Genomic DNA, 72089 nt, shown 5'->3' with positions numbered 1-72089 from the left:
TTTGACAGCACTGACTAATTTCTACCAAAATTGACAAGAGGGTAGACATTTGAAATATAACTGCCTTGTATACATTTTGTGAAAACTTTAAGCTGGCTAGCACACAGGGAGCCAAATTATTTTCCCTCACAAGAGCAAAGCAACCAGGATGTAGCTGCTCTTCACATATGCAACTGCTGACAACCAACTGGCAGTAGAACATGTGTAGCCATCCATGGGCAGCCTCACATTAGCCCTGGCCCTGATTTTCTGGGATGCCTCTGACAGCTCCTGCATCAACAGCACACAGAGGAGGGCTGACATTATTCAAATTCAGGGAATGCATGAAGGAAGAGATAACAGACTGGAGGCAAAGGACAATTCATAGGAAACCAGGATTGATTACTCCCCCTAATCACAGAAAAACTCACTAAAATCTCACTGACTTTTTCATAGGGACCATAGACACACTGTCAATCTTAGGACAGCACAGTAAAACGAATACACAGCATTAATTTTGACTCATCAGAAAAGCATCTTAAAAGCCTTGTCACCTTTTTTTGATAGCACTTTCTTTGCTTCCCAGGCCAATATGATGTAATACATTATTTATAAGCTTTTGAGCTCTTTATGCAATAATTTCACCACTTTCCTGACTTAGCCTTCAAAACAAGAGTGCAAGAGATACACGTAACAGGACAAGGTGAAAATTCATGAGAAAGTGTGTGGTTTTCCATTGGCTTTAATGAACGTCAGAGAAAGCAGAAGTACTAAAATTGCTTCTAAGTACCTGCCAGTAACTCACACCCAAGTAAAGGAGAAAGATGTAAAAGGCACGAACAGGCAGTTAAAGGGGTTATTAGGATTTTTGATGGATATGGTCCTTTAGCACATTGCCACATGGCAGAAAAATAATTTTTTCTGGTTTTGTCCCTCTCCTTATGATGTGGTTAAAGTGAAGAAAAATTTGAGGAACATCCCAAACCATGCTTACTCAGATAAGAGAACTCTGCCTAGTGTAGCCTTTCCTCTGCCACGCGTCCTTCAGACACATCATGAGCTCACTCATCAAATGGTGTGGATACAGTTCTTCATTCCACCTCCCAGATCAGGCAGATCAGAGCTGCCCCTATCTTAGAGACATTTCTTGGAACAGAACTTGGCATAAGATGTTCTGTTAAAATTTTCTGTCCCTCCTTCCCTGCACAGATTTGTGGTTCCAGCCCATTCTCTACTGCTCTTTTTGATGTCCTGCTTTGACAGGAGATTCAAACTGAAACAGTTCATGTAGGTGCACCATTGCACAAATGACCTGTTAGTGTTAAATTAGCCATTTTGCAAGAGATTAAAGCCATCTTTCTACTAGACCTCCACTCAAATTTCATTCCTAAACAGCTATGCCAAGATTTTAAACTGCTTTGAACTCAAAGACCTGAGACTAGACAATTTTCCTCCTGTTAAAAGGGATTAAATTCTTCTGTACATGCAGAATAATGAGGAATAGGGCATTGACATGAATGCTTTTTCAGTTTTCTGAGGCAGCAGACATGGATGAAGGACTAACTGTACAAAGATATTGTTATGGTTACAGATACAACCTTTAATTTATACTTTTCTAATTTTCCAGTGTTCTTGACACTCTCTGTCTAAACCAAGGAAAAAGAGACTTGACATTTTAATGCTGAAAAGGTGAGAAAAGAAAAACAGGTTGCAATTTCCATCTGAGAAAATTCAGTCTCTCTAAAGCCATCTTAGATCCACTGCAGATCACTTCCCAAAAGCCCATGTGGCACCTCACTTCAAGCAAAGGCACAGCAATGCAGTGAGCACCTGTTGTCTGCATCACTTTATCTAGTTAAACAGTAGTTTGTCTAAAACAACATGCAAAGTCCCCAAAATTTGAAGTTCTAAATTTTCCCTTCTAAATTTTCCCCTGCAAATATGTTTCCCTTCCTTTAAATGATCCATAAATCTCCCTCAAGCAAGGAAGCAGAAGTGAAGCAGTTCAAAGTAAGCAATCACTTTCTAATCCCTCTATGTTTATTAGAAAAAAGGTCTGCAATGCTGTACTTGCTCTCATCCTGGAAGCCTGGGGACAATATTCTGCTACTCAGGCAACTTCTTCACATCCCCAGCAAAGCCCTGTGGATAGTATGTGCCAGCTGATCTGAATGAGAAATCCTACATCTCACCAGCTATGTCTTTTATTTACTTAACAAGATACAAATACAGCATCTGTCTTATGGGTTTTGTGGAGAAAGGAGTGAAGTTTACAATGAAAACTTGATCAGAGTTGTTAGCCAGGCTTTATCCTCCCATGCCTGTGCTGAAGGACTGTGAAACACATTCCAAGGATGCATTTCCCTTACTGGTGCTGAAATGTGGCATGCATGAGACATTTGTGTGAAACTGCAGATGTAGATCAATATTCCATCTTTGTATCTGAGTAATAAGAATTACCTACTGAATTTTCCATCAAATATGAACAAAAGAGAGAGTCAGCCTTAACTAAAGATGTAAAAACTCCCAGTCTGCTTAAACCATGCAGAAGAATCTTTCATGGATCATTTTCCTCATTTGAGGGACAAATGCAGAACCTCTACTCTTTAAAGAGAAAATGGGTATTCCAAGTATAAATTTCACCTACTTCAAGTAACTGGTTGAGAATATCTGGAGTTTCAGGTGTTTTTAAATACAGATCTACACACATAGATCATACATGTGCCAATGCACACAGTGGTTATATCAATACTGTCCAATGTGTGACAAACTCCGGAGAAGTGGAGATGAGGAAATGAAATCAGTCTGTGCAGAACCATTTTTAATATTATGTTTTCAAAAGAGCGCAGAATGGTTGTTCTTCCCCTGCTCTTTCCACTGGAAGATTTAAGGACTCTACACCCATTATTTCTTTTTACTCAGTGCTTCATGTCCTGTGGTGAGTGTGAACTGCACTTGAAAATCAAGATTGTAGCAAAAATTACCTCCCCAGTGAGCTGATAAGGGAAAGAGCAGCACAATGTCAACAAATTCTTGCTTTATATTTTAAATCTGGGGGGTTTTAAGGCAGTTTTGTGAATTAATTTAATTTAATTTAGACAGAAGAAAAAATTACAGTTTCAATCCCATATCTGTGTTATAGTTATGCAAGCAACTGTATTGCAAGGGCATAGAAAATTTCTGCAGGCAATTTTATCAGTTTATTAGTTTTGAACGTTCAGCAAGCACTCCAAAGGAGGACAATTTAGAGAGAATCATGCTGTGGTAAATACTCAAAGTTTTCAATAAGAATTCTTTCAGAATAGAGTCTGATGAGCCTAGGATGTTTTATGGCCACTTTTCCAAGAGAGAATTTAAAGGAAAGCTGAATCTCTGTTAAAAAGTCTATGAGTGGGTGCTGTTAATAACTCCAGTAGGTTGGGGATGATTGCACATGACTTGCAGCTTTGTTTATTCTCTGAATATTAGATGACATGGCATAAATCCAAAGGGAAACAATTACTATTCATGTGCTGAGAAACAAAGTGGAGCTGGTTCTTTTACTTCTAAACTCTCCGAGGAGTGACCAAGGAGCAGATTTATGAAAGAGCTGTAACTTACATAAATGAGACTTCAGTTTACCAAACAAAATTCACACTCTTTGGCATCTCCTCCCACATCAGCCATGTCTAAGTTCTGTCAGCACCTTTGTTTTATCCTGAAGGTGTTTAGTGCAGAATTCATAACCACAGAGAGGCGATCAGGCTTTACCACCTCAGCACTGGACGACCAGATCTTGGTCCCTGGACCCCCTGACTTTCTCACCCAGGAAGTCTCTTAATGGCTGCTTACATGGGAGGACCAGGATTAAGAGGGAACCTTGCTTCCAATTTGGCTTTGTTTTGTGATCTCAGACTGGCAGATAGTGATGGTCTGAGTATTCTGGGTGAGAAAAGGCTCTCTGTGCTACCATTATGTGTACAAATGCTCCCACCATTTTGCTGTTGTCTTCTTCTAGGAAGTGTCTCAGGGAGATGGATCCCATGTAGACACCAGAGCACCTTCAGGCAGAGATTCATTTTCCTTTCCATTATTTCCACATGCCTAGCTTGAGGCAGCTGTACATTTCAGCTGATCTCATAAAGTAAGTGTAATGGCTGCACTGGATTGCATCCTGAAGAATTTTATTCTCTACTTGAATTGTATACATTTCTGAACAGAAGAGTTTGGATTTCATTGTGGAGCCAAGCACCAGGCATTTGAGTGCCTAACGCATTTACTGAACATATTTGCCTTAATGTGCTTTCACTAAAAAGAAAAGAAACATGTACATTTAAGATCTGCACATCATTTGAGGTCATCTATTAATTGTTCATTACTCAATTGATACCAAAAGAACACCTAAAATTAAAAAAAAAGCCCTCACAGATGCAGCTATCATCAAATGCACAGAAATCCTACAAGAGCTCAAAGAGAAAGGTAACATATGGGTAAGGCTGGAAAAGCTAATTTTAACATGATTTAGTTCAGCGAAGAACACATCCTGATTTAAAATGTGGTTTTATTCTTATCTCACATTGGTTATACTTAGTTATTTTTCTGGAGATTGATTCTCACTTTTAGCCATTATTAAGGCATGCTATTTTGCAAGTAAGTGAGGCATTTTTACTAAATTTGATGCCTTTTCTTTGTTAACTAGAAGAAAGTATATTAGTGTTCTGATTTAGGGCAAATTAAGGGGGGGAATTTCTGAAGGGTCCCTCTAGAAAGCAAATTCAAGCAGCCTCTCCCCCACCCGGTTTGGGAGACAAAAATCTCCTTTGAGAAAAAGTGGGAAAAAACCCGTTTATTTAACAAGCAAAGTATTCACAAGCAAAAAACAAAAATTAAACAATAAAACCTCTTGCTGTTCTGAAGAGATGACAAATTCAGGAAGTCCTTGCTGTGGGGTGTAGCTCGCTCACTCAGTCTCTTACCCACACTGCAAAATGCCACATCCCAGGCCCCCTGGGCCACAGGTGGGAGCTCCTGGTGTTTTTCTGGGTTTTCAGTCTAAAGCAGGGCTGATCAGTTCCAGGAAAAAGAAAAGCCACAGTCCAGGGAACTTCACTGCCTCAGCTAGCTACAAAAAACCTAACTAAAAAGCCAAGGAGAGCTCCATCCCGCTGTCCATGCTGCAGACAGCACAGTCCAGGAGCAGGGTGTGGGGGAGCGAGTGCAGTTTCTGATAACAGACTCCACACTTCTTTCCTCCCCTTTGCTCTCAGAACCTCTCTAAAACTGGTGCAGAAATTAATATCCAGCATAAACAGAACAGATGACTGGGGACACGAGCATCATAAAGTCACCCGAGGACAATGAGGTAACATAACTGTTAGACTGCATTCTATTAGAAAAAGGCAGATAATGCTTTTTGTTTCCAAGGGGATTCCTTTCTATTCATGATTTGGGTAAAGCTAATTTGGATGGAAATATCAATCATATATAATCTGCAAAAACTTGATTACTTTAAGCAAATAAATACAATTACATGGAATACTTTGAATAATGACAACACATTTATTGAGTTATATTTTGAAGTTAAGACTTTTTGAATAAGGACTTCTTTGTAATCACATGTCCTTCAAGACATCTAGAATTAGAGGAGGTTAACTCCTCCCCTTCAAGGTTTGTTATTAGGTTGTAAATTCTCTTCAACCCAGGTTTCAATGCCCAATCAACTTGTCAAGTTCTAATGGTCCTTGTATTGTATTAAGCTTTTCATGCAGAAAAAAGCATATAATTTATTCCTTCAGCAAATCCCATGCACCAAATCATGGGAGGTGGTTTCACCTATTACACTGACTGGACTTCTGTGACTGACAGGAAATACAGACATTGTCCTCAGTGTGATTTACATGGATTTTGTAAATAACTCTAATCTGCAATATACATTTTCATGGCAATATTCAGGACATAAGCAGTAAACACCTTTTAGTAGAAAATATTCATGACAGTGGGCCCAGTTGCATGCCTTTTTTTAAAGCCACTGTTGTTTTATTCTGTCTTTTCATACCAAGGCAGAAAAAGAAACCAGCAAACATACATTTTAGTTTCTTGTTAACCTACTCATAACTTGGTCTGGAAACGGGTCAGTTAATGCTCTTTCATTCTGCTTAAGATATTTTTCTGATACATGAAGCAAAATAATTCTCTATCAGTGTTTATAAGGCTGGTTTTGCTCAAGGCTCTTTATCTTGTCATATCAATCAGCCAAGGCTAATATGTGTGACAGAAAGTAGGACAGAGATCCCCAAAGAGGGACGAAGAAATGAAATGACAAATAAGCTGGAAAAGATGCAGGGTCGTTTCCCTTTCAGCCTCAGTGAAATACCTTACTTTATGAGTCAGCATTGAAGATATAAATAGTTTGCAATGATATAAATAGTTTGCAATAACCAATATAGTCAGATGATAAATATCAGACACTGGCCGAATGTATTTTGTTACCTCAGTTTAGCAAGGCAGGAACAAACAGGACTGATTGACCTGAGGTAGCACAGTTGAAAACCATAAACTCAGGGGATGAATCCATGTTTTGGTTACCTAATCAGTCAGCAAGAACACCAGGCCATTGTGCAACACAGGCAGAATCACTTCACAAAGGCTGGAAAAGAGCAGTTTGAGAACATTAGCTTAGGAAACCCTCCTGTGTACAGAGACACCTTTCCCAGCCACTGCAATAAACACTTTCTAGAACCTGAGAAAGCAAACAAGAGGCTCATTGTCCTGCAGCCTTCTATTCAATAGTATTGATATCCAGTCCAATTGGCAAGAGAACATCCCTGTTTTGATTTCTGACTAGATGAACAGGTCAGAGAGTCAGAGTAATTCAGAAAGTACACTTCAGCTTGTACTTTGAGACCTGACTGCCCTTGCACCTGAAGAATCTCACGCTGGTTTTGCTTGTTTTCTCTTTATGGCAATGAAACTAATCTGATTTTTACCAGGTTTACTCCACTTTTCCCTAAGTATAAATAAGATTAAGATGTGTTTGGAAGCATTTATGCTGGGTACAAATAAAGTTCCTTCCAGTGCAGGGGCAGCAGAACCTACAGCTCTCTCTGAGCTCATGTTTAAACATTTCACCCAAATACATATATCTTCATGTAACCGCAGTTTTAACCTTGTTTTATAACAGCAGCCCTTTTTTAAGGAAACGTGGAAAGCTAATCAATTTATATTGCAACAAATTATCAGAGATTATTTTTCCCTACCCCTCCCCCCTACTTAAAACAAATGTTGAGGGAGGAATAAGTAAAATTTTGCAGGTGGAAACAGTACAGATTCTCTCGCTTCGTGATTCTCTCCCTGCCATTTTCAGATGAGTACATTTGCTTTCCAGGAGAGTTTTAAAGTCATCAGTTCTAATGAAAATGACAGGTAAATTGAGCCTGATCATGGGAAGCAAATGGCAGTGTGTTCCAGGGGGAGGCTGGGTCAGGCAGAATTGTTCATGCTAATCCAGGCAGCTAGTCAAAATCTGAACAACATACAGGGTGTGAGGTCCTGCACTGTATGTCTGCTGAAGATGACAGTAGCATGAAGCCCAGCCCTACAAACCAATATCCTTTTGCACCTAAATCTTGTCAGCACTCTCCACTTCTTCATCTCTAGGTAGGAATGATCAATTCCTGTCCACTGGGATATCACAAAGCTCAGCTGTCCAGTGTTTGTAAAGCATTTTGACAGTCCCAGATGGAAGCTGCTCCAAGGAGAGTCGCCTCTACCTCCTTGATGCTGCTACAGTTTTAATCCAGCCTTTTATCAACTGGTATTTCATGCACTCTCCCTTGCAGACGAAGCAGTGAGCGAACAGAAATGACAAAGTGCGCTTCCAAACTTCCCTCCCACTCACCTCTCCTCCATCTGTTGGAGAGAGAGATTTTATTTGCTGCAGAACTGCTGTCTGGCTAAAAATGTGAGCACTTTTTACAGCATGATCCCACTCTCTCCTCCACACACACCCACTGCCCAAGTGCTTCATTTTGAAATATGACATTGCTTCTTAGCTAATCCCCTGTGTAAGAAGAGGCTTCTACAGCCCATTTTATTAGGGGATGACTAAAAAGCTGCTGTGGAATCCCACATGGTGCTCACTGCTGATCACCTCCACCCTACCTATTAGGAACGGAAAGAAACAGAGGATATCCGACAATAAAGACTATTTTTCTTCCTCTTTTCCCTGTCACAAACAGTCCAATTCAGTCTTATGCCTCGTTATTTCCAAATTTTGAGATTTAATCCTGAGTCTTATGGCAAATTGGCATTTATCTTTAATACCTAGCTCCTGGAAGGAAGTGCTCACTTCAGATTTTCTTTTTCTTTTAAAGAAAGCAACAAGTCAAGTATTCCTGGATTGGGAGGAAAACTAGGTTTGGCTGAAGACAGTCAAAAAGATTCAGGAAATAAAGGCATATAAGAAAACATCAAATTTCAATAAACACACAATGCAATCCTATGGCTTTAAGACTACAACTGTGCAACAATTCTAAACTGTGGATCTGGCAATATGAGGGGTGGGGGGAAGTTTGTGGTCATGGAATGCAAAATTGTCCACCATGTGTAATTAAGCAGAATATCAAAACCTGTTTTCAGACAGTATTTTAGTCCAGATTCCAAGGTCTGGACTTGAGATGCTGCTGAAAGACAAAACACAAAATAAATTAGACAAAAAAGAGAGACATTGTCTAATTTATCACTGAGGTGAAACCTCTAAACTTCAAAAACCTTCCAACTCCATTGTTACTCTGGATATTGTGGCTTTCATAAAGAGAATGGTTTGTATGGTTCAGACTTTTTTCAGTTTTCATGGTTAAAGGAACTATTTTGCCCCCAAGTACATATAGTGGTCTATCTGTCAATCAAACTAGGTAGACAAATAATTTTATTCCACATTTTCAGGTAATTTTTTTAGTAATCTTTGCAGAACAAGTTTCAAAATGGGGATAACTGTGATGTGCAGGCATTAGAAAGGCAAGTTGCTTTTTGGTGAAATTGCCTTGTTAAGATTTAGGGCTTGAACATTTCAATGACCTCAGACTTAGGGAAGAAGGATGTATTACTGTAACAGACAAAAAGAATTCAGAATTTACAGGCCACAAGGACATTTGGAAAAACTCCAACAATAAGGAAAAAACTATCAAGCCAACTCAATCAACTTTGCTGAAATCAGTTCTGAGTGGGAAAAGGTAATTCTGGCAGGGGGAGTTCATGAGCCCTGACTCAAGAAACCACAGACTGAAGAGAAAAATTGAGCATGTTGACTAATCAGCATAAAAAGTGAGGGACTCAACCAATAGAAGACAGAATACTAATTCGTAAGAGAACTGTGTAACTTGAAGCTAGTGAACATTAATGCCTTTGTTTGCTAAAATGTATAAAGAGTGAAAAGTTTTGATAGCTGCTGTGATGGCTTTGTGGATTTGCCACCCAGCACCCATTTTTGTGCAGAACTATAAATGAATACCTCAACTCTGCCTGTGGAATGACGTCATGCGTGCTGGGTTAAAGAACCATATTTTGGGACAACATTTGGAAGATAAGCATCAGAAAAGACATGGCATTTTCTCTTCTTTCTCATCCCAATTTGTTTAGAAAGAATATGGGGATGGAGGTCCATACTACAACTTTGAACCTGTAAAGATTGTGTCCCTTTTTCCATAAGGACACAACTTCAGATTGTCCTCTAGCAATTTCAATCAATAGGCTTCAGTCAGACAAGCAGATGCATCACTGTTTCCAATTAGAGGCACGGGCTAAATTACTAGATGAGTTCCTATTAAAAACTCATTACACCTAGAAGAAAATGTTTTCCATTTGGGGAATGGTGACTAGTCCCAAGTGATGACCCCATCCTTGGACAGGATTCAATCAATCGTGACAGCTGCTCAAGAGAGTTATAGCTAATGCCAGACAAAGGGGATTGTCTAACCTAGGTCCTCAAAAGGGGGAAGTTCAGCATGTTTTTCTTGCCTATTCACAAGCCACAAGAACCTCAGAAAGATCCTCCAGCAAAAAACAGATGGAGTTAGCAATTTATGAACTAGGCACACAAAGTGGGCAAGGTGAGGCCATAAAGAAGGGCTCATGTCTTTAGGCAAGTGATGGAAATAGAAAAAAAATCCCCACTCCATATCAATATTTACTGATCAGTAAAAAACAGTAACCTAATTTTAATTCACAGTGCAAAACATACTCCACACAACAACCAAAACCTTTTCTTCGCCCCTGCAACCAGACTGCTGCACAGAGCTATAAATACCCCAGCTCACAGGTACAGTTCATTGTAATACAAGTTTATTTCTTTTTTAAACCTCAGACTCCTCCAGCAAAAGTAAAGAATGATGACAAAACATGAATGTAACATCAGGAAATTCCTTCCTATTAGCGGGTGTTTAATCTTGTCTGAGTAACACTGGCTTGAACAGCAGAGACATTCAAGAAAAAGGGTCAAGAAAAAGTGAGAGTTATCCAGGCATGTTATTTGCAGAGACAAGCAGAGCAACTTGGAAACTGGTTTTTGGCACGCACTTATTTATTTCAGCTTGATCTTTCTGTTCTTTATCCAGGTCTCTAGCCAAGAGTTCCTTGTTAACCGTTCAAAGTGCATCTTTCAGGGAAACTTGACCATGTTCTATCTAGCAACTGCAGAAAACATGGTTCTGCATTATTGGTTAAAATTAAGTATTTAAGTGCTTTATATCTGCCCAATAATCATGGTTCAAATACATTCGATAGCACTGCCAACTTACTCCAGTGAAAGGCTATCATACCAGATTGCAAAGCACCAGCTGCCCTAAGATCTCCCAATTCCAAAACTGATGGAGTTACGTGAGCAACGTCAGTATCTGCATTTAAGGGACACAAGGGATTCAAGGGATTTAAATTTAAGGGATGAGAAGTAGCCTCATCAGTATGGGAATGAGGCAGCATTCCTCACCTAGAAGGTAATGTCAGTTTGACCTTGACCCTACACAGCAGCCGAGTGACTGGGGGAAGGAAAGGGCTTCAGAAGATGTGTGGGGTTAGCGACTGGCCAGTATCAAACCCAAGATACTGGTGTGCACCGTGTTTGGTTTGACCCTGTATCTCTATTATATGCCCAGAACTGCCATATTTTGACAAACACAGAAGCTCAGCATGTCACCTACCCTACAAGTCCAACCAGGATCCAGAAAATAGGCAGCTCTTTCTCATCATCTTCATCTGTCCAGTAAAGCACTCCCTGAGGTTCTTGCATACCATGGGCATCTTCATAAAACAGTTACTGTTGACTAGCTCCTGAATCAGAGTGTTGTCCCAGGGAACAGGAGGTCCAGGCTTAACTCCACATCCACCCATCACTTAACAGTGATGAGCCTGGCTGGGGGGCTGATGGTAATCCCACCTCTCCTACTGAAACTGTTCCACTGCACAATGAATTCTGGAGTCATTTATCAAAGAAAGGGTACTCAAACCTGCCCTACTCAAACCTGGAAATCAAGCACCACCAGTACTGCAGGTGCAGGTCCCTTTCCAAGATCTGGTGGATCTCTTTCATGTGTAGGACTGCTGTGTTGACACCTGAAACTCAAATGCAAGTATTCCCTTCCTGAATGGGTTCCACTTCCACCCTCTCTCTGGCTCCAAAATATCCTGAATTAGGCACCTTCAGCAGCAGCTGCAGTGAATGTTTTCTAGGCAATTTGGCATCCGATGGCTCAGAGCATCCTCCTGGGAGGGCTAAGTTTGAAACCTGGCCGTCTCAGCAGCCTATAGAAGTATTCCAGCCACTTAGCTGTTACATAAGCATCCATCATCACCTATTCCTCCAAGCAAAATTTTCTGTCTCCTGGTGAAAGTGAAGAACTCTGATCTATTCTTTTGACAGGTAGATGCCTGAAGGTTTCCACACTTCAGACATTCCTTCATCCAGACTTCCCCAGCGAAAGCTCCAGTGATACCAAGGCTCTGTAACTCACCTGTATTCAGCAGTTTCCTTTCTGCATGTTCTCTGACATGTGAAACACCATTTTAAATCACAGCACCTTTCAGCTCAGTGTTCTTTTGCTCTGTAAACCATGAGGTAACCAATGTTCTCCATAGAAATTAGGCACCTGAATTATTCTGCTTCAGCATCTTGCCAAACTACTCTGTGTTCAAGGGCTCTTCTAGATTTGCAGAGCCTGCCCATAACTATTAGTGCAGTACAAGACCAGCTAATCCTACACTGAATAGTACAGAGAGATATATAGCACTGAACTCTTGTAATGTAGCTTCAGCGAAGATCTACTCACCCCCGCACAAGAGAGAATTGCAAAGATTTACTTCCACAAGACCTAATGAATACTACTTTAGGGTATCACTATTATTTATTTGAGAATTTTGACATTTGCAGAATGTTGAAGAGGCAACCTAATTCTGTTAATTGTTTGCCAAAGTTTCAGTGCTGGTTTACATAGGGCAATTTAAAAACCAGTTGATCAGAAGACCATGGAAAGTAACTTCTAACTGTCTAGATATGACCAATATTTAAATCACTAGCAAGTACTCCTTTAAACCATGAAACTCTGTGTGTGGCCTAAGCAGAAGATGGGCTCTGGGAAGGTAAGAATCTCCTACCAATCTCTTTCCAAAGAAATTGCAAGTATTTCCATAGACCAAGCAGCACAGAATGACCATACTGGCTTCCAAGACACTGTAACCCATCCTCCTGCAACAAGGCAGGATGAACACAGCAAAGAGCATGAACACACACTACCTGTGCACATGCACCTACCATGCTCAGATGACAGGCTGAAAACAGTTACAGAGTCCATGTCAGAAAACTGAAATAAATGTTCTAATTCTCAGAATATTTATTTGTAATGGTTATTAACCTGACAATTCAACTACTTCGGTATTTAGGTATCTGGCTCTTTAAGTATTTCACACTGATTCTGAGGATGTGTACAGTCAGAAACCCTGGTGTAAAAATGTAGTTATGAAAATCACAAAATAAAGTATGCAAACTCTTCCATTCCCCACTACACCAGCTCTTAGAGCGTTAGGGAAGATATTCAAAATTTCTGCCATCTGCCACACCAAGATAAAGAGCAGGGGAGTTGCCTGGTACTTTGCTAATACATTTCTGAGTTACAAACTAACAGAAAGATATTCCATAAATCTAACACCAAGGTGTCTCTGGGTCTTGCTGTGGAAGTGTGGATGTGAAGGTTTTAATGAAAACTGAATTACAGAATAGTTTGGATTGGAAAGGACGACAAAGATCATGCTGTTCCAACCCCCCTGTCACAGACAGGGACACCTTACACTAGACCAGCTTGCTCACAGTCCCATCCAACCTGGCCTTGAACGCTGCCAGGGATGGGGCATCTACAGCTTCTCTGGGCAACATGTTCCAGGGCCTTATCACCCTTACAGCAAAGAATTTCTTCTTAATCCCGAATCTAAACCTACTCTCTCTCAGTAAAAAGCCATTCCCCCTTGTCCTATACATGTCCCTGTAAAAAGTCCCTCTCCAGCTCTCTTGTAGGACACCTTTAGGTAGTAGAAGATACTCCAGGGAGTCTCCAGAGCCTTCTCTTCTCCTTGCTGAACAACCCAAATCTCTCAGGCTTGTTCTCACATGGGAGATGCTCCAGGCCTCCCATCATCTTCATGTCACTTCTCTGGACTCATTCTAGCAGGTCTACACCCTTCCTGTGTGGATCAACAATAACCATTTCAGAGACAGTCAAAGTGACAGCGTCAGACACAGATACAGTAGTGTGTCCCTGTCCATCATATTTTTGTTACCACTTTGTTATTGCTGGTTCTATTTTTTTTTAGCTCTTCTTTTCCGTATTTAACTTTCTAAATGCTCCAACAAAAAAGGTTGAAGCTCAGTAGCAACAGCTGTGGTTCCTTTCATGCAAGGAAGGGTGCTTCCTAATTGGTTTTCAGCAAATTCTGCCACAGGGGTTTCTGACAGGAAAACCTTTTGATTCATTTACAGAGATATGACATTTTCTTTCTTCCTATGTTTTCCATAGGAAGTACAGAGTAGAAGGCTTCCCTTTAGGAATGACAGCAAATGCTTAAAAAATGGCAAGTGTTTAAATTATTTGCTGAGTCAGAGTTTGTAACAGCTGACTTTTAGGCAAGTGTTTTGGAATAAAACTGTGGGCAGTGTAATGAAAAAATGTTTTTAAGAGAAATAAAGGGAAAAGGTGTAAAGTACACATCATTTACCACACAGTTCTTTGTATTAATATGAGGTTCGAGGAAGTAAGAGATTTTTTTTCTTGAGGAGTCTAAAATTTGGAGACTTGTCATGTTTAGGACCACACACCCCATCTTCCAACTGCAGCAAACAGTTTGTTCTTCTTTTTCATTTAGGTGTAATTTTTCTATCACCAGGGAGAGAGATTTTAAGTCACCAGTTTCTGAGCTTTTGAAGCCTTTTCAAAATTCTTTTCAACATGGCTTAGACAGGCAGAAGTGGGTGGATTAGCTCGACAGCCTGCATCCACTGCTTAGTTCCAAGGTTTCAGTGCAATATGCATCTCACACATACCAAGGCACCTGTCGTGGGTCTTAAGCCCTTTGAGTCATAGGTGTTAGCTGGTGCCAGAACACTGGGGCTTCCACCAGAGGTGAGAAACATTTTTAAAAAAAATAAGGAGAAAAACAGAACAAAAAAATCCCACAACCCAAGGGTATATTATATATGAGCAAACTCATTTTGCTAATGTAATATGTAAATAGCATTAACGCACTGAGATAGCTATTAGCTGAAGAGACTGCCATGGAAAAGGAAGATTCGTGTTTATTTATGGAGACCAGCATAGGGGGAAAAGCCCTTTAAGCAGTGACACTGGCCTGGAGATCCAAGTAGATTTTGTCTAGCAGTCAGCATTTCATATGTTATTGAAATAAGTTCCAGCTGGGAGTGCTGATTCAAAGTCAGAGATAAACCACCGGATTGCATGGAACCACATCAAGAATCACAGATCCCTGAGATTAAGTTCTTGGTAACTTCTGTAATTTCTTTTTCTTTGTTTCCCCATTGATTGGTATTTTGCGATAATGTTTCAGCTGTTTTTGTTTTTTTTCATAAAGAGAAAGAAAAGGTATAGTAATTCAATCTTTAAAATGTGGCCAGCAAGAATTTTGAAATTGTAACTGTCCTTAAAACGTTTAGGTAGTGTTTACTCCCACAAATGTAAATAGTGAAGCTGGGAAACTAATCAGGAAAGTTTCTGCAAAACACCCATCAATACAGAAAACAAAGCCAAATAATTTACATTAATGATCGAGCTTTCCTAAATCTTGACTTCTATACAGTGCAAGTGACTTGCATTACACTTCATCAGTGTATGTTTCCAAACTATCTTCTAAATCATTGCTTAATGAATAAGACTTCTTTAAGAAGAAATACCTGGAAAGAGACCTTTACAATGCAATAGAAAATTATTACTGCTACCCACATAGCTCCATTCTACAGCAGCATTTCATTTTTTACCTATTTAAAATGTCCCATTTCCACAACACTGAGCATAATAATAAGTGATTAAGTTGTTTTGTTTTTTTTTAAAGGCAATTATTGAAGCAATTTGTTATGTATACAAAGACGAACCTTTTTTAAGGGCAAAATATTTCAACAACTAAATAATACTCTAATTATGTTTAACACACAAGTGTTTTAATTGAAAAGGTTACTAAAGGAGACTACATGTTGTGGTTTAACCCCAACCAGCAACTAATTACCACACAGCTGCTCACTCACCCTCCAACCTTCCCTGTGGGACGGGGAGGGGAATTAGAAGAAAAGGTAAAACCTGTGGGCTGAGATAAGAACAGTTTAATAACTGAAATTAAGTCAAATGCAGTAATAATGACAATAATAATAATAATAATAATTTCAATGAAAAAAAAGAGGTAAAAAAGAGAGGGTGGAATAAAACCCAAGAAAAACAGCGATGTACAACACAACTGCTCACTGCCCCGTCCGATGCTCAGCCCCTACCCAGCAGTGATCAGCCTCTCCTGCCCACCTTCTCCCAGTCTGTGTGCTGAGAAGATGTTTTAGGCTGTGGAATGTCCCTTTGGCCAGCTGGGGTCAGCTGTCCTGGCCATGCTCCCTCTCAGCTTCTTGTGCCCCTGCTCTCTAGCAGCGCCTGGGAAACCGAAAAGCCCCTGACCTACTACGGTAAGCACTGCTCAGCAACAGCCAAGACATCAGCGTGCTGTCAACACTATTCTCATCCTAAACTCAAATACACAGCACTGTGCCACCTACTGAGAGGAAAATTAACTCTATCCCAGCCAAAACCAGGACACTACAGTATCCTGGACACACTGAGGTTCCATCAGAATGAAGAAACGCTCTGGACCCAATTTACAGATCTCACTCATGCAGGCACATGCGGCTTTCAGAAAGCATTCAAAAAATCACACAAGATCAAGTGATTTTAAAAATTTTACAGGTTTTATAAAAACATTTTACATTACAAAAATGTATCAAAACCCCTCTTATAATTAAAACTTACAAAGCACTTAAAATGAGTAACATTCTTTAAAATTAGGATTATTCATTTTTTCAATAGGTACAGGTAGAAGTTTATATCAAAACTTTATCAAACAAAAGACAACCTCTAGCTTTCATACCTATTTAATTAGAAGAATATACACTGTCAGAAATATGAATGTGTTTGTAGAGATTTCTTGTCTATAAAAATAGAAAAGAGGGATACTGTGAATATCTCACCTGAAGACTCAAAAAGTTCTAAACATACCAAGACTCTTAAAATCAGAGAAATTATCAATCTATTTTTCTGAGGATTCCAGCTCAGAAGAATGATGATGCAAGGAAGAAGTAAAAAACAACTGAGTGGAAAAACACCCCTGAGATAAATCAGAACATTATCATTTTTTTCTACTTGCTTGTTTTTTTGGCTTTTGTTACTTTTAAGCTATCACATAGGTTTGAAAGGAAATTGGTCCAGTCACAGGTTTTAACAATTACATTATCATAACACAGGTAATTATTCTGACACAATACAAGCAATAAAAAAAGCCCAAAATAAAACACAGCATAAGTTGCTCTTTTTCTTCAGACTCTTCTGATTTGTGATCCCACCCCTCTAAATTTTTTTTTTTTCATTCTAAACATAGATTATTAAGAGGATAAAATAGTCATCTGGAATAATTTTTCAAATTATAGTTTCCCACGTCTTCCTTTTTTCCTTGGGAGTTTTTTATGGACAAGTTCTTCAAAAGCCATTATTTCATCTTCCACTTCATTTTCCATGTCTTTATCATGCACCAAGCCTATATTAAAAACAATAAATTAATGCAGAATGGAAAACCCCAACATCTTTTTCTCTTAACAATACAACAAGCCATGTCACTGCTATTTTATATGTCAGCAATATAACTTCATATGTGCATAATCATGTTTGAGAAGCATTTAGATTAATATGACGATGTGCTTAAGAGCTCTGCAATGAAGCAGAGACTACTAAGCGACTTGTTGCTCTAGTAATTAATTTTCACACTGAAAATCTGTTTCTATTGTTATTTCCTTTGAGTTTTCTAGGAAGTCTGTCTCAAGATTCAGTTTCAGCAGACACTGTATTTCCTTGCTGACTTCCAAGACATACTATAAGGTTCTTTTTGAGACTACAAGAGCACACCCTCTCCTATTAACTGTATCTGCTGGAATAGGGAGAGGCAACACAAGGCTTTATCACAACCAATTTTTTCTAAAATTGAGCTACTTTAATGCTTTACATACAATCCATTTTGTAAGTCTAACCACTTCATTGCTGCCAACTGTTGCAATCCCACCACCTAAATATATGTTTAAACATGAACATTAAGGGAGGCACAATGAAGTCTTAAACTTGCCCTCAGAGATCTGTGATGCAATAGACTGCATCAATGTATGCTACTTTTTTGTATGAAACCAAGAGAAATGGAAGTGAAAATAAAAGAAACCAATAGAGGCATCCTTTATCAGGCTGGGATCCACTGAAGGCCAGGGAGAAGTCTTGCTCCACTCTGGCCACCCTGCATCCAGCTGCTCTGTTTTGAAGAGCCACTGAGGGAAAGCCTGGTTATCTCATGTTTTCCAGAGTGCCCCCGTGGGAGTGCCTCTCAAAGGTCAGTGAATATCCGCAATGCTGCTGAGTGGGAGACTGAAGTGATGCTTAGAGACCACTACTGAGCAGCAGCGGGCACAGAAAGCTGTGCAAATTTAAAACATACCTTCTTCTGCCATCCTGTGAGAGTCCATTTTCTTCAGCCACTTATGAGCGTCGTCAAGGGTGTCAACCAATTTTTTGGCATGTCTGGTTATTACTTCTTCAGCTGAAATGGAGCACAGTTAGCATTCTGTGAGAACACTTAGCTGAGAAATGGACTGCAGCTAAAAGTCAAGCACAAAATGAAGTTACACAGAGCCACGTGGGATGATGATGCTGCAAACCTAGAAGTTATGACCACCAGGATAATTCACTAATGTGGATGAAGATGATGTGTGTATTACTCCCCATTCTAACCAACATTACTAGCACTATCAGAACAGAAGTTCTACATCCTTGTGCTGCCCCTTTTGAGTTACATCTGAATCCTGAAAACATCCTACTTTATTTTTGGGTTATAAAGTTCCTGACAATCATTATGTCTCTGAAATTATACGAATCAAAGTCAAACGTGGACCTAAAACGGTTCAGTCTTTGCTGAACTGCACAACTAAGAACCTCAAAAATGCCTGTTATAAAGAGAGGGAAAAGTAGCCTCAGAAAAAAATAATTTCCCTCTATATATTTTCACTGAGTAGAATAACAAGGTAGCATTCATCGAGCAATTGTCATCATGAAATCCATTATTACCTAATTAAACCTACTTTATCCATCTTATTCATCACTACCATGGTTCACTGACCAAGAGGTCAAGTAAACAAAAAGCTAAACTTCATGGACTTCATCCATATGTGCAACTTTCCACTAGGAGTAAAGATAAAGCTTACATGTGAAGAGCACAACCTAACATTTAGTTACAAATGTAACATATTTCACTGATCAGAGCTGATGAACATATCAAGTACTACAGTTTTTCACTACTGTCAGACATCAAAGGCGAAATGACAGCTTGACAGGATTGGTGGATTTCTACCAGTGAAGCCAGTAACAATGTTAAGATTTAAGCTGTCACTTTCCCAAAGCAAGTATACTAAACAATTTTGCTTCTAGGCCACTCATTCACTAATTCAATTTTGCTTGCAAAAATCAGCACAGAATAATGCTTTAAGCATATAAGGGGGTGGAGGGGGGAGGATCTAATATCAAAATGTGCATCTCAAGCACCATAAATTACTAAACTTTTTAATACCAATGTTGCCTTTGAGTGAGCAACCACAGATTTGTGGTTAAGTACCTACTTTTGCTCAGCCCTAACAAAATTATCAGTTCAAGGGCAGAATAATCAGAGATATCCTTAGTCAAAAACTCCAAGTACTCCTACCAGGCTACCCCTTCATATCCAAATTACTATGGCTAGAAGTAAATAGGAAACAGTAGAAACAATAAAAAAATTAGTAAAGATGACCGGTCAGTAAAACTGCAAAGTTGCTGTAAAACTCTGTAGGTTCAGAGAACATAGTACATCATGACCATGTAGAATTCACTTTACCATCTATAAAAATTCACTACTATTCACTTTTCCTCTACAATGTAATTCATTAAGTTGGAAGAGTTTAGAATGTATTTTGAATATTTCCAGCTCTCTCAGTTCCTCTTTTCATCAGCTACCTGAAATACCAGGAAAAACCTTTCTCTTGACCACATTAAGATTTTCAAATGGAGCTTTGCCAGGTCTAGCAGTTTGGCCAAAAAATGACATATTAAACTGTATAAAGAAAACTGGAAAGGTCCTACCTCTAGCCCAGGCTTTTTTCTCATAGATTTCCTCTACTGCATCTGAAATTTTTTTAATATTCTCTTTGATTTTCCTCTGGCGTAAGTTGGAACCTTCTTTATACGCTAAATGGTCTCGGGTGTAATCTCTTCCTGTAATGGCCTCCACTACTTGCAGTCCATCATTTATTATTGGATCTATGTTTGTTCTGAAAAACTCAGCATAGTGTCTGTAGGCAGCATGTTTATTTGTGTGTTCTTCTGTGTTTCTGTGCTCCATATAGGCCTCACTGGCCACAGAAAGTGCATTTCCTTCTGCGTGCAACTTTTCTTCCCCACTGCTCTCAGCTGGTGTCAGAGGCTCAGAAGTGTCTGACTCGATGCTCTCTGACCGGCCGAAATAGTTCTCAGAGCTTTGCATGAATCTGACCCCACAGAGGTCACACTGGGTTTGGTCAATATCTGCCCTTTTGAATATCACTGATAAAAATTCCTCTTCTTTCGTTGCAACAGGATGAACTCTGCAGCGGGCCTTCCTTTTCCACTTCACACACAGGGAAATTAAATGGAACACACGATACAGCTGGCGTCGAGCTGATGCTTTCTGCTCTTGCTTCTGTTGCTTGCTGAGTGCAATGACTTCCAGGGGATCCTTTTGGTCCTCTAAGCAACGAACCTCTTCAAATTCCTCTTCCAGCTCATCAGCATATTCCATTTCATACAAAGAGGTTACAAACCTGTCAAGGTTTACGCGTTCATAATGGATGCCCCGTATGGGTGGATGCCCCTGAGCGTAGGGGGAAGTGTCCCACTTCCAGCGGCAGTCAACCAAGTGCTCTTCATCTCGCTCTGTCAGCAGCTCTTGCAGGCTTGCAGCAACTTCTCTCACCTGTGTAGCATCACCCACTTGCTCCACGACCCTCAGCAGTCTTTCAGGTACTTCAGAGGGAGTGTCTTTTCTCATCGATTCCAGCATGGCCTTGATTTCAGGGAAGAGCTGCCATAAGAGAGATCTGTCTTTAGAGCTCTGCACCTGGTCAGCATTCAGTAACATCACCAAGCACAGCACTACTGTCCGCTCAGCCTCCCCTGAAGTTATGCAGTTGGGATTCCTGAAGGCATTCAGGAGGACATTGAACCTCCCATGAACACCACACAAGACTTCTGCTAGATAACAGAGATGAGATTTGAAATAGTACACAGCTGCATTTGTGTCCTGTGGTCTGTACTCCTGTATAATAGAAAATGTGTCTTTAAGTTCTTTGTAATGGTCCTTGTGTTTGAACAAAAACTCCCAGTAATGAAGGAGAGAGATGTAACTCTTTGGAAGGCAGAGAGTAATGTTCTTGGCGAGACGCATCAGGACAGCACAACACAGAATATACTGGAATTCCAGCAACATCACCATGTTTCCTATGCTTGGAATCAGGTATCTCGTGCATTTCTTGATCAGGACATTCATGAAACGGAAAAAAAATCTTTTACAGTTTTCCGGGTTCTTATGAACATAGAATTGCTCAAGTGAATTTTCAAGAAGCCGAATGAAGCACAAGTGCGTTCTTCCTGCATTTTCGGCATTCTTGTCAGGCAGCAACATACCATGTCTGCCCTCTATTCCTCTGGTCTTTTCTTCCTGGCCTTTATTCCTTGGGGCACTTTTTGCCTTTGCCAAAGCAAACATTAGCTCTTTGTTATAATTATCCTCTTCTCTAAAAAGAAGTTTCTCAAATTCTTCAGGATATCCTGAAGACAAGATAAGGACCTTCATGACACTTAGCCACAAGTCAGTTGATTCTCTTCTGGCTGCAATCTTTTCATTATTAAACTTAGATGTGATGTATTTCCTCAACATCTCTCTACAAGGTTTGGAAATCACACTACTGAATTGCAGTATTTCTTTGCATGCTCTTGGGTTCTCAGACAGTATTCTCAAATGAAAATGATTAGGAAAAAACATTCCTAGGAGGGCTTTACATGATGCATTTTCATCAGGAGTCAAAATGTCCTCAAAGTTTTTGCACTGATTCAGTAACTCTTTAGGGAAAGTGCACGTGGCTTCCAACAACAGTCCATTTATTGCCACCAGATGCATTTTACACTGAAATATTGTCCTTGCTTCATGACGCAGCAAGGGTCTGTGGTAACCCTCACAGGTTTTATCTTCACAGTTCAATCCTGCAATGAACTTCATACAAATATCAGGGTACTTCTTGCTCAGTAACTCATTGGTGATAAAGCACAACCTGCTTAACAAGTGGTGCTTCAAAGCTGATTTTACTTTCTCTGTGCTTACTGAGAGATCACCTTTTGCCTTCCTCTCTTTTAGACTTTGCTTGTCTAACAAAAACTTGATAATGGGTTCAGCTTCATTTTGGGACACCTGGCAACTGTCACCTGCTGGGACAATCCCAAAATAGGCAAAGCATAACTTCACCATATCTTTCTCTGCGTTGGTGGCTGCTTTCTTCAGACCACTAACAAGACTCAGAAGAGCCATTAAGCCACGTGTTGCCATGAAGAGGATGTCCACGATGTCCTGGCCACGAGTGCTGCAGCGACATAACGCAAAGAGAGCTTCGACTGCACCAGCAGAATGATTCAGAGACAGGAACTGACCGTATGCGTCCCTCAGCTTCAAGAAGTCTCCTTTCAGAGCTCCCTGCAAAAACACAGCCTCAGCAATGCCAGACTTCTGCCCAGTTTGCTCACAAAGCTCAAGGGCTTCTCTGAGGATGCTCTCCACGCTCCCCAGGTGCGGTTCTGAACCGCGGCTCAGCCTGGCGCGAGCCTCAGCAAGCAAGCACGATGCGCGGAACTCTTTTACAGCCGTGAGGTTGGCTGCTTCCAGGGCAAAACCGTGCTGCTTCATCAGCTTCGCAGCCTCCTCCTGGCGATCCTTCCTTTTCAGTAAGTCTGCTGTTTGGTGCAAACATCCACGAGACTTCAGAAACTCAAGCTGATCCTCTATATCCAGTTTTGAGAGGACTTGCATCATTTCCTCAGTCCTGTTCATACTCAGGTACTTTGCAGCTGCTTCCAAATACAGCTGATTTGCTGTACAGGAGAGTTTGGAAGACATCTGTCCTTTTGCATTCAACATATCTTCATATCTGAAATAAGAGATACATCAATTTACTGCCACATATTACAAATCTAGACAAAAAAAGCACTGCAATTTAAAAAAAAAACCCAACAAAACCATTAAACAAAGAGCTTCCCCTACAAACCCTTCCTACTGTACAAAAAGGTATACTGTTTCATGTGATATGCCTGCCAGGTGAAAGAGGATCACATCATCTTAAAAGATCTACAGAAAGAAATTAATTACAACATGAGGCTGTCAGAATCAAGAGTATTAAAGCTTTTGGTACAAACAGGATCACAAGGTTTACAGCATTAGTGAAACATTCTCCACATTGTCATATCGATGTACAAATAATTTTAACACATTTTAATAGCATTAATCTTCTATTTATAAAAAAATATGATTTTTTTATAAATAGAAGATTAATGCTAATAAAACACGTTAAAATTATTTGAGGCTGTCAGAATCAAGAGTATTAAAACTTTTGGTACAAACAAGATCACAAGCTTTACAGCATTAGTGAAGCATTCTCCACTCTGTCAAATCAATGTACAAATAATTTTAACACAAGTTATAAGCATTAATCTTCTATTTATAAAAAAATTTAATTTCAGTGAATTCGCCAAGGGTCAATATATAGAACATTCTGTAAAATTTGCATAAACTTGTCAGTTTAGAGATAATTCTTTCAAGCCTGCTGTGTGTATCTGTATATACTTTGTAGCTTATTGAGCGTCTGAGCAAAACACCTGGCTGCATCTTTTGTAACATGCACTTAAGAATACTCAGTAATTAATTACTAATGGCTGATGTAAAATTATTGATGTATCCCCTAAGCCAGTTTTGTGAAATATTCTCTCCTGAATGCTGAGAATGAGTAACCTTTTCCTGTTGGATGAGTAAATTACCATCAGCTTTTTGTTATCATCTTTTTCATGATAAATGTGGTAGTGCAGACTTTTTTGTCTATGCTGATAAATTTCCATTAATGTTTTGGGGGGGATGATTTAAAAACTTTTTTGTCGGTAAAGTGACTTTAATTCTTGAATGTTTTGATTGAACAATTAAAGAAGCTTTAATCATTCAAAAAAGCAGTTACCATTACTAAAAGTAATGTCAACAAAGTCAGTAGACAAAACCCTTCTGAAAATTTTTCAGTGAGCCATCTGTATTATATGGAATTTGGAAATGCAAAAGAGATTTATATTCCAATACCATCTTGCAAGACATACCTTTCAACTGCCTTTGCTGCTTCTTCATAGAGTTCTTCCTGACAATACATTTTAATGGCCAGATCAAACTCCTCAATTAGTTCATAACATTCAGATGCTTCTCTGTAGCACTGGCTTTTCTGATAGTAAACTGCAGCATCTTTCATCTGCAATGCAGAAGTCAATAATGAAACTGAAGTGCTGTAAACAGTCAAAACTACATGCATGGAATAAATCTTGTAATTCCATCATGTGTCTCATAAAGAAGTACACTTTAATAAAATGCAATTAAAGTATCCGAATAAAATCAAATAGATATTAAAGTAACCATCACTAAAACTGAAGAGATTGTGTAAAGAAACTTCAAAATATTTGTGTCTGAAAGACTAGAGTATAAAATGAAAGGTATTATATAAGGTTTTCAAAATAATTTACCCACCCAGCTCTGCCTGTTGTGAGAAAACACTACACATGCTTCTGCTGATTTACAGATTTTTCAGAATGAATAGTATTAAATTAAAACAGCTATGGTTGCAGAAAGAGAACACTAACATTACATCTCAAATTTCAAATATTTGGGAACAACCACTTTATATTCTTTTAGTGGAAATACACTGGAAATAAAAATAGTATGTATTGTTAGCACACTACTTTAACCCTTCCAAGTTTTAATGGCTGTTATCAATGAAGTTTCAGTATCATCAGAGTACTGAATGAAGCAACGGCTTAAGTTTCATTACATCAGTCATTCACTAATTTTTGACTGCAAATGACTGATAATAACATTTGAGGAAAGCCAAAGAAATAAAGCCAGCCTGCATAATTGCATCATGCTCCCCTTCATTTCTTTTCTGCCTATTCTCTGACAAATAACTCCTCTTGAACAACCCAGCTTAAAGAGCTTGTTTGTTTTGCTATTACCATGACACGAAAAGATACTATTACTTTATGAGTAATATGAGATGTAAAAATTCTGTAGGAAAAGGAAAGTGATATGGTGAGGATTTAATACCTTTCCTAATTTTTTACACAATTCTGCACAAAGACGGAACTCCTTTGATTGAATCAGACATTTTAGTGATAGCTTTGGTTCTCCACATTCCAAGTAAGTTTTAGCCAAAGTCATATATTCCATCTGTTTTTCCCTGTAGGAAGTAAGAGAAAATTACCACTAACATCCAAATTAAGTTTAGGATCATGTGAGCTGTCACTGAATCCAACCAACACTGACATGACACAATACTCTTAATACATTACCTGATGAGTTATGATCTTACAATTAATTATATTTTGTGCTGACATTGCTCTGTCCAGAAGTCTGTTCCAAAATATGATAGCTCTGACAGTCAAAAGATTGAGTTTTTTTTTAAACTAATATATTACTATACTGTAATATACTGTACTGTATTATTGTGATTCTGTACTGCTTCTCTTTCCTTAACTTGCTGTGTCCTTTCTGCTCTTTAGCACCAATGTCATTAGAGACACAAGCAAATGTCTTCTCAGCCTTTGTTCTGTCTGACCAAACAATCCCAGCCTTCCAGGTATCACTGCAGCATAAACTAGACTGATTTCAAAATTCTCAAGCCTGGAGAATCAAAACTGTACAGAGCATTTCATAAAGAACACATGAAAATCTTACTTAAGCTTTTTACACCAGCATTAATACCTCTATTAAAAAAAAGAATACAACTTTGGCAGCTTCATTGTTACATATGTTCTGTCAACATATTCTAATACACCAAATTCCTTCTCAAATTTTATGCCAGCTTTTGACAAGCACAGTGAATTGAGAAAAAGTTTTATCAGTCCCATCAACAATTTCACTATAATCATGAAATTTTGTGAGCATCCTTATGTTTCTAACCAGGGCCACTAACATAAAGCAGGTAATCAAACAAGATAAAATCTACACTAACTCCAGTAATAGCTTTTCTTCAGACCTTCCCTCTTCTCCCTTGTGTGCCAGCTTCCTCTGATCTCGTCATTCCTTTCCCCTGCTGCTATCATTGCTAGTTTCTGGTCTCCCAGAACATGAACAGGAACTGATTCACTTAGGTTTAGATCTTTCTCCGTTAAGTTTTTCCCTGCCTTATTTGAGATGAGTCCCAAAGAGTTTCCAAGCCTCTTCGAGAAACTGCAAACTCTCTCCCCTGTCAAACTCTTGAGCTATTTTACTCAGCCGAAATCATGAACTATGATTCATCTCAAAATCTGTTCCTTCAAAACTGTCCTTTGGTTCAGATCTGGTCCTGCTTGTTTGGTTTAAGATGACTGTAACATTAATTTTACTCCAAAACTCACTTTTTCCTACGAGCTTTTTTTCCACAATGCACACCACCATTCCCTCTCCTTTGCTGAGTGAACATGCAGTGGGGATTGCCATATTCACTCAACAAAGTAAGTTGCCATCATCAGCGCTGATGGCATATGTTCTCCCATCTATATCTATGGTTGTAAAGCCTCTTGATGCAATGCAAATCCTGCTGCTTTTCTGTCACAGAACCAGTAAGCCCTTGCAAGGGCCAATTTCATTGGGGCAGCCCTTCCACTGCTCCCTAGAGGGAGCAGTGCCCTGGATCTTGTAGTGCTAGACCTTCCAACTCCTTAAATCTCTTTTGCCAACCACAAGCACATAAAGTTTGCACTGTTCTCCTCCTGCACTGTTCTCCAGCATCTCTGGTCAGGTCCCACAGCTGTGGTGTGAATCTCACCCTCTGCACCATGAAGTGACACTCACTCAGCTGCACTGATACCCTACCTTGGGCTGCTTTTCTTTGCATGCACTTTGAGAACAGCGTCGTGTGTCAGGGCCAGCTTTGACTTCTCAGCTGCTCCTCCCTTTTGGTAACATTTGGCAGCCACCTGGGGTGAAATCACATACAGCATTCACAGATGTGCATCCAGCCCATGGCTTATCACATAAAAGCAATACTTAATTTTACAGTCACTGGAATGGAAAGCAGAAAGATTGGCAGGGTGCCTGGAAAAAGGAAAAGGTAAAACATTGTAGTATAATTTTAGGACAAAAAGAAAAGCTTTATGTGCAACTACCAAAATTAGAATAATAATTACAATATTACATGGAAAGTGATTACTTTGGGTTTTTGCCTTGTTATAAATGCTAATTTTCTCTTCAAAGAATTTTATGTTGTTACCTGCAAAATACAGAAGCTTTCCCTCTGCCGTGATCTCAAAAAAGTATCTGAAATTTTATTTCATAGAATCACAGAACATCTCAAATTGAAAGGGACTTATAAGGATAATAGAGGCAAACTTACTGCTCCCTTCAGGACTACCTAAAACAACCCCACACGACTGAGAATGTCATCCAGATGCTCCTTTAACCCTGAACTCATGGCTTGATGCCACGGCTACTTCCCTGGGGTGCCTGTGGCAGACCACTTTCTCAGTCCAGAGCCTTTTCTATGTCCAATCTGATCTTCTTCTGATCCAACTTCATTCCATTTCCCCATGTCCTATCACTGGTAACCAGGGAGAGGAGATCAGGACCTCCCTTTGAGGAAGCTGTAGACTGTGATGAGGTTACCCCTCAGCCATCTCTTCTCCAAGCTGAACAAGACAAGAGACTTCAGCTCCTCGTCTTAAGACACATCCTCTAGAGCTGCCCATGGCAATGGCAGGAGGGCTGGGACTGGATGAGCCTTGAGGTCTCTTCAAAACTATTTTGAACAGACCATTTGATGATTCTATGACTTTTCATCATCATGGTCACCTTCCTCCGGACGCACTCTAATAGTCTGTTGCCCTTCTTATATTGTGGTGCCCAAAACTGCACAGAAGTGAGTAGTCCAAAACTACTCCAGGCGAGTCTGCACCAGCACAGAGCAGAGCAGGACAATCACCTCCTTTGACTGGCTCACAATGCTGTACTTCATGCACTCAGGACACCATCTGCCTTTTTGGTTGTCGAGGCACGCTGCTGGCTCTTCTTCAACTTGCCATCCACCCAAACTCCCACATCTCCTTTCATGGGGCTGCTCTCCAGCCTCTCATTCCCTAATTTGAATGTATAACCAGGAGTACTCCACCCTAGGTGCAGAATCTGGCATGTGCCCTTGTTAAATCTCATACAGTTTGCGACAGCCCACTCAGTTATCAAGGCCTCTCTGCAGGACCTCTCAACCCTTGAGGGAATCAACAGCTCCTCCCAATTTAGTGTCCTCCAGGTTTAGTATTGCTGCAAACATGTTTAATGTACGCTCCTTTCCAGTGTCCAAATTATATATAAAAACATTGAAGAGCACTTGCCCGTAAATTGAGCACTGGGGAATCCAACTAGGCTGGCCCTAATGGGCCACCAGCTGATGTAACCCCATTTACTGTAACTCTTTGAAATGTGGCTTGACAACCAGTTTCTCACCTAATGTATTATGGACTTGTCTAGCTGTGTCCGGCATTCTATCCAGAATAAAGAGACTTGTGAGAGAAACTATTAAAATCTTTGCTAAAACCCAAATATACCACATCTACTGGCTTCTCTTGGTCAAATGGATGAGTGACCTTGTCATAAAAGGAAATTAAGTTGGTTAAGTAGGACTTTCCCATAGTGAACCTATGCTGCCTATGACTAATGACTGCATTGTCACTCAAATGTTATTTTCAGTAACTCCCAGAATAACCTTCTCCATAATTTTACCAGGCACCAAAGAGAGACTGAAAGGCCTATAATTACCAGGGTCTTCTTTTCTACCCTTCTTGAAAATTGGGACATTTGCCAGCTTCCAATTGACTGGGACCTCTCCAGACTCCCCAGACCTTTGAAAAATAATGGAAAGGGACTCCACAATAAAATGGGCCAGTTCATTCAGTACCTGGAATGAATCCCATCAAGCCCAATAGATTTATGTGCATCCAGCTGCAGCAGCAGTGCAGAGTCAGCTGGGAGTTTATCATTCTCCAAGTCTTCCAGCCCATCATCAGTGTTAAAGACAGAGGTGAAGAAGGCATAAAATGTCTCCGCTTTGCCTATGTCCCTATTTGTGAGGTAAATGACCTTATCAAGTAATGGACTGATGTTACGTCCAATCCTTCTTTTGCTGTTAATGCGTTTTAAAATGACCTTTTTGTTATCCTTCACAGTGCTGGATAGCTTGAACTCTACTTGAGCTTTGGCCACATGAATTTTCTCCCTGCAGTGACAAAGAGCATCTCTGCTGTCCTCCTGTGTCACCAATGTTCACACTTTCCCTTTTCCCCTAAGTTCAAGAAGAAGATGCCTGTTCAGTCAAGCCAGACTCTGCCCCACTTGCTTGACTTCTGACCCTTTGGAATTTCCTGCTTCTGCATGCTTCAGAGATAGCCCTTAAAAAGTGTCTGTCATTCATGAATTCCCAAGGGACCTTACTAATTAGCTGCTCTCCCCATATCCAGGGTCAAAGGTAGGCAGGACTTTTTCTTCTACAGTCATCAACTTGAAACTCCATTACTTTGTGGTCACTGTGACCAAGACATGAATCCCCACTTCACTCACAAATGCCTCTCTGTTTATTAGGAGGTCACCTTTCCCTAGTCAGCTCCCCTAGTACCTGCACCCAGATGTTTTCTTCAACGTGCTCCAGTAATTTCCTAGACCTGTTTGTGTCCACTATATGATTTTCTCAGTTAATATCTAGGAAGTTAAAATCACCCAGAAGGACAAAAGTATTTGATCTAGATACATCCCTTATTTCCCTGTAGAACATTTCATTGATGTTGTCATCCTGGCTGAGTTCTGCTTTGATGCCATCAACTGTCATCCCATATCTGGACTGCATTAACTAAGAAGCTAGGAAACAAAAGACTGTAAAATCTCTATGTTTTTTAAACACCAAGGGAATGAGACCATCATTTTCCTACTCAAATTAATACACTTCCAAGAAATGCTTTCATTTTTCTACAGTATGTGTAATGATACTGTCAAGAACGCAGTTTAGATTCACGCATATCAGTCAATTCTGATGGATGCTAATAATTGTTTTTCCAACTGTCTCTCATTTGTGTGCATTAAAATGTATTTCCCTCATGAGACTGCAAATTTCTGGGCAGTGAATTGAAGATTACAAAAAAAGGCTTGCTCTCCCTGCTCACTTCTTGTAAGTCATTTACAAGCAGACACATAGCTACAAACCACAAACTAAGGCAGACTGCTACACAGCAACTGAAGGTTTACAGATGGTTTTATAGATACAGAGAAAAGAAAAGGTTTCAGAATAAGAAAGAATCCTTATTTTAGATAAACATATGTTCCTACCTCCCAGAACTGGTGTTTGGCATAGTAGTCTCCCTGTGCAATCCATTCTTCTGGAGTTGAAGTTTTAGCAAACATGCTGTCATCTAAGTCTACAAGGGCAGGGGTGACCATTTTATGTTAGAATGGATAAACCACAGAAACCACTTATCATGTACCAAAACTAAGCATTATCTCGCAATGTTCCAAGCTCTATGTTTGTGCTTACACCAGTAACGGCAACTACGAGTCAAGTGTGGTAATACTGTTGTGTGAAGCTACCAGTGAGAATACAACAATCCCCAGAGCTTGGCTGGAGACTGGCCTGCTAAGTGGCCAAAAATGCATTAACACAGCAGAAAATCTGACTACAAACTGACCACTTTAAGCTATAAATATCTGCAGCCATCAGGGTCCATTGAGCTCTCTCCACAGTAACTGGCTTAGCAGTGTCCAGATCTCTCTTTATGTAGAAACACCTCTTAAGGTCACCCCTCGAGGCTGAGGGATCTCTTACCCAACACCAGACATCAATGGGCTGGTAAACGACATTTTTGCATGTGTGTAATATTTAATATAAGTATAGAAAGCTTATGTAAAAAGTAGAGTATTGACCACCAATCCATCCATACTTACTGAGTATTTTACATATCTGAATGTACTGGTTAGAACTCAATAAACTAATTACAAGATCAGATCTGTCTAAGGGATCACTGACTCTCCTGTGACAGCAAGAAAACCTGAAACTAGTGAATTAGCAATAAAGTTATACTTTAGCATATTCAACTGATCTTTAGAGACAAAAGAATTAAGACCTACTGAAATAAGTGGAAATTTGCAAGGGCAGTTATCAATGCATACTATTAAAAGGACCAAGGCATTTACCCTTCTTTATTACACAGCCTAAAAGCAGAAAACACGAGTTTTGAACTGTCTGACAATCTTTTAAGAAAGTTTTAGGACAACTTTACCTTTCTTTTCATCTGTTTTGACAACCTTAACAAATTTTCTTTTGATGAAATACTTAAAAGCTGGAGCCCGTTTATCACGGTCTTCATCAAAGATCCAAAGATTGACTCTGGCTCTTGTAATTGCAGTATACAATTGCTTGAGTTCTCCATTCAGCATCTGAAGCAGAACAAAAAAAATTGAATTAAATAAATGAAATGCTAGATGAGCTAAATTGTTAGAAAGAAACATACTTTGCAGCTATAAGAAAACAGAGAATTGATACAGAATGAATAACAAGTAAGAAAGTGCTTTTAAGTAAGCAAGTCTAAATATTAAATATGAGACTCCAATTACATAAGCCATTATCCATCTAACTTATAAGCAACTAGTACTACAAATCAGCTGCAGGAATGACAGGCTATTTTCCTTCTAATCACTTGCACATATAACTATTAATTTACCATACAATTCTGAAAATATCTGACTCACCAGATTCTAAACAACTTCCTTAATTTCAAGGTAGTGACACCAATCAGAAACCAGACTATAAGAATAATGAATATTTTCAAGCTGAATTGCTATTTGCTTTAACCACAGTTGTTCTGTAAATATACCCAAAAGTCTATGACACAGGTTTTGTTCTCTAATCAAATTACATTTGCAAACAATCTCTTATCTTTTAAAATCAGTATTATATGTATTATATTACATTATATCTATATTATATTATACAAATGTGAACAACTATAGAAGGTAAAGCAACCTTGATAAACATGGAACTAACAGGATGAAAGGATTTAAGAAATTTCCCTACTTTAAAGATTTAAGAATTTAATTTTTCCTTCCTATTCCTAATGTTACAAAAAACTCACCTTGTACATTTCTACATTAAATGGAGTCCTCTCCTGCATACCAGTGGCATCCTCTAACGGCACCTCAATTAGCAAGTTGCTTCCCACTTGCACATCCGGATCAGGACTATAAGAAGAAATTATCTTCCATTCTTTGCTAGCCTGAAATATCAAGAGAATAAGGTTTATTTTTATGTACTAACTACTACTGCCTACATATGCACAAGGTAAGATTGCATGGTGTGACCTATTCATCCCTACAAGGGAAGAAGGATCAGAGGAGAAGACTGGGGGAGAAAATTATCTCAGGGAAGAATGTAAAGAATAATCTGCAATTTTCAATGAGAAAGCTGAACTTCATCTCAACACAGCCTTTGCTTGAGATACTTGTCTGTACCAGATGGTCATCAAGGCATATAAACAACCTTCCCTAAAACAGCTAGTACAGAGTTATACCTTCCTGAGCTGCCCAGGCAAAAGCAAAAGCAAAAGCAAAGATGTGCCTCAGCCTAACAGACTGCAGAAAATCTTTGGAGCAAAGAAAAAACAAACCTTTTAGAGTGCAACTGGCTTGAGCTGGCTACAAGCTTCATATTACTTTTCAGGGACTGGGGATGGCCACCATCATGATGGAGAAGCCAATGGGAATATTTACATACAAATATACATATATACATATATATGTATATAAGTATATATGTGTGAGGGTGTATATATATGTATATATATATGCGTGTACACAGCAAGCACTAATGGGAGTCACATCTATACTGTGATTCCAATGTATATTGCCATTGTTATATTATGCTTGCCTTGGGATTTCAGGATGCTGCTATAGCACTTTTCTAGATCCAAATCATATGTAATGCTTAATATATCAAATAAGTCATTTGATATTAAACATGAAAACCTCCTTGGGTGGACTATACATTTTCAGCTAAACACCCTTACAATGATCCCTATGTGGAGGAAGTCAGGTTACCTCCACCATGAAGGAGGGTCAAGTTTTAGTCCTAGGGACAAGGATCCTCCTACAAACCCCCAATACCACAACAGGCAAACTCACTGAGGAGGGGGTGTGCTGATTGCTGGGGCAGGCAGCTCCCTGCCAACTTGGGGCAGAATGAAAGGTAAATGGTAGTGGGATAACACTCACAAGCTGCTATTTGTCATACTAAAATCTACTGTCTAAAACACATTGGAGAGATCTTGGCCTGCAGGTCAGGAAGGGCAGCCACTAAGTCTCCTTGACTCTACAAAACTGACAAGCTCAGTGAGCTGGACCCACACATATCCCATGCTGGCATATATTCTCATCCTCAGGGTTCCCAGAAAAGATCTGGCTGGTCATTCATGTGATGAATGTATTAAGCCTCGTGTTGAACACCAGTAACTGCTAGTGCTGGTCTCAGCCAGGGGGTGGAATGGCACCTGCCAACACCTCCTCTTGTCAGAACACTCAGAGGTGAGCAAAAAAAGCCCACTCACGGGGAAAGTCTAAAAAAGCGTGGTCAGAAAATATTGGACTCCAACACAGAGACATGTGAAGGGTGTCTATAAATATGCACAGGCACTCCTAACTGTAATTTAAGTGTGGCAGCAGATCAGTGCTGTGCACTCTCATGCCATGCAGGAAATGCCAGCTCCTGATCACACTGCTCTGCAGGCTCCTGATCCCCTGCAAAAATAATAACCTTAAAATCATGACTATATTCTAAGTGATATTCATTTTTCCCTTTTGGTATTGAAAATTCCATTTAATTGAAATGTGATTAAATACTGCCAAGTTTCTGGCACAACATGAAAAATACTCATAATAAGGCTCAAATAACATTTTTACCGTTTATGTATTTCTGAGCTTTCAGCAACACAAAACAAGTTAACTGTCTTCTCATGGGGGAAAAAAGCAGGAAACCTTTCCTGCAAAATGTATTTTGAAGGTAAGATTTTAAAAAATCATCAATTAAGATATTCTTAAGCCTGTCATAGATTGTAACATGACAAGCAGCCAAAGGTATCAGTTTGGTCAAGAGTTTGCTGTGTTTTGGGGGCCTGGCTTTTTTGCCTTCTAGATTTTTCACTCACATCTGCTTCCTGAAACAAGACTCTTCTTAAATCTCATTTTCAAGACAAATAAAAAGAAAACCCAACACTTTATGAAGTGCACACGGCCACACTGCTGTGTTTACAACGGTTCAGAGATTCAGCGTTTCTAAATTAGAAAACCTCAGGGTGAGCTGCTTTCTTGCCTGCTTGTTTAGCTGCTCAAATCAACTCAATTACTCATGACTCACAGAAACACGGAAGAATTGTATGAAAACAGTTCTCCAGGCCTGACACACATTAGTCTGAGCTAAAATGCTCTACACAACTCAACTCTGCTAAACTGCTTCTCTAAATCCTAATAAATGGCTTGCTGTTTTCCTGATTACAACTTGCATCACCAGAAACAAATCAACTTTGAGAAATCTACCATGACAGCCAGTATTTACCTCAAGCTCCTTCTTTCTGCCCTCATCACTTAACATTCACTAACCTCTGTGAAGGGCCACCAGTAAGCTGCCCTCAGTTTTCCCGTGGTTTTCATTTGCTGAAAACCACATCAGACATTGTTTTGAGGGGCAGAGGCAGAGGACATCTGCAACAGGGCTGTTCACACTGAATGTTTAATCACAGAGTAACTCAGTCATGGGTACATGGAGTGTCTGCAGGCATGGTCAGTAAGGAATACTTTGAATACTTGCCTGGCTGGGGTCAGAGGAGTGGTCTTGGTGTGTAGCAGAAGAGTGTGTGTGTGTGTGTGTGTGTGTGTGTGTGTGGGCAACGTGGTGTGTACCCCAAGGTTCTCCCTTAAATTTTAACAGTAAACCCAAAGGAAAATGCAGCACTTGAGGAAACACGTTCTCAATTAACAAACCTATGACCTCTCTGTTTTCTACTGTGATGAAACCACTCATCTTCAAAGAGGGAATCCTTTTCCAGCTGAACCACCAATTAGACCACAAGTAAGATGGACTTCAGAAAAAATGCAGAAAAAGGATAAGAATTAAATACCTCTGAATCTGTGAAAAAGTTGTAAAGAAGGACATCATCAAATTCCAAGCCCTTTGCTTCATAAATTGTCAGTACAAGTGCCAAACTAAGTTCCTCAGGTATCTTCTCCTTTGCAGTTTCATTTGCCACTAATACCACCTGCAAATAAAATGCGTTATAAAAAAAGATTAGAAAGCAAAAAGGAAAAAAAAAAGTAACAGTTGCATAGAGAAAGACCAACATGATGATAATGCAAAAGCCTTCTAAAAACTAGACAACATTTCACAAAGGCATTTCAGCACACTCCACAAAAAAGGTCACAAAGCTGCCACTAGAAGACTGACAAATGCGTGGTATGTGCAGACAGTTTTAGATCTGGTGTAAGAAAATTTGGAGTTAGAAAGGAACAGGTCAGACAATACCTCACACAATACCTCACACCAAAAAAAGAACAGAAAGAAGCAGACATATTAAGAAGAAACAGAAACCAACACAATACAGGTTTCTAAGCTTGAAATGCCTAATTTATCAGTGAGACAAGGGCTTAAAAAAGAAAGTTGTGGGCAGTTCATACAAGACTATTATTTAGCAACAGAGCTGGCAGAATCTGCAGAAAGCCTAAGAAAAGCAAACCTGATGTGCTCCAAATTCTATGGGTTGTGTTTTCCTTTTGTTGCCCCTCAGCAGAATTGCCAGGTCACTAACACTGCAGGACTCCAAGACAATAGGTTTTGGCCCATCAAAGAGACCACGGTCCTGAGGAAGGCGATCAAAAGATTCTGGAAAATAATGCTGGAGCAAATCAACCACTCCAGAGGCTAAACGGAGAATACCTGCACAAAGCAGAATACAGGTTTTAAATTTCATCCTGAAGTCCTTGCAAACACACTTTTAAAAGTTTCTGCTAGAAATTTGGAATCAATAAATATGACAAAAACACTGATCAGGGAAGGCTGAAGCTGTAAGCTTCAATTTATGTATCTGCCAATTTGAGTGGATGCCATTCTTGGGCCTCTAAAGATCAGAAAACATGCTACAGTGGCTTGGCAGCATTCTCACAAAATAAAGATCACAAATGGGAAACAAGTAAGAAAAGCAGAAGCAGCACACCAATGCTGCAAAATCTATTGCTTTGGAGAACTGGACAACAGAAATGGGAAAGTTAATTTCTTAATTTTTCTCTCAAACACAGCCAAAGCATCCAGTAAGCATGAGAATTCAAAAAATTACAATTTTGAAAACATTCATTTTTGGTTTTCCAGTTGAGCTGTCAAAAACCAGAATTGATATCAGAAAAAGCTGTCCATCTGAGTTTTTTGAAAAACAGGCCACATAGAGACTGGCTTTCAACTGGCCAGCAGAAAACTTCAATTATTAGTGACATCTGAAGAGCCCAGGGTCCGATCATAAGTAAATTTGTTACTCTACCTGAATGGGACCTGTAGTTCTGGTACAACTGATAAATCCTTTTTGGTTTCCTAACACGCTGCTTCTTGTTCACAGAGCTCTTGCTTGCGTAATGAAACAGCGACCTGAGGTCACTAAAACGAAAAGCCACTCCTTTCATGATGCTCTGGGCAGTGTCACCGGTCAGAAACATGGCATTGGGGTCATTGATGCATTTCATCAACAGGGCTAGCTCAGCTTGCGTGAAATCCTGTATCTCATCGCCATAGAACTCATGGATGGACCACGGCAGCTCCCTGAGCTTCGCAAGTCTTTGAGATAAATTATACAGCAAATCTTCTTCATCAAAGTAACCCCTCTGTGATCGTATCTGCTGATAAAGACAGAAGAGGGAATAGATCTCACTCCTGTCTTCCGTGAAGTTTGGCACTCTCTTTCGGCCTAGCTTTTTGTACTGCTCCTCAGTAAGCTTGCCTCCAAAGCAATTCAGTGCCTCAAAAGAGCCTTTCAGAAATGATTTGATTTCTTTCCAAACCAGTGCTGGATTGTACAAGCTTTTACCTTTTATCATTTTTGGCCATATTTCATTTGCAAATACATTGTAAGTCACAAAAGTCCAAGGATCATTTTCCTTAGAGCACGCATCTGCAGCTCCTCCATCATCACCATGCTCTGCTTCAAGATTACCTTCTTCATCCTCATCCTGCCAATTTGGTACAACCAAGTCTTCCTGAGGACTCCACCCAACAATTGCTCTTTTAAGACTTCCATCTTCATTTCTTGGAAAAAATGGGTCAGGCATGGATGCATCTAGTAACAGCAACAACTGCTTGGAGGTGACAAACAGTGGAAAATTTTCATCTTTAATGTCTTGTAGCCTGTGAATGTTTGGGTCCAGAGGTTTGAAGTGACTGGTCACCTTGGAAGACTTGCTAAGTTCAATGAAATTCTTCTGAACTTCTCGGCACAGGACAGGATTTTTTGTTACGAAGATCTGGTGCAGGTGCTCCAGCCTGTTTGAAGCTTCTGCACTACACGTTTGGTCATCTTCATGGTCACCACATGAATTCATTTCTGCCCCAGCTGTGCCCACAGGAACCTTTTCATCCTCGCTGTCCTGGTTGTGCTCATCACTCACCTGCTCCTCACTTGAATTATCGCTCTCGTGTTTTGGTTCACTCTCCTCCTTCTCTGAACTAGCTTTTTCAACCTCACTGCACTGCCTCTGCTGCCATGTCTGCCTCTCCAACAGAGGTCCATCTGCCAAGCTGGATTTTTCCCAGTATGAATAGAATTTCTTCCAAAGCCTATACAAGCAGCAAGTTGTCTTCCCTGTCCCACTTCGCCCAATTAAAATGATTGGCTCCATAGGCTTTGGATTGAGATCAATCACTGCGTACTCCAACTCCCCAACACGGAAAGGGTAATCAACAGAAGACTGCACATCATTTATAATGTTAAGTGCCATGTTAGTGCTGAAGCTGTGAAATTTCATTATATTGTATTCCAGTTCTGCTGCACTAGCTGGAGGGAAATACTCAGGCATGGTATGTTCTTTTGATTTTTCTGCCTCCGTGTCTTCGATGTAACAACGCGGAACACGCTTCTGTGTTGTCACACTGTGGTTCTGACGCCCTTCGTTTATACCCTTGAGCTTTTTCCTCAAAATGCAGGATAAGCCACGGTTGTAGGAAATGCATATATTTTCTAAGGCACGGTTCAGCTTGCAGTGGTCAAGAACAATGGCCCAAATTCTAATTATTTCTGTGTAAACTCTACCTGATTTTTCTAGACGACTTTTTGTCTGTTCTGTCTCCATGATCTTTTCTGGACTCTCACTGCAACGAGGAGAAAAGTCAATGGCAAGTTCCCATAGCATTCTTGCACCTTTGCCCAGTTTGGCCTCATACAGCTGGATATCAGCTTTCAAGTGTTTCAGTGGCTTCTGGAGGCCCCTAGACCATTCCCCATTACCAAGGCGCTTAATTGTCATGATGGTTTTAGTTTTCAGATAATGAGGCACAGCTTTACTGCTCAAAGTCTTTAGCATTTCAGGAGTGCACTCTATTTCCCAAGTCATGTTATCAAACTCCTGCACATGTGCCTCAATATCCAGACTCTTCCCCTTTTCTTCCTCTAGTTCTTCCTTGTCTCCATTAGGCAAGGCCATACTTAATTCCCCTGCTCCCTTCTTTTTCTCCCAGTCATCCCCTTTTCTTTCAGGATGAGCTATGCTTCCACAAGGTTGCAAGAAACTCCTTCCCTCTTCTGAGTTAGTCTGGGCTGAAGATGGCTTTTGCACCAGAGGATGATCCTTTTTCAGGGTGTCGCTCACTTTCAGTTGCTGAATTAAAGCTGTGATTGCCTGCACTAGACTTTCCTGCAGTGTTAAGGGGCTGTTTATTCCTTCTGTTTCCTGCTTTGCCAACTGACCCCTTTTTGTTTTCATGGAACATGGGGTTTTTAAATCATTATGCACTGCGTTGCCAGATGGTGCCTTTAATGAGAACCCAGATGAAGAACGCCCCGTGCTCTTTGACTGTGAAATCTCAGAGGCTGGAATGGGTTTAGATGCTTTAACCAACTGCCCTGCTCTGTCTTGGCGGTGCCTCTTTTTCTCCTGCGTGGCAATACTCCAGGCTTCTAGCAGTGGATCTCTCTTCTTAATTCTGTGCATCACATCTCTTCCTGATTTGTTTTTTATGTTGAAGTTAATGTCAAATTTTGCCAGTAACTCCACTATTCTCTTAGTCTGCTTTGAAAATCCTCTCTGGAAAACAACATGCATCACTGTATTTCCATTGTCATCTTGTATGTTCGGATTAAGATATGGAAAGTGAGATGGTCTTGAAGCAAAGAGGTCAAGCAGATAACTTAGGATGTTTAAACCAATGACATCTGGAAGTAAGAGAACAAACAGAAAATAAACTAACTCACTTTACAAGTCTGCATTGTATGCCACCAATTTCAATACTTTTTTTTCCTGCTGCTAGAAAATGAAAATCAGTTGCTTTTAAAACAAAATCTACATTTCATGTTTATAAAACATGCTCACCTGAAACAGCTCAAACTGAGCTTTCCCAAATTTCAGGAAAAACAATACAAAGGCAGCAAAGCTTTAGAAATTCCTAGTGCTGCAATTATTCCCATAGCATCAGTCAATTTCATTCCTTTTTTAACCTCTGGGTACAGACAGATTTGTTCATTTTCCAACATCAGCCCTGACTGCTTCCCAAGGGACACTGGTGCCCTGTCATCCAGACAAGCAGCAGCTCTAGACAGTGCTCTGAAGTCATTTGGTTCACTTTAATAAGGCACCAAAAAGTAATCTGCTGCAGATAACTTTGCTTTACTAAAATAACCTGCAGGAAATCCCAATTATTTCCTGGTATTTGAGGTCCCTGGAGCAACTTCCTACAACATAAGATTAGTTACCTCCCCGGGGGGGAAAAATACATATATATTCAACAGCTTTCTAGGTTTCATCCAGATAATGGATGTGATTTAAATGAGACAATATATGTGAAATATTTATATTCTAGCTGTAAAGTAGTGGCATGCCAAAATCACTGTAATGAAATTCCACATCAAAAACTTTGCACAAAATACTTCAGAGAACATATTGTCATGGGACTTCTTAATCTTTTGATTTTAAAATGACAACTGGCATTATCTATGCTTGTAATCTCTCTAAAGCCATTCAATGAAATGTTTATGCTTTAAAAATTAATACATTCAATATTTTAAATCATTTTAATCCTTCAGCTCAAAAGTGCATTTTTTTCCTAACTTAAAATCAAACCTGATTTAGGGGATCAATTTCACAGTTTATCCTAACTTTTTACATTTTTACATAAGCCCTACAATTCTTTCACTTACTTCTCCCCTGAGCAAAACTTTACTTGCTTTATGACTGAACAAAAACTGATAAACAGATTTCAGATGCCACTGCAGGATTTCCTCCAAAGTCTGCTGCCATTGCTCTAACTTTACCTTTTGTTTCTTCCAACCCACCCAGCACTTATTTTATCCCTTTGGGGGCTGAGTGAGACGTGGTCAGACATCCTGATCCACTGTCCCTGCAATAGCAGAACGGGCAGCTAAGGAATGGGGAATATTTCCAACAGCAGAAGCCTTACCTTTTTTATTTAAACAGATGAAAACTGCAGCATGCAGAGGAGTATCTCCTTGTGTAACAGAGAGGTTTCGAGGGTCCGCGCCTTTGGTCAGCAGCAAATATGCCAGTTCAAAATAATTCTTTCCGAGGCATATTTTCAGTGGTATTTCAGAGTTGGTTCCAATACCATCAGGCAGAGCTGGTGTGAAGGACAGGAAAATATCAGGCTTTAAAACTCATACACCAATCTGCTAACTGCAGAAAGCTGAACAGATGCAGTCAGATGTTGATTGTCAGGCAGGTGAGAGGGGTATTTTTTTTTGCCAGCTTTTTATGTGTATCTGTTAAAACACTTCTTGACTAAGAAGATCATCATTTCCCCTTGTCTCCCATTAAACTGAACAACCAGTCCTTCTGCTGTGATAGGAAGACATAAAGGCCAGAACATGTCTTCTCCAAGTCAGTCAGTCATTGACTGAAACAAGAGGCCTCCTTGCTCCTGTGGCCTTCAAAAGGTTTCAGCAGGACCATGTGTCCGTAACTTATAGCTAACATCAAGCTATAAGATTAAATGAAATATGCCAGAGGGATCCTAGGAACAAGCTCATGCAAAACACAAAGTGTGATGATCTCTACAATAGTTAAAAAAAGAAAGACATCTGGTCATGCCTTTGAAATCAATGAAGTCCCCTATTTGTAGCACAACAGCAGACTGAACTCAAAGATTGTGGCTTACACTTTCTACCAGGACAATATTGTGGCTGAAGACAGAGAAATTGAGGCCCAAAACAAACTACAGGTCAAGAGCAATGATAGTCCTTGGCCTTTTACTAACCCTAGCAGACAAATTTCATTTGATAAACATCTTCCACCCATGCAGCCTCACTAGCAACACCATGTCCCACACAGCAGATGCAGTCAATGCATTGCAATCCAACAAGCTGCTGCATTTATACAGAGCCACAAAAACCCCATGTGTTGGTATTTCTGAGACTATCTTGCTCCCAACATGTCAAATAACATACTGCATCTCTTATAGCACATTAATATCACAGTTTTTCACCTCCTCGTTCAAGCAAACATCTTATGAGGTGCACTTGCACGTCCAGTTTTTCACACTGTTGGATAATGTTGCCAATGTCAACATCTGAAAGACTGCAGGTTTTGAAGAGTCCTCCACCTGATGGATTTTCCCCATCAGCTTTCCCTGTTAGGAGCAGCAAAACTTTTTGCCACATTTGCTTCCCCAGCAACTGTTTTATGAAGCTGTTAGCACAGGCACTGGAGATGTTGCATGAGATTTCTTCAGGGATTTCTGCAAGACAGTCAAGACAACATAACTCACTCAAAGACTCATAATGAAATCCACCTCATTGTAAACTAATTTCAGAACAATTAACTTGTTAAATTGAAAGTAAGGAACAGCAAAATATATCTTTCCATCCTTATGCTGTCAGCCAAGTCAGTTTGAACATTTTGATATATCATGAATTTCTGTGCAAATTCCATTGGTTCTAAGTGCAAAACACAACATTAAATATAATTAAAAGCACATTGTTCCAGTCATAAAAGTTACAGAAGCACATAACAGAAGGAAAGGGAAAAGGGCAGTAAGTTTATGTTAGCACCAAACACATTTTTCACAGCAATTAATTTTTGTGAAAGGGAGAACTGGGAATTCACTGCACCTTTCACAGAAGACAGCCATTTCAGAAATCGCTTAACTGCATCTTCCTTCAATACATTTTTATTATGTGCTCCGTTTTCACACCTGTAGAACTGGACAAACTGTTCCAGAACATCCTGGAGAGAATCTGTATCAGCTGTGGCACTTTCATTCTCTCCTGCAAAACATTACAGAAATTGAAAATCCACTTCCTTGCCAGCATGTTTTCAGGGCAAGACTGTAATGCATTACATCCTAGGGCTCTAAGAAATGTGTAGTGACAGATTAAAAACAGATGGCTGAAACTCTTACTGCCAATGCCAGTCCTGTGACGGATTTCTGACCCCAAAGGAAATTTGATACTTTCATCAAATACATTCTTGTTCTGGTTTTGCCTGGGATAGAGTTATTTTTCTTCTTGGTAAATGGTACAGTGCCATGCTTTGGATGTAGGACAAGGATTCTGCTGATAGCACGGTGATGTTCTGGTGGTTGCTGAGGAGTGCTCACCCTGAGACAAGCACTTCTCCCTGTCCCATGCTCTGCCAGCAAGCAGGTGCACAATAAGCTGGGAGGAAGCATGGCCAGGACAGCTAATCTGAACTGGCCAAAGAATATTCCACACCAAAGAATGTCGTGTGCATTATATAAACTATGGGGAATTGGCCATGAAGGGAACATTGCTGCTTGGGGATGGGCTGAGCATCAGTTAATGGGGTGTGAGCAATTGTACTGTGCACCATGTGTGTTTCTTGAGGTTTATTCCTCTCTCTTTCTCCTTTTCATAACTATAAAAATAATAACAGGAGTGTGAGTAAGTTACTTTACTTCAATTTTTAGACTGTTCTTATCTCAAACAACCATGGGAGGGAAGGGGAAGTGAGTGAGCTGCTGCTTGGTACTTAGCTGGCAGCTGAGGTCAAACCATGACTCCATTTACCATAATTCACTAGGCTGAAAACTGTAATAGCTTCTGTATGCAGGCAGGAAAATGCTGCAATTATATAATTGTTTGGAATTTTTAGAGTAGATGACTAAACCCAGTAATGTTTGCAGCGTGCACTTTTAATGAGCTTGTCTTATTCCCCAGTGCCATTTTAAAAATACAGCCATAAAAGAATTTCTCCTCTTAAAATTAAAAAAACAAAGCCAAAAATAAAGACCACACCACAATGTTACCTACAAAATAAATACCACACAAAAATGTTGTCTACAAGTTTTAAGAGATATTCATGTAATGGGAAATAGCAGATTTTAAACAACGTTGTAAAAATTGCCCTTAAACACCAAAATCTTGGCTTGGACTTCCTAAATGCTTCAAGGAATTCAGATACATGAAGGACCAAACAAAGCAGTAGCTTTATCTCTTAGGTCAAAGAGAGAGACAATGTTGTTCATCTTTTTAGAAGGAAGGACTAACCTCAGATTGTTACCTATAAAGCTGAGGTGCATTCTCCAGCCTCTCATTACACTAAGCTTAGAAAATTTGTAGGCTGTGCATCCCCAAAAAAACCTCAAAACCAAAAATCCTTAGCCACAAAAGACAGTACAACCTAAAATGCCAACCAAAGCCATAATTACCAGAGATATTGGTGTTAACCTCCTAATGGAGAACCACTGTGCTAAAACCTTCTCCAGAGCAGAGATCTCCACAGTAAAGAAAGAAAACCTCCTCTGCCAGGAGCTGTAAGGTGCAAGCCCAATGAAACCCAGTGTTTTCCAATAAACTTATAAGCAATACACACATGAAAACTGAGATGTAGCCTAAACACTTTCCTTGATGCCAAGCTTGATCTGAACATCACTTGGCCAGCAGTTGCTTTCAAGCATGGACAAAATGTTCACTACTGACTAGCAGGAGACCACAGTGACAACTCACAGGGAAAGTTACATAAAACCCACCCACAATAACTCATTTGAAATAAAATTATTTTGTACCTAAAGGTTATAATTTTAAAACAGGAAAAGCACACACTGCTGTAGTACCTGTCTGTTTCCCAGAGGAAGTGATTTTCTCAATCTGCTTGCTGACTTCTTTTACAGCATCAAAGTTTTTGTTCTTTTTCAAGATATCTATGACATATCTTGACCGTGCATCTGGAACAGTGGGATCAACCCCAAAATTCAGGAGCATGATCACATCTTCTGTTTGTCCTAAAGAAATACATGAAAAAAAAAAAAAAAAGAAAAAGAGGAAGAATAATTCACATTTTTCAAGATTTTTTGTTATGTTGTCTTTTTTATTTTTAATTACTTGGCACAATTTCTAGCATAACTTTAACTTAAAAAAAAAATCTAAATTCTTCCCAGTGTCATAAGGTGACAGGGTGGAAGTCAAAGGTTGGACTTGAAGATCTCAGAGGCCTTTTCCAAACTGCATGATTCCGTGATTTTATGGTTTATAATATTTACTATATATAGCTATAAAGAAATAAACTTTGATACATATAAAAATACACATTTTCTAATAAAATATATAATACATAAAGACATAAACATTAGTAAATGAATACAGATTCAAAATATGTGCTCTGTATGTAATAAATACCGTGTGAATACTACCAAATAAACTTTAAGCATCCAAAACTCTGGAGTTAACTTGGTTGTGATGTTTGCTTCCTGTTGCCACCTCGTGGGCAGAGTAAGGAATACAAGGGAAAAAGCCAGGGTAACATAAAATGAAATCCCACAGAAACTGAAGGAAAGCATTTAGTTTTCCTCCTCTGATAAGGCACTCTGCTATCTAGGCCTTCAATTTTCAGCTATTTAAAAGAACAGGAGAGGCCTGACAGCAAATTATAACTTAGTTAGCCAGGAATTTTGTAGTCCTTTAAAAATTTTGTAATAAACTATGTTTACTTAGCTAAGGAATGTTTGACTGTGTTACTTTAGCTGGTTTTAATTTAGACCTGTGTTGGCTGAGTGTCAGTAGAAGACCTTGAGAAATTGCCTCACTAACCTGCAGAAAGGAACTCAATGGACCCACACCCCTTAGAGAATTTAATCAATAGCTGAAGAACAGAATTCAATAAAGGATTGTTTAATGCTGTCATATAACTAGAGATTAATTAAATACCATAGAACAAGAAAGATACCTTGAGAGAGTTAAGGAGTCAAAGGCCTATGCACCCCAGAAAACTTGATTAATACACTGCAGGTGCAGTAAAGGAGCCACTTCACAGGCTTATACAGCCCAGACAACTTAATCAGTAGTAATTGTCTAACCAGGACAGCAAATGTAATAAAGAACTATTTAGCTGGATAAAACTTAGGTTATTAATTTAAAAAAAAGATAGATGAGATGTTCTGGTGGCAATTAAGAAGAACAAAACACCTACACCATAATGCAATCAACTGGGCAGGGAGTATCTATAATAAAAAGTTGGATGCTATAGTGTATATAAATGACTGAAAATTCTTATTTTTTTGACCATGTCTATGGCAAATGAATTCCCAATATGTTCCAAATTTTGCCTTAAAATTGTTACTAGGAAGGTTCATCTCACAGGTTTTTGCTGTTAGATTTTAAACTCCTTGTTTCAGGCCTCCAGGTGGTCTAATGTGATTTTAAGGGCACATCAAAATTTAAAAACTTTAACTTCTAGGATTCTAAAAACTGCAGCATACTTGTGATAAAACCCTAAGCAAACAAACCAGAGGGCAAAGAAAACGGTCACACATCAGGCATACAAATTAAAAAAGGAATTCTTGGAATGTTTAAACATCAGTTGCCACTACAAGCCTGCAGATACTTTCTCATTTTCTTCCTTAGCATGAAATATTTAACACCAGGGTCTGAAACTTTCTTCCATTATAGATTTTTCCATATGAAAACAAAACAAAATACACACACACAAAAAAGTACTTACTGCGTTTCTGTGAATAGTCACTGGAAGAGGCCACAATATGCAGCAGGGTCTGTCCATCTCTGTCCTTCTGGTTGATCCTATCCTTCAGCTCTGGCCTCCTAGTCAGCAACCACCAGAAGAGATGGTTCTTTGCTGAAATGATAAAAAAAATCCCACTTAAAGAAACAGATCCTGGAGGTTTTTCCCCCTTTGGAGTGGCAAGATGTAAATCTAAGGTTGACTCATGACTCTACTATACACAAAGAAACTGCTGCTCCACACTGAGATGGGAGAAAGAAACACTGTACCTTTTTTAAAGCTGACACATTCAGGTTACAAAAGACCCATATCAATCACACTTTTGTTTCAAAACACAGAAAAGAACAATTATATTAGGTTTCTACCACTACCAGGCATGGGTGATCAAGGAGAGTGCTTACAACATTTCTAAAAGAGTGCTTTATTGGCATGTGCAAGGTAATACCTCGATGACCTGACCTGAGCTGCTGGGTTTTAATTTTTTTTAATTTTATAAAGGTCCAGCTGTCAGTCCTCTGATAAAAGCCAGCATTGTTTTATTTTAGCTGCAGATGTCACTCACTTGCTTTAATACACAGTCTGATAACAGCATGCAGCGGATACAGCCCGATGGACTCAGCCTTGGCCCCAATGGAAATCAGCCACTTGACTAACTCTGCTACTTCCTGCAGCTTCTCACCATGACCATACAACTCAGAAGTCTGGCAGCAAAGAGAACAATTACAACACATTATTTTTACATAGACAAAAAGCATTTCTTTTTCAGTATTTTCTATATTTTCATGACAAGAATCAGTAGCACAACAACAACCAAGCCATAGCCACTGTAAAACGGAACTATTTATTTCATAGACTTACACAGAATGGCTTGGGTTGGAAGGGACCTTAAATACCATCTAGTTTGAACCCCCTGGTACAGGTGGGGACATCTTTTACTTCACCAGGCTGCTCAGAACTCCATTCAACTTCAAACACTTCCAGGGATGGGGCATTCACAACTTCTCTGGGCAGCCTGTTCCAGCGCTTCAGCACCCTCTGAGTAAAGAATTTCTTCTCGATATCTAATCTAAACCTACTGTCTTTCAGTCTGAATCCATTCCCCCTCTTCCTGTCACCATGTGCTCTTGTAAAAAGTGTCTCCCCATCTTTCTTGTGGGCTCCCTTCAGGTACTGTAAAGCCACACTTAGATCACCACAAAGCCTGTTCTCTATCAGGCTGAACAATTGCAATTCTCTCAGCCTTTCCTCACAGGAGATGTGCTCCATTCCCATAATCATCTTGGTGGCCTCCTCTGGTGGCCTCAGTCCCAACAAACTGATGTCAGGAATAGTATGGCCTTCAGGACAAGGGTGGCAATGGTCCCTCTGCACTTGGCACTGGTGAGGCCACACCACAAGTCCTGTGTTCTGTTCTGAGCCACTCACTACAGGAAAAACACTGCGGTGCTGGAGTGTGTCCAGAAAAAGGCAATGGAGCTGGTAAAAGTTTCTGGAGCACAGGTCTGATCAGGAGAGGCTGAAGGAACTGGGATTGTTTAGCCTGGAGAAAAGGAGGCTAAGGAGAGACCTCACTGCTCTCTACAGCTTTCAGAAAGGAGGCTGTAGCCAGTTGGGGGTTGGTATCTTTCACCTCCTTCCAGGTGAAAGACGGAGGAGAAATGGCCTTAAGCTGGGTCAGCAGAGGTTCAGATCTGATATTGGGGAAAAAATTTTGACTGAAAGAGTGGTTCTGTACTGAAATAAGTTGCCCAGGGAGGTGGTAGAGTTACCAACTCAGGGAGTGTTCGAGAGGCATTCTGGATGTGGCAACTGGAGTTTAGGGATGATTTTAGTGCAGCTGAGTTGATTGGGAAGGTCTCTTCCAACTTCAAAACTACACAGCCTGAGCAGAAGCCAGCTGAACTTAAAAAGTATGTTCTAGCAAGCACTTAATGAACATGAAGCACAGTCTACAAGGGGTATAGCAATATAGGATGCTCTGGAGGTGTACAGCAGAAGCTAAGACGGGAATTGAGACAATATGCCAGAAGGATCAGGACATGAGGAGGTGGTCGGAAACAGCGTTCAGACAAAACTTCTCCATTTGTGCCAGTCATCTTTTTAAATAGCAGCCTTCACACATGCTTCCAACATTTACAAATAAATCTTTTTTTCTAATACTTCATGCCAAATTTTGACTGGCAAGAAATACTCTTTGAGCAGAGTTATCAAACCAAAATACAACAGATTATAGGGAGAATGTAGGAGCAGCAGGGGAAGTTAGAGTTGTCAGAAAGCCACATTTTTTAATTTTTGCAAAGGAGGATTGGTACTTTGGGATTTTTCATCTTGATTCTTTCAGCCTTCCATGTGTACAACAAACCCACTAAAACAGGTAAGATTGGTTGGGCCAATTCAACAAAAAAAGGGCTGTACTATTTGCAAAGCCTACCCATTTTTCCTGACTCAATGAGGCATTTTGCTTTGCTGGAAGACACTCTGCATGGGTCTTCTGCTGTGTTTCCAGGCCTCACTGCCAGTGTGGAGTTACTGTGCTAGCATTGGCACAGCACAGTGCCTAATGATACCCAACCAAGACATGCTTGCATATATCCATTCACTAATTCTTCCACTACCTCTAAAAACAAGCCTGTAAGGAGATGTGAATTTATTTCCCTTGCATTACCCTCAGAAATACTCCTGCTCACTCTGTCAGGCACCTAACTGAAACACAATTAAGGTAAAAGCACCTTTTTTAAATTATTATGACCAAAGTACCACAAGGACTGCAACAGACAAATGGCAAATTCTAGTATATTCCACCAATACAACTCAAACCTGTGGCAGCAGCTCTCTGGCCACTGAGAGCAACACACAACTTTCCCAGGCATTGTCCTGGGGAAGGCTGTGAGAAGATCAGAGAAAAGAATGATAAACAGTTCTAATCTTCACTTGCTGCACCTGTTGAACATGTGGAATGTGTTACGGAGATTTGTTTACCAAAGGGTGGTTTCTTAATTGGCCAGTGGTGATGGTGTTTAGATGGAAGGATCAGTTGGGTCCACCTGTATCGTGAGTGTCTGTAAGGCCAGTGGGTTTCTTAATAAGTATAAAATAATAAAATGATTCATCAGCCTTCTGAGAATCATGGAGTCAATCCTAATTATTACCTGGCTGGGGGCCTGCAGTGACATAAACCTTTGTGAGCAACAGCAAAGCCTGATACTGAGAAAATTCCTGGGAATCATGAGAGGAAGTACATACTGAGAACAGGAAAGGCGTCCTGTTTCTTCGAAGCCTGCAAACCTTGAGGAAACTAACAAACTGTCAGGCTGACAGATTTATTGCAGGCCTGCAGCAGGGTTGCATGCAAAGGACTGAACAAAGATTCTCACACTAAGTGTATAAACACTGTCTTAACTATGCAATAAACAGATTCATTTTGCTCTCAGCTTGTGAGTCTCGCATTCATAAATCACCAAACCTTGAAACAGTTATTAGCAAGCAGAGATACTACAGCTAATGTCTTCTAAAGTTCCTGTCAGGAAAGAAACTGTAAGAAATATAGATATTCTTTACTGTGAGGGTGATAAGGCACTGGAACAGGTTTCCCAGAGAAGCTCTGGGTGACCATTCCTGGCAGTTGTTCAAAGCCAGGTTGGATGGGGCATTGAGCAACCTGGTCTAGTGGAAGGTGTCCCTGCCCATGACAGGGGGGTGGAACTAGATGATCTTTAACATCCCTTCCAACCCAAATCATTCTAGGAGTTCATGGTAAAGCCCAGTGGAACTTCTCAATTTCTCACAAACACTGTGGATGCCTTTAGAAAGCTGGTATGTCACTGCTATGGAAACTGGCTGCTCCTGAGCTGCAGAGCTGCTGAACTCCCAGCAGCTCTTGGCTCACAGACAGCCTCCAACTACACCTTTGTAATACTAATACACCTTGGAAATATTAAATTTCACTTAGAAACATTACGTTACATGAAATTAAATTTTCAAACAAATAGATGATAAAGTATAATCATATAACATCCAGGTATTATAAAACATGAACTTACCTCAAAGAGATTCTTCAGAGATACCTGGTTAACTCTGAGATCACAGGGCAATTCTTGCTTCTCAGACAACAATAACAGACAAGACTGAAAAAAAACCCCAATCATTAATGCTCTTATAAACACACTTAAAACTTAGTTTTTCACTGCCTCATCAGATCTTGTGTCAGAAAGCCAAGACAGGCTAACAGTATTTCAGACCTCTTTGTAATATTGCAACTGAATCTCAGTTTCTAATTTTCAACTGAATTAATGTAATATACAGTGGAGAGTAGGATGTTACAAGTGATGAAAATTTCTTCAGAAATAAAAGCATGTTAACAAAGTTAGGCCCTAAAAGATTCTCCAATACTTGGAATACTTCCAGTGCTTGGAAGTAACCCTTTGCTTTAGGAATGGACCTTTACACTGGGGACAAGACTGTCCAGCTAACACCAACACCCCAAGCAGAAAGCAAGAAATGAATACTGTATCTTCTTCTGCTTTCTTCCATTTTCTCAGTTTCTCTAAAAAACTTTGCCTTGCTCCTTGAAAACCCACCTAGCTTCACCAGAAGATAAGGAAGGACTATGGATGCCATCTACCGGGACTTCTGTAAGGCCTTCACTACAGTGCCCTACAAGTCTTAGCTCTAAACTGTGGTGATATCAGTTTAATGAATGGACTGCTGGATGGATAAGGAATTGGCAGAATGGCTGCATCAAAAGAGCTGTAGTCAATGGATTAGTGTCCAAGTGGAAACCAGTAGTGAGCGGTGTCCCTCCAGTGCCGGTAGTGGGACCAGTACATTCATTGTCTTCATTAATGACATTGCCAGTGGGACTGTGAGGTGCCTTCAGTCACTCAGGGAGTTTAAAGCTTGGTGCAGATGGCACCAAGCTGAGTGATGCAGTTGTTAATGCTCAGGGGAAGGACTGACATCCAGAGGACTCCAACAGGCTTGAGGAGCAGGCCCATGGGAAGCCAGGAAGTTCAACAAGGCCAAGCGCAAGGTCCTCCACCTGGGTCAGGGCAATCCCCAGTATCAATACAGACTGAGGAAGAAGGACCTGTGGGATAATGCTGGATGAAAAGTAGGATAAAAACCAGCAATGTGCACTTGCAGCCCAGAAAACAAACAAGACCCTGAGCTGCATGAAAAATAGCATGGTCAGCCGGTCAAGGGAGGTGACTCTACCTCTCTGCTCTGCTGAGACCAACCTGGAATGTTACATCCAGCTCTGGAGTCCCCAGTACAGAAAAGACATGGACCTGTTGGAATGAGCCCAGAGGAGGGCCACAAAATGGAGCAACTCTCCATGCCTCAATTAGATGGGGATGGAGGAACTCTCCTGTGATGGAGGGCTGAGAAAGCTGGGGTTATTCAGCCTGGAGAAGGTTTCAGGGAAAACTCACTTCAATAACGTCAATATCAAAAAGGGGGTTTTACAAAAAAACTTTTTATCAAGGCCTTTGTGACAGGACAAGAGGCAACAGTTTTAACCTCAAAGAGAGTTTGTTCTCATTGGACATAAGGAAAAAATTTTTCATGATACACGTGATGAGGCACTGGAACAGGCTGACCAGAGAAGCTGTGAATGTATCATCCTTAAGAGCATTGAAGGTCAGGTTTGGCCAGCCTTTCAGCAATCTGATCTAATGAGAGATGTCCCTGCCCAGAGTAGGGGCTTGGATGGGGCATGTGGGGCACCAGTGAGTCCATAGCTCCAGTGTGAGTCTCCCATAGGCTCTGGTCCCCCATAGGCTCTGGTTACTGTCAGAAGCCTGTTCCTTCATGGTCTCTCCACTCTGCCTAAGCAGAGTGGTGGTAAAGTGGTGGTAAAACATCTTGAACTTTACCTTATTTGTAAAAGTTATCATTGATGGATAGAGAAGGGAAGGTTACACTGCTTATGGTCTTGAAGAATGCTGAGACCAGCCTGACTCATCAATCCCAGAGTTATATGTTCTAAGGATATGAAAAACAGTGTTTCCTGACAGAAACTGGTACCGGTGACGACACAGCAAAGTTCCTGATAAAGGAACCAACAGGTGATGCTACTGATAACTGATCCAAAGCTGCTAAGCTGACACAGCCAGCCTAGAAATACATGATTGACAGTCCCTTTACGTGACAAACACACAGTCACACTTTTTAAAAGCAGCATCTTCTAACATCCCTTCCTGTATGTGTGCAGAGATTCCTCCCCTGAGTGGAAATTCCCCTCAAGGCTACTCCTGGAGGCTGAGCAAAAGAGGTTTGCTCATGGCCACTGGCATGGGAGAGTAACATCAATCTCTACTTAATAACAAATTTGCCATCTTTAATACCAATGTTTTACTATTGCTTCAATAAATAGTACACTATTATATAGTGTATATATTATTATATAATATTTACTAACTGTTATAACTATCTGTACCGTGTAGTAAATAATTCTGATTAAAGTATTTAAGTCTGATCATTATCATAAGTTTAAATAAGTCATTAATTTTATTCATATCTATATATTTGGTTTGCCAGCCTTAATCCTGTGGGACAAAGTCATATAAAGGCTCAATGACACATATATTATCCTTTAAACATAAACCATTCACCAAGCCTGGGAGTAGGACTGGATGCAACAGGATCTAGGCATCCCCTGAGCAATTTGGAAAGCAAGTGGGTTCTGTCTGAACCTTATGACTCAACAGGAGGGTTTCTCTGATAAACCTCAACTGAAGTTTCCATTTTGCCTGGGACAGGCTGCAGAGGAGCCCCTTGCTCTGGCCTGGAGCACCTCTTCCTTCTCTACCCCTGGGGCTCACAGGGCTGTTTCTCTCACTCTTTCCCCCTCACTCTCCCAGGCAGAGCTTGGCCCTTTTTAAAGCACACTTTCTCTGAGGCACCAGCACCTTGTTTGAGCCATGACCTAAAATAGGGCTGTCAGAGCCAGCTGGAAGTGACACAGCTCCAGCTACCCCTCACAGGTGCCCTGCTGGCCCTACTGCCAGCACTCACCAACAACATCCCATACAGGTGTAACTGTGACAATCATCAATTTTTTCCACAGTTGAGAGATGACTAAAATAATTTCAGATGATCCACCTTCTGATTTTTCTAAATTATCTGGTTTTGCTCAACAACCATGAATACTTCCACTGAGATGCTCCTTTACTGTGGGTCTTTCACAGTTTCAAAAATCCAGCTTGTCATACAGAAGGAAAAGGGACCACAAATAAATTTGTATTTTTACCCCTCTAATTCGAATATTATTGAATTGAATAGTGACTCTAGGTGGTACTACAAGAGAGACAACAGACAGCAGCAAGAGACAAGCAGGATTTCAAGCCCATCATATCCCTTTCAGAAATGAGTTTCAGAAATTATTTATCACTAAAAGCATTTTTCCAAGCCTTAAAAATCAAGACATTTGAACCAGGCAGCAATACACATTCACAGTTTTGGCTTTTAAAGGTAACACAAACTTATGCTGAAGTGGTAAGACATGAGTGCCCAACGCGCAGTGGGAGGTGACACAGTGACACGGTGACACACTTACCCGCCACTTCCCCTTCTGGGCCAGCCTTTCTATCACTGCTTGCCAAATCAGTGCATTGAAATGTGCCCTGAAGATATAATCATATGCAGGGTAGAAAGCTCGTGGCAAGATTTGTTGATCTGCAAGAATAAGCAACAGAGAAGAATATTTGTTATACACCACTTCAAAGGTTGGAGTGTCTAACTTCATTGCACAGAGATCATTTTAGCACTGGGTAATACCCAGGGGATGGCCCAGTGAGGGCTTAAGAAACACTGGTCACCCAGCTGATTCAGCACCCTGTTTATGAGTGGCCAGACTTCATTAAACAAGGGGGAAAAATTAATCCCTGCTCTCAAGAACCATCTCAAAGCTCCAAGGCACTGTGAACATCATGGCAATTCTTCCACTTATAGGTCAATCAGCTACTGACTCCGCAACCCGGAATCAAGGACTTTAATGTGGGGCTACAGGCTCAGGAAAAGGCAGCAGAGGCACAATCTGAAATCTCCTGGCATGCCTGTAGGCCCATCAGACAAAGCCCAAAAAGCCAGTAGAGGAGGAGAGACTAAGGAGAGAGGGCAGGCAGACAGACGATGGGCATTGCTGAAAAACACCGATACAATGCCACGGTAAGGCCACATTTCCTCTTTTCATTGCTGTCCATAAGGAGCTGTGGGAAAGTCTCCACACTGAAATTGTAACACAGTTTAAACTGCCTATCTTCTGATTATTTTCAAATCTACCTGGCTAAAAAAAAAAAAGCAGGGTGGTCTGGACAAAACCCACTTAAAGCCTCTGAGGTCTGGAGCTCCAAATCTTGTCTTCCTGACTGTAAATTCTGACCTTTTCTAACTATTCCATAATTGACATGTTCCTGTCCCTGCACTGTTTTGAGATTGTTGGTGTCTGCTGTATGCAAACTGAACCAAATTCACCACATCCTCAGTATATTCCTAATCCTCAAACAGGCCTGACACACTGAAGGATCAAAGGAATGATCTCAAAAAGGACATGCTGCTAAGTGTCATCAATACTGAAAGGCTCTTAGAAAAATCAAGGTCTTAATTTGAGCTTACCATTGACACTCATGAAGATTCCTGCTATAAACTCAGCAATTTGAGTTTGATCTGAAGAAGAATTCAATAGAGACAGACCTCTGTGGAACATAGAAACTGCCTCGTTAGACTTTGATAACATGATGAATGAGTGGCCAGCTCTATAATAAGCCTGAAAAAAAAAGGAGAAAAAAAGATGTTGGGCAAATATTCTGAGATATTTACTCCACAGCTTCTTATACATAGATCCAAACAAAAAAAAAAAAAAAAAAAGTTAAATAAACTGTTTTATTCTAATTCCTTGAAATTCACAATATCTTGCTAATATTATCACAGATACTAAAAGAGCAATCCTGAAATTCAAAGCTTGGAAAATAACTACAGGATGAAAGACCTGCTTTCAGCAGCTGTATGTTAACCTCCTCTGGACAATACTGAGGGGTTTTTTGTGTCACAAGGTTCAGAATAAATATTTATGTTTCCGCACCACTGCATTTTGCAGTATTTCTTTCCCACAATCAATATATTCTTCAGCCAACAGCACCTGAACGTGTTTATATTCACCCTGAATTAGACTGTACCAGTTCAGAGTCCTAGTGGAGTTAATTTGTTCAAATCAGATAACTGGCATGTTGCAACACAGCACAAGTTAAATGGCTATTTGGGTGCAATTTTACCATATCTAAATATAAAACGTTCTACTAAAGGCTCCAGGAGTCTTTGGTGGTTAGACCAGAAGACTGTTTATTGCACATAAAAGGCAATCAAAGAGTAGACTCTGTATCATAAATACTGTACAGCTCCTACTTACTCCTAGCTACCTGAGTCAAGGTGTACTTAATCAATGTGTATTTAATCACAAGCCAAGTGCAATGTATTGTTCTGTCCACTGGAAATACAATATGACCTCGGTCACCAAGTACCACTCCCAGGAACTGGGGACTCATTAACGTGTAACCCTTGTTTGGGACATTGGTAGATACAGTTCTTGAAAGCATTGGTACAGAGAGAACCAGCATCTCCTGGTGCAAAAGGGAGCTGCATCATTTCATTAAAAATACTACTACAGCTGTGAATCTGATGCTTATGTGGAGAATCAAACACTGATTCTGGAATTTTATGCTATATGTAATCATCATGCCCCAAAGCAAAAAACACAATAAAAAGAAGATAATGACACCGTTATTAAATAAAAAATAAAATAAAATAAAATAAAATAAAATAAAATAAAATAAAATAAAATAAAATAAAATAAAATAAAATAAAATAAAATAAAATAAAATAAAATAAAATAAAATAAAATAAGCAAGGAAGGCATGCAAAAATTGCCAGCTTAAGCATCTGAATACCTTAACATACTCCGCATCCCACTGTAAGCTTTGGTGGGCTAAGACCATTGAATCCTTCCACTTGCCCAGGCAGTACAAGGCAGTTGATTTGTTGCACAACAGCACAGCTATGTCTCGGGAACACCTAAAGATATGGTTTTAGAATGACTATTCACTTGAAAAAGGATCATGCTTTACAGTTAGTGATAAAAATAAATTTAAAAACTGACAGGTATCACCCACCTGACAAAATCAGAGGTAAAAAATGCAGTTGTAGATAATAAAGATCATTTGAATATTGGCTATAAAATGCGTTAGAGACATCCTAATGCTACCTTAGTGATACCCATAGTGATAACCTGATGTCTTCTGAAGCAGAAAGCCAAGCCACTGCAATAATGAAGTATGAGGATTTAGCAAGAGCTCAGACCACCTCAATACACCCACTGAAAGCCAGCAGCCAGGAATGGGGAAAAACAGACCCATGAATGGAAGCTGCGGCATGGAAAGGGTACTAAACACATTTTGGTCACCAAAAAAAACAACCTCAATGCATTTTAGTGTATCATCATTTGGTGAAGCCAAGAGAAAAATCCACATTTAAAATAAATGAGTGGCCGGTGTGAAATTAGGTTAACAGCAGTGTTAATATACAGGACTAATGAATATTTAATAGTTCACACAATACTCAACTATTTAATCATTAATAACATTACCAACTTATGTTAACTGATGAAAAGAATCTGGAAAAAAAAAGTGCATCTGGAAAAAAATACCCAAAGGAATCTTCTGCTGAAAAACTATTTTTAACAAGTCACAGAATACTGAGAATGACCCAACAGCAAGAACAAAGTGACCTGCATGAATCATTTTACAGATAATCAGATGATTCATATAACAATAGGCCAGGACATGGCAAAATTGCAGCATTTGAGCTTTAAAATTGATATTTATGTAAAAATATTCAGATTTAAGTCCCTAATTAATCTCTCACATAAATGTAAGGAACAGAATAACTATAAAACTGGTACACTAAAGAGTGTGAAAAAAGATACAAGAAAATCAAGTGTTAGGTCAAAATACAGTTTTGAATTAACTGTGCAATTGTACTTATTTACATATTTCAGGTTTGTCTTATGGTTTGCATCTCATAATTCAAGAATACTTACGGGACCCATTGCATTAAATAACCAAGTGTTTGTAGAGCTTCATCATAGTTTTTGATGGCCAAAGAGTAATTTCCATTTTTAAATTCCTGGTTCCCAGCTTGCCTCTTCAACTGTGCATATGTCATGGGATCCATGCTAAGGAAAGAAAAAAAAAAGGAAGGAAAAAAATAATCAAATAAAAGCATTGACTTATGAGACATTTCTTTCCCTAAAACTGACTTAAATTTTCATCTTAGTTTTTGCGTATTTGAAAAGGAGGACAAAAGAGCACATCTTCTTTGTTTCCTGCAGTTGGGTTAATAAAATAGAGCTCTTGTGACAGCCTCATTTTTGCTGTTGATGCCTCCTCAACTTTTCATCTACTTTTAAATAAACTTCAGCCAACAGATCTAACACTGGTATGCATTTTTGTTTCAATTTTCATCCTCAGGTCTTAAACTGTATCTTTTAAATTAGGATTCCAAATTATTTCAATATGTGAGTATATACTCAATGCAGGAGGAAACATCTGAGAAAACACAGCATTTATATGCTTAAGAAATACATGAAGCTACATATTTCAATTAATTAAACACAAAACTCATTTACTTGCTTTTTATTTATGAGTTTTTAATCTAGGTCCTCTGTTTAGATACTCAACAATCCAATTCATACAGAACTGATAGAAACTTAATTACTGCAAGAAAATATTGCAACATAGCATGGTAATAGTGCTTGAGGACCTTGAATCAGACTTAAGACAGTTATTAAAATTAATACAGGAAGTGGCCAGAGAAAACAAAGGTTGAAACTAGCATCAACTGTAACTTACTGAAAAACTACTTCATCATTAAAATTCTAAAATTAGTGTCATTAAAGAAAGCTAATCACATGGTCAAGCAGCTAGATGAAAGAAACAAATGCAAGAGGAAAAGCAGCTACACATATGAGAAACAGCACACAAGAAACAGACAAGAGAAATATCCAGTGCTAAACTGCTGTGTAGAATCCTTCTTCACAGATTGATTTTATTATTAAAAGCTGTTTCCATTACCTGTAAAAACCTGTACAAATCTCACAAATCTCAATTAAGATTAAGTGCAATTAAGATTAATTCGCCAAATAGGAATGCAGAGATTTACTTATTATTAACAGGCTTGCAACAAAACCCATAAAATCTGCAACCTTTGCTACCTGCTAACGCAATGTCAAGGTTTAGTCTGGCAGGCAGCTAAACACCACACAAACCTCAGCTCACACCTCCACTCCCTGAGTGGATGGGGGAGAGAATTAGGGAAAAAAAGGAAAATTTCTGTGTTGACATAAAGACAGCTTAACGTCACATAAAAAGAAGGGAAAATACTAATACTGATACCACTAATAATATATGTAGAATACACAAAACAACCAATGCACAGTGCAATTGTGCATCACCCCCTGACCAATGTCCAGACAGTTCCTGAGGAGCAGCCCTGGCCAGTTTTCCTCCCTAATTTTTACACATGACATTCTATGGCAGAGAACATCCATTTGGCCAGCTCAGGTCAGCTGTCCTGGCTGTGTCCCCTCCCCGTTTCCTGTGCTCCCCTGCAGTGACAGGGAAGCATCAGAAGCTGAGAAGCCCTTGACCTAGGGCAAACACAGCTCAGCATCTATGAAAACATCAGGGGGTTATCAACATCATCCTCACACTAAATCCAACACTCAGCACTGTACCAGCTACTGACTAGAAAATTATCCCAGCTGAAAGCAGGACTGAAATATGTGCAAGATCTCTTGGCTACAGAGCAAACTAGATATTTTTAAGTATATGAATGTACAGACAAAGCAAGAAACATTACTGATGTATTTTCTCTGTAGTACTCCTCAGGATGAGGCTGAAACACCAGGAATCAGTGCTGTCTTGTGAGCACAGAGGTATGGTGAAGCGCACTACAGATGGCACTGTGCCTTTGCATTTATCCAAGCACTTGTCAAGCCTCACAAGTGCACCAAGCAGATGGGAGAGCAGCAGCCCACATCTCTGAGAGGGCAACAGCAGAAAAATCAGGTGAAACCATAAAGCTCAGATCTGCACTGCTTCAGGCTGACTGGGAAATGACCAGTCAGAAGTTACACCTTAACTAAACAAATACACACTCCGTGATGGTGTCTTTAATTGAGCCATCGGCTTGCTAATTCCAGGGAAGCACCAAGAACAGATGAAATCCTGGATAAAAAACTAAACTCAAGAGAAAGAGGTCCCAGCTACTTGGGGGAGGCATGACAACCAGTCATGCAAGAGGGTAATTTTTACAGTTATCTCAAGCAAATTAAATCATCGCTTTATTGAGCAATATACATGCAGTATAAACTTTAAAAATACTACTTCTCCAGACAGCAAATCAAGTGTACTCATAAGATATTCAGAATTTATTTTACACTGCATGGTATGAGCATTATTAAGGTGAAAAAAGGAAAATAATAGAGCAACAGAACAAAGGAAAAAAACAAATACTAAAATATGGTTCTACCTCATCTTTTGTGTAATTCTTTCAGATTTCAATTCTTTATCATCAGAAAGTTTGACAAATTATTTTCTCAAGAATAATACCAAAATAGGTAAGCTACACAGGAGTTTTTTCAAGAAGGAATACACATGAACTAGTGGTTTTCCAAATTTAGCTTAATTTCAGGTTTTTTCCTTTTTAAAGGAAGCTGTGCTTCTACTCAGTGTAATGTTTTTCCCCAGAATTATATTTTTGTCTTACTTTCCTTTGGAACATACTAAAAGTGCAAGTACAAATAAAAGGTATTTGCAAGTTATTTAAAAGATTTTTTTTTTTCCACAGTACAGCAGACGCAGCAATGAGCATTTTAAAAAGACTTTCCAACGTGTTCTGTGCTGATAAATTTTGGAATTGAACTCCCTGTTTCAGATGAGAAGGCAGCATGCCCTCCCCTTTCCAGGCAGCAGGAATTTTCACCAGAACACAAGTTCTCATCCTTTTCCAGAACTGGAGTTTCCCAGCCAAAACTTCAAACTGCAGATCATATAAATAACTGGGCTGGTCTGCTGCAGGCTTTAGCAACTACACCCAGAGAGTTTGCAGACCAGAGAGATACACTGTGCATGCAGACCTGACATCATCTAAGTTAATGATCCAAAAGAACTGCTGTGCAGGCTAGCACAGCATGTCTTGCTATTGCCCAACATCTTCCTGCAGCATAAACAATTTTAACTCAAAACCAATGGACTAACTGGGGGCCTATTATGTAAAGTCTATCAAGCGTGAGGATCGTTAAACAAAACTGTTGTCTATTACTCTGCCCGAGCTGGCACAGGTAAAAGACACAGCTCTATCTGGATATAACTATAAAAAGATTTTTGGGGATGAGTGCTGTGGGTTAACCGCAGTGGGCAGCTAAGTGCTGGCATGCTCCCACTCCCAGTGGGATGTGGAAAGAGAAAAGGAAGAAGTAAAACAAAAAAAAAAGTTGTAGATCAAGATAAAAATTGCTCAGTAACCAAGAGAGACCTGGAAGAAGAGAGAAAGACAACAGAAGTGATGCAAAGGCAATCATTAATCATCCCCCTGACATGGAATAATGCCCATGTTCCCAAGACAGCGAAGGCTAATCCCCCTAAGTCCCCTTCTCCCCATTACCATTGTTGAGCATGATGCCACATGGCATGGACTATCCCTTCAGTCACTTTGGGTCACCTGCCCAGCTGTGCCCCCTCCCAACCTCTTGTGCATCCCAAACCTCTTCACTGGGAGGCCAAGTGAGGAACAGAGAAGGCCTCAACACTGTGCAAACACTGCTCAGCAATAGCTAAAACATCACTGTGCTATGAGCATTGCTCTGCTCACAAATTTAAAGCACCATACCAGCTACTATGAAGAAAATTAACTCCATCACAGCCAGACACCTTGCCCTCATGAAGCAGGGATTTCTCCTAAGCTATGGAGTCTAAGAAACACATAAAGGTGTGGGGACACCCTAAGGCCTGGGAGACCCTCCCCAGTGCATTGTTGAGACCTTATCATTCACAGAAATAAAACAGAAACAAAACAAACAAAAAAAAAAAAAATCAAAGAGACGTGATCTACTCTGTTTACTTTTTTTATGACTCCTGAGACCAGCATGAATACGACAACCAGCTCCACCAGCATGAATGTGACAACAAAATGAAGCACATTAATTTTTATTCACGGAATTAAACCAAAACATTATATAGTTAAGTCAGAAACAATCTTCTCCAAACCCTACTGCTGCCAGTGGTCAAAATTCCCATTTACTTTAGGCGTCACCAACTCTTGTGTTACTGTGCTGGTCAGTGTCCCACTGAACTGCTTCAGTCAGACTGCTGTCAGAAGCAGGGAGCTTTAGAGTGGTTACAATGCTAAGTTTTGATTTCTCTTGCTTCAGAAGATAATTTTGAAAACACAAATGGAGACTGGCCAGAAAAGCTATTTGTCACTACTGAAAAATGCTGCGCTCCTTATGCCAGCTATGGGTCCCAAGAGGCCAGCTTGTGCTTTCTGAACATCTGAAGCTGGCAGTGCTAAAAACTTTAGAAATTTGAGAGCGAACCCAGCCCTTTGGTTTTTCTGTCTGCATCTGCTTTACACATTTTGAAAAGAGAAACTGCATTATACTGTTTAATTCACAGGAAAAAAAAATAGAAGGCCTTCACAGCCATGCTTTTAATTATTTTCGATTCTGAAAGTTAAGCCTTAAGGATCCATCCCTATGGCATTACTCAGTGGTAGGATAATGTTTTTATTCTCCAAGCACAGTAGATTTCCATAATGCAAGGAACAAATGAAATACAGCAATCTTAGAAGCTCTGCATCTAAATTAAAAGAATGATGACAAATAGGAATCCTCCTATTTCCAGGAAATCTGACTTCTAAAGGCTGTACTTTTCTCAGTCCTATTAAGCAAATAATTCCTTCTTCCATGTTAACCCAAGAGGCAGACATTACAAACTTGGTTGGAAAAGAAAAAACCCAACAATGCATCTACACTGTGGCTGAGTTACAATTACATTTCATCAGCAGTCAAATAATTCATGTTTTCTCAACAGGAAACCTCAGGGCTGCATTAGCTCTCCTTCAACAAAAGCATCCTGGCTCCAAGAGCATGATGCCAAGAAAGGACTGTCATGTCCCTTCTGCTACACCAGCAACAGGACACTGCATTCAGGTCTTCCAAATGACACTTTCCTGTGACCTGATACAGACATTTGTGAATGTCAGGGCAGACCCAGTAAGAGAAAGAAAAACACAGGCAAAGAAGGCTGTAAGTAGCTGTAACTATGGCAGTGCTCTGCCTGCTAGCCAGTTTTACCTGTTTTCATGACAACAGCAGCCACCAAAGACATATGTACAGAACACAGTCTCCTTTCAATGTGTATAAGCCTAACCTTGACAGTGAAAAGCAGGGAAAAATTTACTTCTCTCAGTTTTCCACTGCATGTTGAAAAGCCAAATGAAAAATCTGGAAATCACACGTACTTTAAGAGGATGCCCTGAAGAAACAGCAGAGACAAAAATGAAGAGCTTATAAGTGACCAGACACATTTGGAAATCTCATGATGAAGAGAGGAAAGAAGCTGAGATTCAGACATGGACATCCTCATGGATCTGTTTAGTCTGACAAAGGCCATAGTGGCATTTGTCTGAACAATATTTTAATTGAATGTTCAGACAGTATCTCATGAAGAGAGATATTGAAGAAGATGACAATGAACAACAAGATCGCATATTAACCCTTGTAAAATGTCAGCTCATGTTGGAGAAACTGGTCAACTCAAATGAAGAGCCTGTAATTTACATAGTCATCAGACATCCCTATCATTAGGGACATATTCAGATAGATAGATAGAGAAAGCCTTTTCTACAGATAGACTCTCACTCAGTCCTATAAAACAAGGAAAAAAATAAAATTCTGTAAGAAGTCAACTTGCTAGATTTGTACCAGACCTTGGAAGTTCCAAAGACCCGTAGCTCCCAGTAAAAGCCAGCACCACTTGGAAAATAATGAATGAGATTCTAGAGCAGATTTTGATTAGATTAGGGCAAGCAGAGCAGCATAGTGATGGCTTCTTATCAGAAGGTTGTCCTGAACTCAGCACAAATCAGACCAAATGAAGTTTCTTTACTGTTCCTGGGCTCCACAGCCAGTTGGTGTCCCATACATCACAGAACTCCAAAGATAAAGACAGCATGCATCTCTTGAGCGGTGTGCCTCTAAAAACACAAAACCATTTCCCAGGTACGTGACTAGAGAGAACATTTTATCAGGCTGTTTCAGTCTGAACTGGACACCCGTACACAACCTCTATCACTGGACACAAGCAACCCTCAACACTACCTGCAGAATTTTGGTTCTCTAGATACTCTTCCCTCCTAAGTGCTCAGGCAGAAGCACTACTAGGGGAATTCAGGCTACTGTTCTGTAGCTTCACCTATGCAGTACCACACCGATTCAGCACACCTTGACAGCACAAAGGATCTCTCACTACTGAGAAGGAATTCTCACCTGACCTGGGTCTAGCAGGCAAGCACAAGTTCTTTATTTTGGAAGTCAGCTGTAAGACTTTTAAGTTCTGGCTGTGCTTTCAAAAGATGTTAAATGGCTGGGGTGAGAGAGCACAGAGTGAGATAGAACATCTCTACAGCTCTTCATTTTATACCAAGCTTTCCCTTGAAAATGTACTCTGACTGATGACTGCAGGGCACAGACATTGTCAGAAACAAGACAAACATCCTTATCAACATTTGGCAAATACACCCCAGATGCAACTAGCACAGATGTCTCAAAGGCCTGTGAACACCTCAAACACCACATATAAAGCAGACAGGGAAGATTTGTGCAAGGTCTGAATGACACAAGGGGTATAAGCAGAATACACACAACAAGACTCTGGGCTAGGGCCCTGCTGTGGGCAGAGCTGGCCTGAATGACCTCCCAGGGTCCTCTTTTTTCAGATTACCACTGTATGTTGCTTTTTGTTTGTGGAAGCTGTCAGAAAGGAATTATTAACAACAAAGCCCAGCCACCTGATGTCTCCAACCAAACCCACAGCTGAAACAGCTTGGCAGCTCAGTTCTTCTTCACATGCATGACCACCAAACAGGACTACAGAAACAGGACCTAAACCCAGCCAGAAGTTGGGCCAGCCCTGCTGACAAGCAGAAATCCATGCAAAACCTCAAGAAGTGGACACTAAAATGTTACTAATCTTTAGAGCAGAGATTTGTGGTTCACTTTCACACAGGAAACATACTAGGCAAGTGACAAGTACTAAGGAAGTGACATAGCAAGGAAATGAACATCAGAAGGACCAGGAACAAGCCAACAACTTTCACAAAAAGAGATGGGTGCACACACCAGCTCTGTACCTACTTTAGACCCTGGGGAACATGAGTTTCCCACCCATGGACAAGGCAACAGAAACCTGACAGAGCGATGTGACATTCCATGGTATGGAATATCCCTTTGGACAGTTCTGGTTAGCTGTCCCAACTGCATCCCCTCCCAGCTTTCTGTGCCCTCACTCAGCTTCCCCACCGGTGGGACAATCTGGAAAACACTTGACTTAGGATAAGCACTGCTTAGCAACAGCAAAAACATCACTGTTTTGTCAACATTATTCTCATCCTAAATCCAAAGCACAGCACCGTACCAGCTACTAGGAAAAAGATTAACTCTATCCCAGCCAAAACCAGATGACACCTCAGAACATCCTTCCTCCTTTCCTTGCAAGCTGAACTCAGGCCAAGCACATTTGACTAGCTTTCCCTGAAGACTGTTTCACAGCTTGCAGCAGCAACAGGTCTGGCCTTGCTCCACAGCACATCCTGTTTTGTTAACAGAAACAAAAAAGCCTTCTTTGCCTTCAGCTTCAAATGATTCTCCCCTCTTTGAAACCTACCATTAACAAGTCATACCTAGGAAATGTAAGGTTGAGCCATGTCTGGAGTTGCTTTTCAAGAACACACCTGTTTATACATACAAATACCTATGATTTCCAGTAAATTAAGAAAAGACTTGCATTTCCCATTTTATATACAAAAAAAATGATGCAAAAGCATGTTCAATATTCTGCTTGCACAGCGTCATTACTGGGTCAACACAAAAACCACCAAAACCTCAAAACAGCAGGAAAAGCTAATCTTTCTGTTTCTCTCTGAAACAACAGCAGTCTTGAAATCCCTAATCTAGCTCAGCCATACAAGACCTAACTCAGTCCAAGAGGGACTTGTTTACACTGCTGCAGCTGTTTGCTCAGCCCGGCAATGTTCCTGTCATCATTGTCCTGCTCTTCTTTGCACTGGTGTGGCCTCACCTTGAATACTACGTGCAGTTTGGGGCACCACAAAATAAAAAATACATTAAGCTGTTAGAGAGCATCCAAAGGAGACCACAAGGACGCTGAAGAGGAATCTCTGTAGGGAGCAGCTGAGGTCACTTGGTTCATTCAGCCTGAAGGAGACCAAAGGGAGATCTCTTTGCTCTCTGCGACTTCCCCATGAGCGTAAGAGGAGGGGCAGGCACTGATCTCTCCATTCTTCGTGACCAGCAACAGGACACGATGAAAATTACTGAAGCTGAGTCAGGCAAGGTTTACACTGGATATCAGGAAGAGGCTCCCCAGGGCAGTGGTCACAACACCAAGTCTGAGCTAACAAGCATTTGGACAACGCTCTCAGGCACACGGTGTGATTATTAGGGGGGGTGTGCTGTGTCGGGCCGGGACTTGGACTCAATGATACTGGTAACTTTCTTCCAACTCAGCACTTCCTATGATTCTACGATCGGGTAAGAGAAACAAACAGCCTGCATATTTCCTTTGTATAGATTCACTCCAGAGGGTATTCATTCTGGAATGAGGAAAAAACAAACGAAAACCCCACCCCAAGACCAAAACACCAAGATTGCCCTAACATCAAGGTTTTCAAGCTTGCGCAGTTCACAGGCAATGCTTGACAAACTTAATTGCATGTAGGTTAAAAAACACTGATAGGAAATACTCCTTCTGGCATGTTTTCATGGGAAAGCAAAGCCTCTTCCCATTCGCAATAAATCTGAAGTTAATTCCCTGTAAATCGCTTTAAAAAAACCCCAAAAGCTGGTGAGAGATCCTTCTGCATTTATTCTTCTGCAGTGTGCTCAAACTCCTTTCCAGTCGAAAAAGTCTGTTTTGTTAAGTGACCACTCCACGACCTTGTAGAAGAGTTTTTGCTTTTCAGGGAAAGGACCCAAAACCACCGAAAGCAATGCTTCGCTCCGGGCTATGCTAAAGGAGTTCTCCGTCTTCTTTTTAAGCACGGACACGGCATCCCATCTCCCCCAGCTCCTCTGCGCAAACCACACCAGGCCAACACACACTCGAGATGCCCGGCCGGAGCAAGAACGCACTCTCCTCCTTTTCCTTCATCCACCCCACACATTCCCTGGCACGCTTTCCAACCAGCACAGCCACCCGCGCTGCCCACACGCCAAATCCCGCACCCCCGCTCCCGGCCCGGGGCAGCGCGTCCCCTCTCCGGAACTGCTCCAAACACGCAGGAAGCTCCCACCGAGATGGGAATGGGAAGGCACCCCCAGGAGGCCGCGGCTGCCCCCGCGCCACACCAAGCATCCATGGAGCGGCGCGGGGGACGCGGGCAGCTCAGCCCGCCGCTCCCCGCATCCCGCACCGCGCTGCCCTCACCGGGAGGGTGAGGGGGTACGAGGGGCGGCCGAGGCACCGCATCAATCAATCTATCCATATCCACCCACCTACCTGCCTGCCCGTCCCCCGCCGCCACCGCCACCGGGGCGCTCCGCTTGTCGCCCTTATACTCTCCGCCCCGCGTCCCGCCCCCGCCGCCCGCGTCACCGCGCGAGTGCGAGTGGGGGAAGCGAAACAGATCCACGGCGGTCCGGGAATCGAAACGGGACCGCCCCGCCCGTGGGGCATGGGCCCCCCTGTGGGGGATGTGTCCGTCCCGTCCCGTCCCGTCCCGTCCCGCCGCAGGGAGTGTGGCGGCAGCGGGAGGCAGTGGGCGTCCGTCTCCCCGCCGGAAGGTTCGGGAAGGGGCTCTGGGGTGGCTCTGGGCTCCCTCCGCAGCGGGAAGCGTATCCAGTGACATTTCTTAAAATGACCTAGCGGTGCCTTCAGGATGGTTGGAAAAGCGGCGCTGTTGCGGTCCAGGCCACCCCCGCGTCCTGAGGCGCCGCGCTGTCCCGCTGGATTCTCACGGCAACCCCGCTCTCGGGAAGCTGTGGCTCCTTGGGACTTCACTGTGCAAGGATCACCTCGGGAGTGAAGCCTTCTCCTCCTGCCATGCAACTGTTCGCTGATTTATCGTTTGCCATGGTCTTTTCACACCATAAAAAGTGGATCAGTGAGTCCAAGATTAATACTTCACAGGAGATCATTCAATAATTCACCCCTCTGTTAATCGCATTTCTAATAAAGTTTTTTTCTGTCATATTGAGTGTTACCACGTGCATGTCTTCCTCTGTATCCGGGCTGGCTGGGATGGATTTAATTTCACTGCCAGCAGCCCCCACCGTGCTGGGTTTTGCTTTAGGAGCTAAAACCAACATTACATTGCTCCTTCACCAGTAGGCTGGCGGTGGGCAAGATCTTGGGAGAGGACACAGCCAGGACAGCTGGCCAAAAGGATATTCCAGAACACGTGACACCTATTCAAATATAAAAGCTAATAGAAAGGAGTAGGAAGGTGAGGCATTCATTATTTACATTTGCCTTCCAGAGCGGCCGCTGCACATGCTGAAGCCCTGCTGCTTCCCAGGTCATGGCCGGATATTGCTTGCTGATGGGAGGTAGAGAACAATCTTTTGGAGTTTCTTACCACTGCATAAGCATCCGTTTTATTAAACTGCCTTTATGTTGACCCATGAGGGCTTTTTCCATCTTTTTTCCTTCCCTCTCCATCCTGCTGAGGAGGGGGGTGGCAGAGCAGCTTGATGGCCTTTTGATTTCCAGACAAGGTGAACCCACCACAGTCCTTTTCATGCCCAGCATGGGGCACAAGATAACAAGAGCTTTGTATGAAGTGTTCTATAGCTGCAATGGCTATTCACCGTCAAGCTCCTATGCAGGTCACAGAGATTGTTGACTGCACTGCTTATCTCTTTATTTAGTTGAGCTTTAGAACATGTTAATAAAAGCAATGGTTCTGTCCTTTGCCCTGGCATTTCTGTCCTTGCTCTTCTGGAGGAAGTATCTTATTGTGAGCACAAGGAAATATATATATATATAGATATATATAAATATATTCCCACTTCATGCCTGGGAATAATGCAGATGGTTTTATTAGGCAGGCCTCAGAGATGCTTGTTCATCCTTACATGAACTGTTTAATACTACTTATTAACACTGTTAGCATATTATGGGGTTTGTGGAATCCAGTGTCATCCTGATGTAGGAGAAGACGATTTTCAGATGAGGTGATACTGAAATGTGCCCTGGCACAGCTGGTCCTGGGGTGGCAGGGTGTGTGGAAGGATTTGGGCAGGTTCCTGGGGCAGTTATCATCTACCAAATCCTGGAAATTCACACCTGAAGAGGCAGGCTATCCTGGCAAACTGACATGCCACAAACTGATGGAAGGGTGCCTTGCTTATTCCAAGGAAAACCAGCAGCTTCTAGCACTGTACTGGGTCCTGCCTGTGCCTATGGAGCCACAGTTCAGTACTCTCAGAGGAACGTGGTTGAGACAGGAACCCAAACAACAGCTACAATAATTCTCCCAGTACTGAGAAAAAAAACAGTGGATGAAGAAAACAATAGATCCATATTGTCAATTAGTAAAAGAGGAGGAAGAAGATGAGAAAAGGTCTGAGCAAGAAGCCGATTCTTTGACAAATGATAAAAAATGGGTGCTGACGTCCTCACAAATGGAAGATGGGGTTTGGGCTCTTCACTAATGGTAGGAGACATAGGTTTTGATGTCTTCAGTAAGGCCTAGGTCTGAAAAAAACAATCAGGTCTTAGAAGAACAGCTGTGGGGGTCTTTAGGACAAGCAGGTGTTAGTGTCTTTGAAATGGATCTAACATCTCTACGAACATCAAGCCCTGTGAATTTCTTACAGAACCTAGGCAGTTTGACCCAGACTGGACTTCTGAACTTTAGGTAATTGGAGAAATGGGTCTGCAACAAGTCTATTGCAGATCCCGGACAATTTGAGCTGATGGGTCTGCAGAACCCAAACAACCTGAGCCTCCAAACTTTCAGGGAAAATGACCATATAAGTTCAATGGCAGGGGGGAATATGCAGTAGGTGGTTCAGGAGGGCTGTACTTCAGCCAGTGGTAAAAGAAGAGGGCAACATATGGTTGGAAGTTTAGGATTAGAGGAGGCTGCACCTTCAATACCTCAAGAGAGAAGCCGGGGAGTATGGCCTGGGGGACACTCTCCCTTTATTCAAATAAAATTGCAAGACTCCTCTGTTTCCTTTGTGGACGCTGGCTTTTCACAGCGTGCCTTTTCTGCACACAAATTGGAAAAATATGTCAGAGAATTCATACAGGAAGCAGAAACTACCCAGTCCCTGACTTCATCAGAATTTCAAGATACATTAGGAAGATCATAGCCACCAGATAAGTGAGTGGATTTCTGCCTGGCTGCTCCAGAGCTGGGATAACAGGGCAGCAGTCAGAGGTGGAGAGTAGGGAAATCCAACAGCTGGGATCCTTCGCTAGAAACCAGAGAGCTGAGAGAGTGGAGTAGAGTCAGCAATTTACAGTCTTTGGAGATGGTTCCTCTCAAGGGTGAGAGCAGAGTACCCATTCAAGGAAGACCTTGTGAACTTGCCAGGAACGTGTACCTACCACAGAGAAAGGAGATAGTTAGTGGTGATGAAAGTCATCTACACTGATCCAAACAATTATGAGATCTCCAAAGATCCAAAGGATGTCCTGTGCACACAGGCCACGTGCAGGAAGTGCTCCAGCTTCATATTCTAACAGTTTGGCAGTAATGTATTGCCCAGATATCAACACTTCCATTTTTGGAGTCAAGTCTTTTCCAAAACTTTGAAGACCATCTCTGTACGTCTTCATCCTTATGGGTCAGTGCCTTGGCAGTTGGACATGCTGCAATAAATTAGTCTTCTTCTGCCCTGGTTGGAGGGAAAGGGAGCCCCAGGCATGTGCTGCATGGCACACTTCATTTTTTCCTGTGTGACCAGGAGGAGAAAAGGGATGGCCAGGCTTACTGGACCACGTAGATTTAGTTGCCTAGCAATCAGACCCACAGAAGTAAAAATCCATGGTGTACAGTGTACTCTGGTGCCATCAGGCTGCAGGGGCACAGGACACATTTAGATCTTTTCAGTGACAGAGGGGTGCCAAGAATTCTCTGTATTGGAGGCCGAGCTACCACTATGCATGTTAAAACCCTGCTTCCTAGCAACTATCTGGGTATGGCCTGCTTGAATATAGAATATTCAAGCATATAGAATATAGAATATTCAAGCATATAGAGTATAGAATATTCAAGAATATAGAATATAGAAAACAAATATTTTGTTTTCCTTTGCTTCTGCACTCAGCCTTTTTTTTTTTTGCTTTATTAAACTGCCTTTGTCTTGACCTATAAGGGTTTTTCCCCACTTTATCCCTCCCCTCCATTCCTGCTGAGGACTGATAGAGTGGCTTTAATGGGCACCTGGTATCAACCCATCCCATTCTCAAAAAAAATGGACTTCCCCTAAGCATCCCTCTTCTGTGTTGAGTTTTCACATTAATTATCCTGCTACCCATTTAGGGACTAGAGAAACAAAGTAATACTAACCTTGGCAGGTATGGTTGTATATCACTTGGCTCCTAAGGGAGTGCATCAAAATAACAGACAAAGCTGCTTTTAAAGAAAGCAGTCAAAGTACAGCCACAATTGTTTTGGATGCATCCACACGAGGTGGGGAAATATAGTGTAATCTTGTTTCCTGAGTCACTTGAAGATATCAAAGTACATGGGTGGGATTTTGGAGTTCTTGTTGAGGCAAAAGTGCCTGGATGAATCAACACGATATAAAGGTTGAGAGGAATGAATGGCTGATGCATTCTAATATATCTGGAATTTCATGTGACCTCCTGTAAGGCCCCCAAAAAACTTGGGCTTGACAAGACTTTTAGAGGGCTTATGGTTCTTCGTGTACTCTTGAGTTAGGGGAATGAGAGAAATAATGACAAGGCATGCTCAAAAGGTCAAAACAACAAAAAAATACTTTTTCAGCATCTTGAGAAAATCAGAGAACTTTAGCAAAGTGTTTAGAGCAACATTCAATCGACATGAAACACTTCCCAAAACATTAACTTGGTCCATTCAACTTAGCAAACTCTACATCCATTCAGTTTTAAGTTACTCAAAAATTCCAAGAAGAGGAAATTAGAAGAATGAAAAAGAGAGAAGGGCAAAAAAGACATAGAAAAGGACACATGCAGCTACCCACTACTGTGGGTTCCAGTGATAGTAAAGGGATAAAGTATTTCTAAAATCATGAGATATTCAGGGGAGTTGGAAAGAAAGGCTGAACCTGGTAGGCCCTGGGAAAATGTTAGGCTTTACTGGATCATGCAAACTGCACCTGTATAATCATTTAATGACTATGATAAATGATATAATTGTTATATGTTAAATGATATGATTGTTAAATGTGATGATTGTTTGGTAATGGGATATGATTATTG

The 72089-nt window shown here is 40.6% G+C and overlaps 1 protein-coding gene across 1 annotated transcript; it reads right to left on the bottom strand.

Moving 5' to 3' along the window:
- Window positions 1–16495: 16495 nt before the first annotated feature.
- Window positions 16496–67222, bottom strand: TRANK1 (tetratricopeptide repeat and ankyrin repeat containing 1). The gene is made up of 24 exons (XM_058036302.1): window positions 67166–67222; window positions 57410–57544; window positions 56262–56385; window positions 54934–55084; window positions 53876–53994; window positions 50358–50441; window positions 46880–47018; window positions 46300–46431; window positions 44417–44584; window positions 42453–42608; window positions 41828–42079; window positions 40787–40963; window positions 36669–39545; window positions 35874–36073; window positions 35262–35399; window positions 32229–32369; window positions 31377–31533; window positions 30430–30518; window positions 26938–27041; window positions 25189–25321; window positions 24198–24343; window positions 19902–22990; window positions 18232–18333; window positions 16496–17292 (listed from the first exon to the last, which is right to left on the bottom strand). Exons 2-24 carry the CDS (start codon window positions 57541–57543, stop codon window positions 17180–17182), a joined length of 8925 nt encoding a protein of 2974 aa, XP_057892285.1. The 5' UTR covers window position 57544; window positions 67166–67222; the 3' UTR covers window positions 16496–17179.
- Between the last annotated feature and the right edge of the window lie 4867 nt (window positions 67223–72089).

The sequence above is a fragment of the Melospiza georgiana genome, chromosome 1, assembly GCF_028018845.1.
Source record: "Melospiza georgiana isolate bMelGeo1 chromosome 1, bMelGeo1.pri, whole genome shotgun sequence".
In the NCBI taxonomy this organism is placed as follows: domain Eukaryota; kingdom Metazoa; phylum Chordata; class Aves; order Passeriformes; family Passerellidae; genus Melospiza; species Melospiza georgiana.
Note: the sequence above shows the minus strand (reverse complement) of the source record. Positions and strands in the feature narration are given on the sequence as shown.

Bases quoted from the DNA above. Each gene is read 5' to 3' on its own strand.
- TRANK1 (XM_058036302.1), bottom strand. From the start codon at position 57,543: ATGGATCCCATGACATATGCACAGTTGAAGAGGCAAGCTGGGAACCAG. The intron at 47,019-50,357 runs GTAAGTTCATGT...CTTTGCTGCCAG, and splicing joins CTCTGAAGAATCTCTTTGAG to ACTTCTGAGTTGTATGGTCA. The intron at 17,293-18,231 runs GTATGTTTTAAA...TTTTTAATATAG, and splicing joins TCACAGGATGGCAGAAGAAG to GCTTGGTGCATGATAAAGAC.